Here is a 63,432-nt window from a genome sequence, read left to right as displayed (position 1 = left end):
ACTGAAACAGAAGGCTGACTAGACAATGACCTGAAGGAAACTTAAGTGACCACCCAGCTGACAGGCACAGGACACCCAAGTAAAAAGTCCCCTGGTCTAGAGGTCATAAGAGCTGAGGTTCTCATCCCATTTACTCTGGACTGCCTGTCTCTATTATGTAATGAGGATGCTGCATTGAATATCAACACTCCAGCAGGACATGGGGGAAGGGAATCCCTGCCCAGAATGTTTATTTGGGGTAACTCTGGGGCAGATGGTGATTATTAACAGACTGAAAACACAGCTCATTCTTTTTGTTATTCTTAAATTTTCATAAGCAAGTAACATACAAGTGCAGCATCCTTGCAAAATCTTAAACACCAGAGTTAAGGCAAAAATCACCAGTCGAACACCAGGCTCCCACCCAATAGTAAGGGTTCCTGTTTGCTATGGATACCTCGGGCCTTTTCTAGGCATTCACATGACTCACCCTTATAAATGTAAAAAACATACACTCAATGTTTCTGTAACAAAAAGGCATACTGCACAAATCTACACTTTCTTTTTTCACCAAACAATATATTTTGACAAGCTGGGTTAGAAAATAGACACCTATTCTGTTCTTCCTAACTGCTGCCCAGTCTTGCATGGTGTGAACACGCCACTTTCAGCCAGTTCACCATCTGGAAGAGTTCTTGTTTTGTTTACATGCCATGGAACCATCTGGTCACAGGTAGCTCAGTGTACTGTCCCACCACAGGAATAGGAAAGTATATCACCAGTCAAGTGTCCTCAAGGGGCATTCCAACTGGGACAGCCCAGGATTCCAAGTCAGAAAAAATGTGGAATTACAATGCAATTAACCTTAAGCCTATGAATTACAAACAGGAATGTATGTGGGGTGATCAAAGTCCTAAAGAGACCCAGGAGGACCAGTGATGTGGCTTTCTAGCAGGGAACAGCAAATATAGCCCACTAGCCAAAACAGGTCCCTCCAAAGCCTCTAGTTACAAAGTATCAGCCACACTCCTTTGATTACTAATTGATCCTCCATGCAACTGCAGACTGGGCAGAATCATGAAGCCTAAAATATTATCTGGTCCTTTACAGAAAAGGGTGGCAGATCCCTGCTTTACAAGAGAGCACAGCATCTGCAAAGGATAAGAAAATGGCAGAGAGGTTTAAATAAATGAAAGAAATACTGTACTATTACCAACACTGAATGGGAAGGGATTTTAGATGTCCTCTAACACCATCTATCCATGTCTTTGTTTACAAAAAGGGTAGAGGTTCAGGAAGGAAACAAAAAAAATTTTCTTCAGAAATTACAAATTTCGGCTTCTGGGACAAAACTCATGTTTGCATCTTGACTTCTACTTCCCCTTAATTGACAGTGAGGTCATGCTAAGTTACTTCACATCTCTTAGCTTCAGTTCCCTCATCCATGCAAACTGGAAAATTGGTCTCACAGGGTTAACATAAAATTTCTGTCACACATGCATATGCAAATCAACTGCCAACATTCTGGATATCAATTAAATACAGTAATAAGTAAGCAGTGGCCACCTTTCTGTACCCTTGAAACTTCAAATAAGCTCCTAAAAGTACAACAGTGTTCTCCAGAGTACGTGGAACAGAATGAAAACATTTTAGAGATAAGAAAATATCATAGAAATTATTCAGCTCATCTCTCCCCAATCTGCTGTTAGTAGCCTATCTGCAGGATTCTTGCAGGAAACACTCCACCAGGCACTTGAACACTCCTAGGCCCAAACCAAGGGCTCATCATTTCAAATTCTTCCTTAGAAGAGCTGAGAATCTCCTCCCTACACCCTCTATCCACGGATTCTTGTCTTTTAAGATTTATAGGAAATATCAGATTCCTTGTTCACAAGACTGCCCCCACCCTATCTCAAGACCATTCTCTTGATCCTATGTATTCCCTTTTTCAGGGTATTTCCTGAAGTCTTTCCTTATCTCACATGACTCAAATGCCCTAGGGTTCCCCAAGTTCCAGTCTTCAAATATAAGACTAAAATCAAATTCTAATGTAAGAACTGGGGGTACTGCTTACTGGTAGTGTGTACCACTCTGGATTGGGGCAGCATTAAAGAAAAAAAAAAATCCTAATGTGAGACCATCTTCAAAATGGCACAGTGGGAGATGAGGCATCCATTTGGAAATGACTATCAATACAGTCATACCCTGTGACTACCCATGGCACAAATTATTCGAATAGATACACTGTTTCTAGTTTTAATTTTCCTTGATCCTGGTGAAAATTCAGGTTGTGCTCTTCATCACCCCTCAAGAAAAGAGACTCTTAAAGGCTAGCCTCAAAATCATGACAGGACAGGCTGGCTTGAGCACAAGGTTTTAGTGGGAAATGAAGAACAAAAAGAACACTCACACTTTTCCCCTATTAAGCTACAGTTGCTTTTATGTTGATCCTAAATCTTCTCTAGAATGTGTAAGAATCACTTACAGCATATGTGAAAACCCATCCTTTCCAGAAATCTCTGCATCTTTTAAAGTGCAAATCACACTCCTCTCTGAATGAGCTCTGACAGTCTGCTAAGTCTCATGAATTAAACTATACTGCAAGAGATCAGCTGCTGTGGACAGGCTAGCACTCATTTCAACACCAACTATCCTCAAGCCCAGGAATGTGACTCACTGGTAGAAAGCTTGCCCACCACGTGTGAGGTTCTGGATTAGATCCCCAGCACCACACGAAAAAAAATTTAAAAACTACTTATCTTTCTTTTCTAACTGGGGACCCCGCATCACTATACATTTTGGCGATGAGCAAGACACCACAGAAGTATGCCATTTTCAATACTCTTCTATCTGCAGACCGTTAATGGAGGTACGTGAAGGCTTGGGCTTGCCTTCCACAATTACTAGCTGCCAGGCCTGGGATACATCCCTAGGTCTAAGTCTTTACCTTCCAGAAAACATGGACAGAAACCTGATATAAAGTTTCCCCCACCAGAACTTAAAGTCCTGGCAGTCAAGTTTTCACTTTTTTTTGCCATATACCCAGTGCCTAGAAGAGCACCTAGCATTCAACAGAGGCTCAACAAAAGTATGTTGAAGAAACCCTCATCTTGCTGAGTTGCAAGGATTAACAATTGCACCTGAAGTAGTCTGTCAACAAAGAGGCATCAAAAAACAAAGAATTGTTACTTTTATTAGTGATACACTTCATTCCAAGAAAATTTACTTTTTTAAAAATCAAGGGCTGAGAGAGGGGGTGCTTCATTCAGGGGCCCTGGGTTCAATCCCCAGAACAAAAAATAAAAATAAAAATAAAAAAATAATAATATTGAGAATTTAATGGCAAAATTTAAATCTTATTGCTCTTCCATTTTTCTGTGACCTCAGGCACTTTGCTCATCTGTCATCAGAATGTTTTCTTATGTCTAACGGTTAACGTTTTCTGAGTGATCTGAACTTTTATATTTTTAAATTTTAGTTGTAGACAGACACAATGCCTTTATTTATTTATTTTTATGTGGTGCTGAGGAATTGAACACAGTGCCTCTCATGTGCTAGGCAAGCATTCCACAACTGAGCTACAGCGCCAGCCCAACCTGAACTTTTATGACAACCCAAAGAAGCAGGCATGAGAATTAAACCCATTTTAGAAACTGAGAAGTTTAGAGATGAAAAATTTTACTCAAGCCTGCAGGGATTCTCAGCTGCAGACAGAACTTGGTCTTGATCTGATTTGTAGTAGATGGTAGTATACAACACTAGCTGCACATCCTGTCTGATCCACACAGAAAATGACTTGCCACTCTGATGAATTCCATATACACTGAGCAAAACCACACAAAGACCCAGATTTTGGAAAATGTATATTGCAAACATGCTTGTTTAGAAAACAATTCATATCAAGTGCCAAAGAAAGAATTAAAACTTTGATTCAGTATTTCCAACTCTTGGAATTTACCCCAAGGTAACAAGGACAAAACTCTATGCTTCATGATGGAAACTACAATAATTTTTTTAAAGAGCAGAAATTCTGGACATATGTGAAGGTTCCACAGTGGAGTGCTCAAGTACAACTGAGATTGTATGTACATTCAATATAATAAATATTGAATACTATATGAGCAAAGTAGTTTAGGAATTGGGCAGAACTGGGTAATAAAGGTACAGACCGGGGCAGGGAAAGAAGACAAAAAGAAAGGTATTATTTAGAGGAGTTCAATAATGTGGGTAAACTAGTTTTATTTCCATATTTAAATTCTTAAAAAAAAATTAGAGATCATACTTCCGATCGCCCCAAGGACCCATTCCACATTTTCATATTCCTTACTCAACCTAATCATTCAAATTGAGCCAACATTAACATAAAGAAAAATAAATCATTACCATCAATATACTATATATTGGGGTTAAAACATTTTAAAGTAGAACAGTATCTTTAAAAAGCACCTGGGGGCTGGGGGGGGGGGGACTGGAGACCTTGCATAGCGTGTGTGAGGCACTGGGTTTGATTCTCAGCACCACATACAAATAAATTAATTAAATAAAGGCCCATCGCGACTGACAAGACCAAGCAAACTAAAACTAAGGGCTGCGCCTACATTAGGGCTGGAGAGTAGATCCCATGCTGACTTGGGACTTGCTCCCTGCGCTGCTCCGCCGCAGGTCCCATAATTAGGAACTGCCTCCCCAAGGCCGTCTAGAGGGGGCGGGGAACCCCGGGAACCCCGCCCTAGGCCCTGGTCCCCGCTTCCCCCGGTAGCGCAGCCTCAGCAGCCGCGGCCGTGGAGTGGCTCCCCGCCCGGTGCACCTGCGCTCGGTACTGCCAGGGACCGCCAGTCCGCACCGCTACTCACCGCTGGTTCCCGCCCGCCTACCTGCCCCGACCCCACCCGGCCTGACTCACCCTCCGCTGCCCAGGGAAGAAATCGCGGGCTCTTCAGCGGCGTCTCTAGAAGCAAAACGGCCGCTCCACGCGCAAAAACCGCAACCGCCTCGACTAACAGGCCGTAGATGGCGCGGGGCGGGGCCAGAGGACGCACGTGTCTCCGGCTTGGGGCGTGGCCTACGAGGGCGGGCGGAGCGCGATCTTCAGGTCCCGGCCAGAGGGGTGGAGCCAGATGGCGCGACTGCTAAGGAGGAAGGTGGGACCCCGAGCTGCAACCTGGAGCTGGTACTGAGGAGATGGCTACCTTGATTTTGTACGAATAAAGTAAGGGATGTTTCCTAAATTCTCCAGGACTCCTTTTTTGTTTTTTGCTCATTTCATGTATTAAAAATGCAGATTATGAACAGGAGGAAGCATTTGTGGCTAGGAGTTTGCACTTATTCTGTATTCTTAATCGAACCTGTTATTTTAGGAGAACTAATTTGATGTTGGTGTGCAAGGTGAATTACTGTGGGAGCAGAGACCAAATCTGTTTTGTTTTTTTTTTTTTTTGTGAACCTGAAGTAATTAATAATAACTTGGTATAAGTTGTTTGCATTGGGGTTGGTGAACCAGGTTTGTTGTAGAAGAGAGAGTTTTGACACTGATTGCCCAGGGTATCTTCCACAAAAATTAGATGTTTATAAAGGGAGAACTGATTGAGTTTCCTTTCCTACCTTTATCTTTCACACATTTATAGAAACCCTAGTATGTATCAGGTGCTTTAAAAAATTATGCTTTAAGATTTTGGTATGTTGAATTTGAGCTTTGAGTAATACATCAGACACTACTACCCAGCTGGAAATTTAAGATTTAAGATTGGAGATGGAGAGAGGAGATGAAACTGCGATTGTATATTTTCAACTCATTTTAAAAATTTTTTTATTTTTTTCAATTCTGGGAAGCAAACTCAATGTCATGGCAAGCATTCTATCACTGAGCTTCCCCTGGCCCAAGTAATGTATTCTAGTGATGGTCATACCAATGATGTTTATTCATAGGAAAGAGTAGAGAGAAAATAGTAAAGACCACACCAGGAACAGAGTGTTGGGACAGCCCATAATGAAAGGAAAAGGAGCCATAACTGGAAAAACTAAAAAATAAGGTGTCCTAAGGGAAATAGCTGTTTCAAGAAAATAATTCTTAATATCATGAAGAATTAAAGAAGGAAAAACTGGGAAGAAACATTCAGTTTGGCAAATTTCATTAGGGGAAGGTTTGCATTTTAACATCTCCAAATTCATTTTAAAAGGGTTAAGATATAGGATGTTGAGAAGTGAATACCAGAATATATATATGAATTATAAGAAATGGGTGGTGAAGGAAAGGAGAGGATTGTAACAATACTCACAGATATTGAGATAGAACACTTGTTTGACTTCAGTTTTTTTTTTTTTTTTTTTTTTTGTACCCAGGATTGAACCCTGAGGGACTGAACCACTGAGCCCTATCCCCAGCTGTTAATATTTTATTTAGAGAAAAGATCTTGCTGTGTTGATTAGGACCTCACTAAGTTGCGAGGCTGGCTTTGAACTCACAATCCTCCTGCCTTAGCCTCCCAAACTGCTGGGATTACAGGTGCTCACCACTACACCAGCCTTGACTTCAGTCTTATCAGCGAAGTAGGAAATGAAGTTATTTGCTGAGGGAGGTAACTGAGCAAAAGATTAGAAAATTTTTGGAACATCTATACAAGGAAATTTGAAAATAGCTAAATGAGATTTTAAGTTCTAATGCAAATAGTGGCCTTCTCTCTACTACAAAGACTAAAACTCAATTGTGAATTTGATCAAATCTGAATTGTCTATACAGGCAATTTCTCAATTTTTCACAGCAAAATTATGGTCCCTCCCTTTGGCATTTTGAATGTGAAATTTCCCTTAATCCATGCTAATCAGTGTGTTCAGAGAAAGCAAAAAAGTTTTACTATTCTGTTCATATATTCAGCAAAGTCTACTGTGCACTTACTATATGCACCACACAAAGTTCTGGCTCTGAAGACAATAGTGAAAAATCCAAAAACCTTGACCATGTATAGTTTATGGTGGAGAAAGGAAAAGGAAGAACAGAAAATAAACAAAAAGGCAGTAATCCCAAGATGGCTCCGCTCTTGACTCGGTGTCCCACAGATGACTGGGTCTCACTGAATTGTCCACGTGAACCTCAAGGTTATGATCTTGTCTCAGATTCCCAAGTAGCTGGAACTACAGATTTCCTACGGGTGCAGATGCTGTCTTATTTGTCTTTGCATCTGCAGTATACCAGCCATGATGGTTAGGTTAAAATTGTTCACAAAGTCTGTTGATGTCAATTTTGGACTATTGTGAACAGGAATCTTCTAGGACATAGCTTCAGATTCTTCCACATTCTCAGGTTCACCAGTACACCTCTGTACATGAATTATATTGCTGAATTCCTACTAAGCTTTGTCAGGTTCCATAAGGGTAGAGTTGACTTTGCAGCTGCAGTATCTGAAATAGTGCTAGTTACTTATAAATTATTCATCAAAGACTGTCAAAGACTGTCAGTGTGATGGTTACACAGAGAAAATAGAAATCTTCCAGAAAAATAATCCAAACATGGCCATTTTCACAGTTTCTTTATGGAAGTGCAGATTTGTGAGGGGTTTTGTGGTATATATCCTGCACCCATATGGCCTTTGTTCGACTCATGTCCCACCACTTACTACCTGGGTGAATGTGTCATTCTCACGTAATCACTTCTGCCTCACTTTAAACCATGAGTAAAAGGAGAGTGGACAGTACTTTTCTGGTAGAATCATTGGAGTGGTGCCTGCACATATCTGCTTGACCTACATGAAGCACTATAGGAGTATTAGTTATTGGTTTATTATTTGTCACTATCTAACCTTGGCCTGGGAGATTTCATTAGTATATTAAAGATTTCCTGGCTTAGACAAGAAATTCCTATCATAAGATTGGCCTCATTAGTCAAACTTTAATTCTCAGATACTGATAGTATTGTAGTTTTCGATATTTTTTGGGTTTTTTCCACTTTGTTATTTCTTTGGAAACACATTTAGATGTTTTTACATTCACAACCCCTTCCAGAAAAGTATGTAGACAACTGGTATGGCCTCTTTCTCAATTATCTGTAGTAAGAAATGCCACATTTTATATTTTCCCTTTTTCCCAGATGTGTGTCATGGAGCAAATCATCCCACATTTCAATAGTGCTGGGGCATCTTTTGCATAAAATGTCCCAAACAAGATGTTTAGCTGCTGGGCAGTAGGAACTGACATCAAGTGTCCTTCAGTTAATCTTTATAGATATCCAGAGTTCTCTGGGTACATGGTGACATCACTTTGAATAACAGAGCCGTGAGTTAATTCAGGAATTTTACTCAATCTCTTCATCTCGCACTTAAAAGTTTTGGATCTATGTAACAATGTGCAAGTGACTAAAATTTCTTCCTCAGTCTCAATATGAATAGTAAGAATGATGGAACAATGATTGAATGGTCAAAAAAAGAAAATAAACAAAAGTACGTGTTCATTTTACTCCTAGGTATGTGCTCAAAAGACATGAAACATGTCTATACAGTTTGTACAAAAATGTTTATAACAGCATTATTCATAATGATCAAAAGTGAAACAATCCAAATGTCTATCAATGCATGAGTGAATGAATAAAAATAAATGTGGTACTTCCATACAGTGTAATCTTATACAATAGATAAAGAGAAATGAAATGCTGGTACTTGTTACAGTTTGGATGAACCTTAAACATTATATTTAAGTGAAAGAAGGCAGTCACAAAAGACCACATGTGATTATAATTCTGTGTATGCCAATGCTGAAAACATAGATATAAATTTGATTAGTGGTTTTCTACAATTGAGGAATTTTGGGGAGTGACTGCTAGTGATTATGGGCCTTTTGGGGGTGGTGAAATTGTCCTAAAATTGGTTATGAGGCTCTGTGAACATAATAAAAAGTAATGAATTGTGAAAACAATTTTTTTCTGTGACTTTAAAAAAGGTTGAGTAAAGTTAGAAGTTGAAAGTAACTGAAGTCACGTCAGCTAGTAAAAAGAAAATTTAATAACAGCTTGCTCATCATAAGTTTTGTTACCAACTGATTACATTTCCTCTCAAGAGAAATACGAATTTAATAAGGAAGGCATGGAGAACTATACTGAGAGTCAACTTACATTAGCACAAGAGATTGTCATATGGTTCCTTAAGAACAACAAAGATGCCGCTCCTTGAAGTGGAGTGGTTAATTTATCAAATCAAACACACAGAAGGGATTGCAAAAGTTTAAATATATACAATGCGAAAACAAACAGATGTTTCAGATTCCTGGTACAGGACAGAGTAAAGAGCATCCTTGTCAGCTGGGGATGGAACCCAGGGCTTCACATGTTAGACAAGTGCTCTACCACTGAGCTAAGGGCTTGCTCTTTTTTTATGGTCCTGTCATGGAAGACTTCTGATATGGTGACAGGGCATGAGGAATGCAATGGGTGAGCTGTTTGGCTATCTGGTCCAAGAGGTTTCCAGTTGAAGGGTAGTGATTAATGAAGCTCTGAGTTGAGAAAATGCATGGCATGTTTTTAAAAAGAATAGCAGGGAGGAGATGGTTTAAAGTAGAGCAAGCAAAGAGGGAACGGATAAGACAGTGAGTTTAGGAGGTAATGGAGAAATGTAACAGAATTTTTAAAGCATATCTACTAGGAAAAACAAGTGTATTCCAAATTTTAGGTGTATTTGCAGTTCAGGGAATTGTTCATGTTGCTTCATTCCTTTTCCCACGCAAGTTAAGTGTTGGCTATAATAAGAAGGGCATTTTTCTGTGGAAATTTCATAGTCTTTTAATTTTATCTTCAAATTGCTTTACTCTATTAAACTATTTGTTTTTACATAAAAAAGAATCCAAATAAAACGTTTTTGGCTCATACTTGAGTTACAATTTGACATATATTTATAAAAATGTAAATATGAGGCAGCTATTTGAGAGATTATTCCAGTACACTTTTTCTGTTTGTCAGTTGTGCTTAAAATTGATCATTATTTGAAAACCCGATTAGCATGTGAGTTTGTAGCACAGGCAAGCACTCATATATTCACTATAGTGTTGTACCTTTAGTAGTTGAGGCTTCACAACCTTGAACACCCTTTGCTTATCTGCTAAGCTTCTGGCAACCTCAGCTTACATGAACATTTGCAAAGTTATAAGTAAGTAAACTTCTTAAAACTCAGATTAAAATAGCATGAATCCTGTCATGCACAGTGGTGCACATCTGTAATCCCAGCAACTGGGGAGGCTGAGGCAGGAAGATTGCAAGTTTGAGGTCAGCCTCAGCCACTTAGCAAAGCCCTGTCTCAAATAAAAAGCGCTGGGGATGTGGCTCAGTGGCTAAGTGCCCTTGGGTCTAATCCTTGGCACTAAAAAAAAAAAAACTAAAATAAAATAAATAAAAAGTAACTTGAATCCCTGAGGTATAGTTATGACAAAGCTTTTGCTTTGCCACTACTTGAGAATGGGGACTTCCTTATTTTGGCATAGCATTTTTTTTTATCTGACCCTCATCAGTCTTTATGTATTTTCTAGTTTGGAGTCAGAGAACAGAAAGGCATTAACAAAAGCTTAGGGAAAGCAGTTTAGAAATGGTTTAGGTAGTACTCTAGAGTTCAGGCCTATTGATGACTGAAGAGAAATATGTGCTGTACAAATAACAGATGAAGAACTGTCAGTTAAGCAAAGTCTCAGGAAGTTCAGTGCAGGACAAGCCAAACACCTTGCATTTCTGTGGATACTCAAAGCATCCTCCAGATATTCAGCAAATCTATCCATCTCATTTCCCAGCAACACCAGGTAATTCAGTTCAAGTCATATTTAGGATTTTAAAAAAAATTTTAAATGGTACACTGAATTACCTAATCAATAATAAACTCTCATATAAACTTTTGGCTTTGATTAGTGTTTACCCTCATAGTTTAGAGATCATAACACAAATTAAAAGAATTTTATCAAATATTGCCCTAACTACTTACATATTTACATATAAATTTGTTTTCTGAAATAAACATGTTTATGGCAAGAAGCAGGAAACCCAGAAGTTGAAAAGGAGAAGACTGACAATATTGACTATGTAAAAAAAAGAAAAATCTAAACATTTATAACAAAAGCCATAATAGTTTTATTTAACAGGATAATTTGAATAGTCTCTTGATATTTTCTCATTAATATAGAAAGTGTTGCAAATCAATAAAAGGAACAGCCAAATAGAAAAAAATGGGCAAAATTATAAAGCAATAAAAGGATGAATAAATACATTGAGATTCAAATTTCCTAATAATAAATAATTTAACAATGGCATCATTTTTCATCTATCAGTTTGCAGAAGTTAGCAAAGTCCAGCGTTTTGGACATTTTTATGAAAGGTGCTAGCAGTACAAATTGCACCTTTTCTGACAGTGCATCTCAGAACTAGAAATATATACCTTTTAATATAGTAACCATACCTTTTCAAATTTATTCTAATGAAGTTGAATGGGCAAAGATGTAACAGCATTGTGACACTGTAATGAAAAATTGGATATGACCCTCTATAGATTTGGTTATGTAAGTTATAGCATGTACAAATAATGCAGTTCTACGTAGGCATCTATTTATTTTTGAAAAGAGTGTCTCACTATACTGCCCAGGCTGCTCCTGAATTCCTGAGTTCAGGTGATTCTCCTACCTCAGTCTCCTGAGTGTTGGGATTACTGGTACATGCCTTAGGATTTTTAAAAGGCAAAGTGAAATTTTCCATGTGGCAATGTTCCTGCAATGCTGATATACTATGAAAGTAGCTTTTTACAGAACTCTATGTGATATATCGTATTTAAAAATGTTTATGTTAAGAGCTGGGTGTGGTGGCGCGTGCCTGTAATCCCAGCGACTTGGAAGGCTGATCAAAGGAGGATCAAGAGTTCAAAGCCAACCTCAACAGATTAGCAAGCCCTTAGCAACTCCGTGAGACCCTGTGTCTAAATAAAATATTTTTTTTAAAAGTGCTGGGGTCGTGGCTCAGTGGTTAAGTGCCCCTGGGTTTAATCCCTGGTACCAAAAACAAACAAAAATAAATAAATAAATAAATAAATAAATAAATAACAGTTATGTTGAAACCCTAGAAAAGTAGAATTCAGAGTCTTATAAGTTATCTTTGTGGGACAAGTAGATTGTAGGGAATTACCTTTCTCTATATTCTGGGCAATTATTAAAACTTTAAACAACAAACAACAAACATATTATTCTTCTAAATAATATTAGGGAAAAATTAAGATTCTGGTGTAGATGGAGAAGAGAACCTTTAGCAAATATGCATATTTTGCGTATTTTGATCTGTTTTGTAACCTTTAAAATTCTCTTAAGACTCACGAGAACAAATCGCAACTTTTCAAACTCTACTAATAGAAAGCATAAACATTTCATTGAGGGTAACCATCAATTTTGACATACTATCTAAGTGCACAATAATTTTCAATTTCAGCATTTAATATAAATTTAATTTTCATAAATGAGAAAATAGCTACATATACCACTCCCAGTTATTTACCTGAAAGAATCTAAATTGGCATATAAAAGAGATACCTGCATATCCACATTTATTTCAACCCTGTCAGTTTGGAATTGGCCTAGATGCTCATCAGTGTATTAATGGATAAAGAAAATGTGGTCCACGATGGAGTAGTAGTATTCAGCCATAAAGAAGGATGAAATGGTCATTTGCAGGAAAGTGAATGGAACTGGAGATCGTCATATTAAAGGAAATCGGTCAGACTCAGACAAGTGCTGATGTTTTCTCATCTGGAATCTGGGCAGTGGGGAAGACAACAAGAAAGTAGTAGGGGGACTATCAGGGTAGGGGATATTCTAATAATTCAATATCTCTTTTAATGATTCTTTTATTGATTTGAGTTTTCTTACCCTCTTTAAGAAATATTATCTACAAGACTTCCCTAGTGACTGTTCCTAGGTTATTCATAACTCTTTGAAGATTTTCTTTTTCAAATCATTTAAATAGCTGAAAGAATGAAGTTTAGACCATGGTAAATATGTTTATAGCAGATATTTTTTCCATAACTGGACTAGAGCGTGGTTAGCAGGTGTGAGGCTTTGTGTTCCAATCACCAGCACCACTAAATGTTACAAAAATTATATCTGGAAATACTAAGAGAACACTAAAAATATATAATTTTATTTTAGAAAAAGTTAATCAACAATTCAGATACCTCTCACCCCCCAAATTAAATTTATTCTTCACTAGAGCCAAAACTCTAAACCATGCTCATCTCCTCATATCCCTGTGTTTCTCCCTCATTTTTTAGTTTGAAACATTCTTACTGTTATACCACAAAGACTGTTGCATAGATTAGTGTAGTGTGATGTCCTTTAATCTTCTTTTAAAAATGCATAATTTATAGGGGAAATATGTATCATTGGGACAGCTGTTTTGAATAATAGGTTATATTAGAAAAACTCCACATGGGATAAGACTCCTTGAATAAAATTAAAACAAATGATCTTCATTTGAAGTAATGCAATGGGATTTTACAGAAAATGTCAACTTAAAAGATAGTCTCAGGGCTGGGAGTGTAGCCCAGTGATAGAGCATATGCTTAGGATGCATGAAGTCCTGGTTCAATCCCCAACAGCCCCCTAAGTATAAATATATTGTCTTTAATGTGAATAAAATATTTTCTGACATGATTTTTGTTCGTTGGTTGGTTGGTCTGTGGACAGTGGGCAAGGGAAAAGAATATTCTCTCTTTTTTTAATTCCAGTAGCTTTATTCTTTGACTCCCTCTCCCATCTACGCAGATATCACCCCAGGTTGGAGGCTCCAGAGCTTTGGATTCAGTGGCATCCAGGCCATGGTTACTTACGCCAGCGCTGCAGCTTCAGATGCCAGAAGCTCCAGCTGCAGCAGAGAATAAGAACCCGATGAAGAGCTTGGTGAGGGCACCGACCCCACTCTTCTTCACCGTGGTGTTGCACCCAATCCAGCCTTTGCACACAGCTCCCAAGAGCCTCCTCAGATGAAAGCTGGAGGTGGTGAGCCTGACTGGGGTTCAAACTCCTTAAATCAGTCGACCTTCTTCCCAACAAAGGACTTTGTGAGAGCCTTTCTCCCTGAGGATGGAGAGCTGAGGCGTCTGGGCCATTGAGTCCAATACTGAGGCTTCCCCAGCAATACCCCTAGTCCAAGATGACCAGCATAGAGCTCTGGACACCACTCTGGCCCCAGGGAGCTGGCAAGGGTCTTTCTGTCAGCAGCACCAATGTGACTGATTAGGAGCTTCTAGAAAAGTGATGCCGAGCTGCATGTGGAGACTGCGGGCACCCAGGGAACAATGCTTGGGGCTGACAGCAAGAGCTCGTGCCTTAATCTCCACTAATAACGTGGCATCAGGGACTTGCTGATGACTGCAGATTGTGCTTTCTCTTCTTGAAGAGATTTCATAGCCAGAGGAGCAGTACTTTGATTGCCTGACTGTGATGCAGAAAGCTCACTGTAAGCGGCCTCCCGCAGAGCAGCAGATTTAGAAGTGGACCTGCATCTCCAGCTTCCCCTCTGTGGCTGAAGCACCAGTGCTGAAGTGCTTAGAGCCAGGACTCATGGAAGCCGCTCCTGGATCTCTGTGACAGACACACTTTCCTCTGCTTTCCCTTGGTTCCCACATACTTCTGCTCCAAGGCCAGGTCCTGTTTCTCGGTTCTCCTTGACTTGGATTTCACCCAACAGGCTAACGTGAAGGCCTACATCCTAGGTGATGCTGAATTCTCTTAGCAAGCCTCGGTGTCACTGTGTCAGCAGAGGCTAAGACTATTCCTTACATGATCTTGAGTGACTAACTGCAGGTTCATACACTCTTATTTATAATTTGAGATTTCAGAAGTTTTAAAGTTCAGTTTTGGGATAGAATGGTAAGATTTATTTGAGGGAAGACTATGACATGGCCTGAATTGACTTGGAAGCAAAACCTCACCTAAACTAACACAGCTTTGTCTAAGTATATTTCATATATTTTACTACAAAAATTAATTTGATTACAGAGTGCTATGCCAAATCTCACTGGAAGAATTTATATAGTACACAGAAAATGTTCTATATACATATTACTTTTTTATTTGTTCTTTTTAATTATACGTGGCAATAGGATTCATTTTGACAAAAAAGCAATGGAATATAATTTGTTCTAATTAGTCCCCAGTACTTCCTCTTCTCCTCTCCTCCTCTCTCCCCTTTCCCTTCCTTCTTCTTGACTGATCTTTCTGCTGATTATTTATAGTCTGCTAATTAGTGTCTTGTGGATGTACATAATAATGAGATTCACTGTGGTATATTTATATATATATGTAGGAAAGTCAGGTCAGATTCATTATTGTCCCTATCCCATCTGTCCCCTTCATTCCCCTTTGTCTACTCCATTGTTCTTTCTTCTATCCTTTTTTTTAATCCCCTGCCCTCCTTATTTTGGATTAGATTCCAAGGTATCAGAGAAAATGTTCTACTTTTGACTTTTGGGGACTGCCTTATTTCACTTAGTCTCCAGTTCCATCAATTAACTAGCAAAAGACATAAAGTCATTCTTCTTTATGGCTGAATAATACTCCATTGTGTATATGTACCACGTTTTCCTTATTCATTCATCTGTTGAAGGGCACCTAGGTTGGATTCATAGCTTGGCTATTGTGACTTATGCCACCATAAACATTGACTTGGGTGTGTCACTGTAGTATGATGATTTTAAATTTTTTGGATACATACTGAGGAGTAGGGAAATGGGATCTTTGGGGGGTTCTATTTTTAGTTTCTTGAGGAATTTTCATACTGCTTTTCAGAGTGGCTGCACTAATTTGCAGTCCCCACCAACAACGTCTGAGTGTAACTTTTTCCCCACACCTTTGCCAACATTTATTGCTACTTGTATTCATGATAATTGACATTCTGACTGGAGTGAGATAGAATCTCAGTGTAGTTTTAATTTGCATTTCTCTAAGTGGTATGAAAGTTGAACACTTTTTCATATATTTGTTGACCTTTCTATTTCTTCTTTTGAGAAGTGTCTATTTAGTTCCTTTGCCCATTTATTGATTGGGTTCTTTGGTGCTGATTGTTTCTTTGTTTTGTTTTGGTGTTAAGCCTTTTGAGTTCTTTATATCCTGCATATTAATGCCCCATCTGAGAAGCAGGTGGCAAAAATTTTCTCCCATTCTGTTGTTTATTTTATTTATTTACTTATTTTATTGTAAACAAATGGGATACATGTTGTTTCTCTGTTTGTACATGGAGTAAAGGCATACCATTTGTGTAATAATAAATTTACATAGGGTACTGTTGTTTGATTCATTCTGTTATTTTTTCCCTTTACCCCCACACCTCCCACCCCTCTTTTCCCTCTATAGTCCTTCCTTCCTCCATTCTTGCCCCCCTCCCTAACCCTAACCCAAAACCTAACCCTAACCCTAATATTAACCCCTACCACTCCCCATTATGTGTCATCATCCACTTAGCGAGATCATTTGTCCTTTGGTTTTTTGAGATTGGCTTATCTCACTTAGCATATTCTCCAATTTCATCCATTTGCCTGCAAATGCCATAATTTTATAATTCTTTATGGTGGAGTAATATTCCATTGTCTATATATACCACAGTTTCTTTATCCATTCATCTATTGAAGGACATCTAGGTTGGTTCCACAATCTGGCTACTGTGAATTGAGCAGCTATGAACATTGATGTGGCTGTATCTCTGTAGTATGCTGATTTTAAGTGCTTTGGGTATAGGCCAAGGAGTGGGATAGCTGGGTCAAATGGCAGGTCCATTCCAAGTTTTCTAAGGAGTCTCCATACTGCTTTCCAGAGTGGCTGCACTAATTTGCAGCCCCACCAGCAATGTATGAGTGTACCTTTCTCCCCACATCCTCGCCAACACCTGTTGTTGCTTGTATTCTTGATAATCGCCATTCTAATTGGGGTGAGAATGGAATCTTAGGGTGGTTTTGATTTGCATTTCTCTTATTACTAGAGATGTTGAACATTTTTCCATATGTTTGTTGATTTCTTGTAGATCTTCTTCTGTGAAGTGTCTATTCATTTCCTTAGCCCATTTATCGATTGGATTATTTGCATTCTTGGTGTAGAGTTTTTTGAGTTCTTTATAGATTCTGGAGATTAGTGCTCTATCTGAAGTATGATTGGCAAAGATTTTCTCCCACTCTGTAGGCTCTTTCTTCACGTTGCTGTTTTCTCATATTGTTCAGGAATCAGTGGGTCATTAAGATATTGCAGATTTCCTCTATCAACTTATAATGTCCCTGAAGATTGCTAGTATATCCCCTCTTATCCTTCAGTAGCCTGCAGTCTTGGAGGAAGTTGATAATGTGGAGCTCCACGAAGAAGCTGCCTCTCTAGGGGTGGTGACCCTCAGGTGGCGTATATTCCCTGCTAGTGGGCAGAGGTGCCTCCACTTGTTGACCAATGGTCATCCAACGGGGAACTAGGCTGCGGGCTGAGGCAAGTCCTGTTTGTGCCTGTGTCTCTGGTTTTACCATCCCTGTGGGAAAACCTCCCCCGGCAGGGAAGAGTCACTCGGTGGGGACATCTCGCTGGTCAGTTCCCCTCCTAGAGGTTCCCCTCAATCTACAACTACCACCTGGGCTGGAATGTCTTCCTCTTCAACGTTCCCAGGGGCCCGGACCTACCTCTGGGCCTGGGAGCCTCACCCTTCGCAGGCGAGTCTCCTTAGGCTGCCTCTCCCAGAGAATCTGCCTGCAGTCCTGGAAACTTCACTCTGCCTGTAGGCATGTGTAGGTGCGGCTCTTCCAGCAAGAAGCCACCTAGCTCCTGGGACCCTGCTCTGCACCTAATCGCCTGGCTATGCAGCCCCTCCTCTGAGCCACCACCTGGAGCCCCGTACAATAGCTCCGATACCCAGAGACCGGCCACACACCTCCTCCTCCGAACAGCGGCCCGGTTTCCGACGCAGTCACTAGGAGCCCAGGCAATTCACTTCGCTTCTCCTCCTCCCGCCAACCGCCCGTAGCCCTAGGCAGTCACTCCAAGTCCAAGTGACCCACCCTGTTCCTCCTCCTCCTCCTCGGGGTAGCCCCCCGGGTGTTCAGGAGTGGTGGCTCCGAGACCAAGTGACCCACCACGCTCCTCCTCCAGGCAGGCCACCGGTGTTCAGGAGCGGTCGCTTTTAGTCCAATCAACTCACCACTTGCCTCCTCCTCTGGCAACCGCCTGTGGCTCTGATGCAGTCACTACTAGACCAAGCGACCCGCCGCACTTCTCCTCTTCCTCCAGGCAACCACCCGGTGTTCAGGAGCGGTCGTTCTGAGTTCAAACAGCTCGCCACGCAGCTCCTCCTCTGGCAACCGCCTGTAGCTCTGAAGCAGTCACTCCTAGACCAAGCAACCCACAGCGCTCCTCCTCCAGGCAGGTCACCGGTGTTCTGGAGCGGTCGTTCTGAGTTCAAACAGCTCACCACGCAGCTCCTCCTCTGTCAACTGCCTGTGGCTCTGATGCAGTCACTCCTAGACCAAGCCACCCGCCGCACTTCTCCTCTTCCTCCGGGAAACCCCCCGGTGTTCAGAAGCGGTCGTTCTGGGTCTAAACAGCTTGCCACGCAGCTCCTCCTCAGGCAGCCGCCCGGAGCCCCAGTGGTTGCTCCGAGTCCAAGCGCTGTGCTGAGCCGCCTCCTCTACGATGATCCCAGTTGTCTGTGTTTACCGCTCCAGCAGGGGGAGGGGCATCTCGCCGAGCAACTCTACTTCACAAAGTTCTCTGCGTTCCGGGGCTACCGCCCCATCCGGGATGCCTCCCCAATGGGAGAGACTCACCCGGCGGCTTTGAGTTGGTCCCAAGTCTCTCACTATCTTCTCTTTTGAGTCTTGCGTCCTGGAGCAACGTGAAATGCAGCCGCCCCCTAGTCCGCCATCTTGAAACTCCCCTATTCTTTTCTTGAATGCACTCCATGAAATGAGTCTTCCTCTAAGTACTGCTTATGTAGTGTCCCAGAGATTTTGGTATGTTGTATCATCATTCTCCTTCACCTCTAAGAGTTTTTTTTATTTTTTCCCTGATGTTTTCTGTTATCGACACTTCATTCAGTAGCATATTATTTAGTCTCCAGGTGTTGGAGTAATTGTTTGTTATTTTGTCATTGAATTCTAATTTCATTCCATTATGATCTGATAAGACACAAGGTAGTATCTCCATTTTTTTGCATTTACTAAGGGCTGCTTTGTGACATAACATATGGTCTGTTTTAGAGAAGGATACATGTGCTGCTGAGAAGAAAGTGCATCCTCTCATTGGTGGATGGAATATTCTATATATGTCTATTAATTCTAAGTTATTGTGTTATTGAGCTCTATGTTCTCTGTTTAGTTTTGTTTTGAAATTCTATCCAGTGGTGACAGCGGTGTGTGAAAGTCACCCAGAATTATTGTTTTGTGGTCTATTTGATTCTTGGAATTGAGAAGGATTTGTTTGATATACATAGATGCACCATTATTTAGGGCATAAGTATTTACTATCCTTATGTCTTCCTGATTTATGGTTCCCTTAAGCAGTATGAAATGTCCTTCTTTATCCCTTCTACCTAACTTTACCTTGAAGTTCTCTTTATCTGATATAATGATGGAAACCCCTGCTTTTTTACTGAGTCCTTAGGTTTTTTCCCATCCTTTCACCTTTAGTCTGTGGGTGTCTTTTTCTGTCAGTCTATGTCTTTTGATTGATGAGTTTAGGCCATTAACATTTGGGGTTATTCTTGAGATATGCCTTGTATTCCCAGTCCTTTGGGCTTATTTTTGGTTTTTAACTTGACTTGGTTTCTCCTTTGATTAGTTTTTCTTTTAAGGTGGTTTCTTCCTTTGCTAACCTACATTGTTGTTTTTCATTTCCTCCTCATGAAATATTTTGTTGAGAATGTTCTGTAGTGCAGGCTTTCTATTTGTAAATTATTTCAATTTTGGTTTATCATAGAAGGATTTTCTTTTGTCTTCAAATCTGAAGTTTAGTTTTTCTGGGTATAGAATTCTTGGTTTGCAACGATGTTCTTTCAGAGCTTGAAATATGTTATTCCAGGCCCTTCCAACTTTTAAAGTCTGGACTGATAAATTTGCTGATATCCATATTGTTTTACCCCTATATGTAATCTGATACTTTTCTCTCACAGTCTTTAAAATCCTATCTTTATTTTGTATGTTAGGCATTTTCATTGTAATGTGGCTCGGTGTGGATCTGTTGTAATTTTGTGCATTTTGTGTCCTATAAGCCTCTTGTATTTGATTTTCCATTTCATTCTTCAGGTTTGGGAAATTTTCTGACATCATTTCATTGAATAGGTTGTTCATTCCTTTGGTTTGTATCTGTGCCTTCCTCTATCCCAATAATTCTTAAATTTGCTCTCTTCTTGAAGGTTTTGTTTATGATTTCTTCCCACCTTCTCTGTTTGGTCAACTTTATTCTCAAAATTAAATATTTTCTCCCCATTGTCTGAGTTTCTGTCTTCCAAGTGATCTAGTCTGTTGGCAATGCTTTCCATTGAGTTTTTTCTTTGGTTTATTGTTTCCTTCATTTCAAGGATTTCTGTTTGTTTTTGAGAATATGTTGAAATGATATTTGGCTTCCTGCAGTTGCTCTTTCAACTGCTTATTGGAGTTATTGTTCATTGCCTGCACTTCTGCTCTGTCCCTACAGGTTTCCATAACCTCTTCTTTAAGTGGGAGATGGATTTTAGCAGTGCCCAGTACAGACAACATGCAGTCCTAAACCAAATAGCCCCTATGAAGACATTAACAATATTGTCATAATAAGCAGAGAGGATGAGTTCAATTATTATCTACAGTATAACAAATAGATTTGCAATAAGGTCTGCAGTTTCTAATGGAGGACAAAGAGGGTGAGAAGGGGTATAGAATGTAACTTAATGGGATAACGAAAGAATATATTGATGTTCTAGTTCATAGAAAGAGTGAAAGTGTAATCAAAAGAAGTTGTTTATTAGCATGAGAAAAGGGAGAAAGAGACTGAGGAAACAGGTAAAAAAAAAGGAAAGAAAATAGAGCAAGAAAAGTAAAGAATTAAAAATTTAAAAATATTCAAACAGGAGAAAAAAAATCTACACTATAGCAGTCATATAATATTCAAACCTCCCAGTCTTCAGTAGCCTGATATATGAGAAGTACCTGACAATGAGCTTCCAGTCTTCAGCAGGCACATCAGGATGGGATTTTCCCCACCTAAGGAAGGGAGTTTTGGCTTCCAGAATAATCCAAGATGGTCACACTGGCTTCCAAATATGTTGGTAAATCGGGAGCTACAGCTCAGGGCATGGGTGTGGTCAGCTGGTGGGGTCCTGAAGGTGGGGTGTGGTCGGTGTGGTTGAGGGGTCCTGGATGTGGGGCACAGTCAGTCAGTCTGGAGGTCCTGGAGTCAGGGTGTGGTCTGTCTGGCTTAGGGGTCCTGGAGATGGGGCTGGGTCAGTTCAGCTGGGGGTCCTACAGGTCCTGGCTATTGTCTCAAAATGGCAGCAGCCACATGTAACCAAACCTGTGGGTACTCTGACAGTGAACTTCCAGGCAACAGTAGGCAGCTGGCAATTCACTGGCGGTCTGCAGTCAGTCTGCAGGCTACTGGTGGACGATTGGCAGGTGGTCCTCGGGTGGCGGGTGATAACTAAGTGAAAGGCAGGCGATAGGCAAGCACGAGGCAGGCAAATGGCAGATGATAGGTGCCAGTTAGTGAGCAATCTGCACTCAAAAAGTAGTCAATATCCTCACAGACTGCAGGTGATCACAGTAGACAAGTGGGGTAAACAGTAGGGGACCAATATGTAGCAAAAACTGCCTCACAGAGAAACAGATATCCTCTGCTTGAAACTCGAGTTATGAAGCAACAAGGAATGCAGCCTCCTCAAGTTCGTCATCTTGGATTCGCCTCTGCAGGTTTCTTTAATTCCCTTATCCTCCATGTTTTTCATGGATGGACTGCTCTGGCTGGTTCTTCTAGCCTGACCACAGCACTGGCTGTGCCACTGGAGATCTCTTCCTTATTTTATAATGTCCAAACTCTGAGTGCCCAAACTGCTTTCAATTTTCAGTGTTAGATTCCTTCCAGTAAAGACCATCATTTTTGGGGTTTTTTGTTTTGTTGTTTGTTGTTTGCTTTTTTTTTTTGTTCACCCACTTCACTGAGAAGCTACCTCTCCTGTTTCATGGTTTCACTCAGGAGAGCAACTCCTCTCTTATGCCATCTTAAAAAAATTCAAAATGCATGTTTTAGCTCAGGCTTTTACTCATACTCACTCGGTTTGCTCCTTCCTCAACACCAGCATCTCATGAATATTCCACTATTTATTACAATGATTTTCTGTTTGTATGACATACAAAATTATACTCAACACATTGGGCACTGTCCTTATTTTAAAAAGGGGGTCTAGCACATTATGTCTTCTTTTCACAGTGGTCTGTGGATGCCACTGTGGACAGTGCCAATGCTATGGCTTGGATAAGAGTTAGAAAGGTCCAAGTGTTTTAACCATTTCAGTCTTGTCACCAGACTAAGGTGCTATCAGGACATGGTGTGATACCACTAAGAGGGATACCACTGAAAAAAATTCAGGTCAATAGGAACATTCTATAAAGGGGATATTATGACCCTGCCCCACCTCTTTCTCTTTTGCTTCCTGGACTGACAATGTTAGAGGATTCTTCAGCTACTTACTCCTCCTGTACAGTGCTACACACTTCAGGAATGATGGGAGACCTGGGCATGTGTGGTGTGGCATTATTTTCGTGAATATGCTATCTGTAGCTCACACAGGCTATGAGGAGAAGGACAGGCTGAACCAAGCACAGTGCAGCTGCATTCATCCTGGGAGGACAGTAACAAGGGACCCTGAAGCACAGACCTGCCCAACCCCACCCAGCCTGTGAATACGGAAGGGGGAGAGATGCCAGGATTTCAATTTAAGGGTGTCCCTAAGATTCCCAGGGATGTGGGCCATCCCAAAGAGAGTAATTAGGGTGGCTCTGGGTGTAGCTCAGTGGCACAGGGCTTCCTGGCATGGGTGGGGCCCTGGCTTTGATCCAGAGTTGAGCCAAAAAACAAAGAGAAAACCATCCAAGACAGAAAAAAGAGGCTGTGGTCTGGGCCCTATATTCATCAGCCTGGGCACATGACAAAAACAAGTGCCTTGCGAGGAGGGACTACAGGAAAGAAGGCCTGAGTTTGCTTTCCTACATATTTTGGAACTTGGAGTTGGTCATCACAAGAGTCCGGCAGGCTCACCAGTCTCAGTTTACTCCTGGTGTGATACTGTGCTCTGAATTTTGGGAAAAGGATTATGCCCACTGGAGGACTTCATAGAAGACAGAAGATAGGAAGATGAATGTGGGGTCAAGCAGAATTGTGGATTGTGAACGACTCATGCTCAGGGGGTGGAATGACCACCTCATTGGAGCCTCAGGGTCTCATGTAGAACTGGAATCAAGGTCCTTGCCCTCGCTCTGGTGAAAAGATGTCAGGAGGTGAATGGACTCCAGGGCCATTGTGGTCAGTAGGGAAAAGAGAATGTCCCTCTGTTGACCCTGGAACCTTCAGACTCTGAGTTTGGCCTCAGACAATTTGTAAATTGAGGCCTAAGAGTAACTTAAGAAAAGCCCTGTTTCCTATGGTGGTTTTTTCTCCACCAGGGCAGGGTGATCACTAACTACCTGAGGAAAACTGAGCCCTCTGTACTCTACTGAACACCTGCAACCAGAAAGAGCCAACAGAGGGCTCTGGGGCCATTCCTCTGCCACCACACAGAACTGTACCTCCTATTAAGAGCATCCATCTCCACTATCTGAGCTGCTCAGTGACAGGAACCTGTTTCAAGAAATTCCAAGAGCCTCCCATTTATTCCACCACAATGCCCCAAATGCTTACCTTGTTTCATGTGCTGAGTTAGGCCTGGGAACTGCAAAGCAAGAGACCAATATGGTCCCTGCCCCACAAGAACTCAAATTGAGAAATAAAGGGACAAAGCACTAGAGTAATAGAACTGGAAGAAAGGACTAAGTGATACATGTAAATAAACCATGGGGTTCTATGGGAGGTGCTGCAGTCACTACATGAAGCCAACAGAGGTGTCTCACTGAGATGAATCAATCCTTAGACCTAGGGCCAAGTGAGATCCAGCCCTGCACACAGAGGGAGGATCAAATATTGACAGATTCAAAGACAGAAGTGAGTTGTCCAGAGAGGAGGTGGGAGGGCAGCCTGTGTGACTGAAGGAAGCCCAGGAGGAGAGAAGGGGAGGGATGGACCATGCTGTGGCAGGTTCTGGGCACTGACAGACTGTACAGTGACCCAACACTGTTTCAAGGATTAACACACGTACAGTAGATGAAAAAACAAACATTTGTGCTCTCAATTTGTTTTGGATCAGAAGTGCAAGAGGTCACTGCTGGGGCTTCTGCCTTGTATCCCATGAGGGTTGGGCCACTTTATCAGCTGAAGCTGTTATGACAAGGTCTGCCTCTGAGCTGAGTCACAGGGTTACTGGCTGGACTCCACTAAAACACAGCCTCATTTCTCCTCATCTGTTGCCATCTCTGTCCTAAGACTCATGAGCCTCTCCTTAGGAGGCACAGAAGAGAGAAGCAGCTTCCACAGAGCCAGAGATCCCAGGGAGAGAGGAACAAGGAAATGACACCAAAAGAAGAAGAAAGAAACAAGCAAGGGGGGCAAGATGTTAGCCACAGTCATTAATCAGTAAACCTTGGAGGTGTCACCACATGAACATTTGTCATGCTCCAGAGGTCACAAGGGAGACACTAAACCCAGATCACACTGAAGGGGAGGGGACTTCTTAGATGTGCACACCAGGGTGAGGGGAGTTGGGAGTTGCTAAGCAATATATCCAATGCTCGGGCCTGGTTGGGGCACCTAGGTCTGAATCTGAAGACAATAGGAAGCAACACAAAGGCCTAGGAAGATGAGGATATCTGTACTAATTGCATTTCAACTCTCTCTTGAAGCAGACAGAAAAGGCAGCCAAGAAAGAAAAGGACATTGTTACAAAGTCATAAAAAGGGACAGTAGGCCTGATTTTAGCTCTATTCTATGTGACATTCCAGCAATTAGTATATTTTATCTCTATTTCTGTTCATTACACACAGGTGGCAAAAGGTTTTCTATGTGCTATCCCACAAATGCCTGGTGACAACACTAGGAAGCAGATGCTAAGATGACCCCACTGTGTGATGGGAGACTGGGGAAGACTTGAGAGAGACGATGACTTGGCCAAGGTCACATGAGAGGATAGGAGAAAGATCTGGGTCTAGACCCAGGTCTGTCTACTCAGTCTGCGACCAAGCTGCACCCAGGCTTGTCAAGGAATGTGGTGGACAGTGTTGGGGATGTCTGTACACATATGGAAGTGTCATGGTCCTGGAGGAGATTCAACAGTAGCCTAGAGGCACATATGTAATTGTATCTTGAGGAGGCATCAGGTCAGAGACCCCAAGACATGGCCTCCTTTCCTTGGTGATAGATTCAAATAGAACTTTCAACTTCATAACCAGACACCCACATTCTAGCAACAGCCTCCTCCCCAGCTCATTTGGTGAAATACATTTCACAAGCCAATATGTTTTCTTGCATACCTAGGGGACAACACTCGAGGAGGACCCACAGACATACTTTCCTCTCTGACTGCATGGCCCCTTCTCCAGGTACCAGCCCCAGAACATCCTAAAGGAAGAATCTGTTACAAAGAATGGGGTGCTGGTTGCTTTCCCAATCCCAGCACCTCTAACCATGTGTCAGGAAAAGAAAAAGGCCCCAAACTCATCAACCCAGGGGAAATGAACACACAACAGTCCACCACCATGAGTACCCCTACAATGCCTTCCAGCTGAGTTTGGGAAATAGGGAGCTCAGGCAGGAGCAGGTGGTCGGAGACAGTAAGCCACGTGTCCTATCATGGTCATTGCCAGGACAGGGTGGCAGTTGGAGATTGGCAGTGTCCAGGGTTCATTCTGGGCTCCCAGTATCATCCCTTGTCCTCCTAGGGTAGAACTCTGGGACACAGGGTCTGTATGAGGTTTGGGAGAAGAAAGAAAAAAGGGGCAGAAACAGCCTGAACAGAGCTCAGGCAGGTCCTGTAGCTCCTTGCCAGTTACCAGGCTCTCTGTTTACCTGCTCTCTGCAGGATCTCATACAGAACTGGAGGAGGGGCTTCAGCTCCAATATGATGGTGGAAGAGCCAGGGCAAGAACCAGTTGGAAGGAGTTCGGCCTCAGGGCGAGTGTGGGAGCAGAGGGCACTCCACAACCAGGACCGAGAGAAGAACAGAGGGGGACACTAAGCCTAGACACCACCCGCCCATGTTTTGTGTAGGCATAGAAAGTTCAGGGGGAGAGTCCTAAACCATTAGGATCTGAGCACCAGCTCCTCACCCATCCCCACCCACTCTGCCATCCTTGGCCTTGATCTCATGCAAGCTCACTGTCCACATGACAACATCACACAGCAACACTGACACTCTTTCACTTCCCTTCCTCTGATGATTTTCCACCATTCAGCTGATTGTACTCCTGGACCCAGGTGTCCAGATGGCAGGGACCTGACTGTTCAACATTCCAAATCTTCTACATCATCAGGATTAGTAGGGCTCTGTTTAGCCCAAACATCAAGGGAGTCTTGCCACTTGGTCCATTTCTCTGTCACTTGCTCTCTCAAAAAACACACCCTGGACTCTAGAGCTGGAGCTGGGTTTCTCTGGGCTTCACCACCTTCCAGGTGGGCCCAGTTCCCACAACCATTCAGCCTTTCAGGACTGTGGCACCTAGACCTCATCCCCTCCTGGAGTAATTTTAACACCACCACAGAGAATGTCCTAGGCATCCTCAACTTGGGAACCTCCTGTCTGGGCTGAGCCTGTTTTCTCATCTCCAGAAAGTGATGTTCTGGTAGGACTCATGGGATGATGCTCCTAATGCATGGAGCTACCACCTCTGGTCAGCTCAAGCCACTACTGTGTCTAACTATTCCCTGGGCAATTCCTCTTTGAACTCTGCCAGCCTTTGTTCTGCTGGGACTCTTCTCTCCTCCTGGGACAAGCTCCTTAGGGCTTTGGATTTTGCACTGAACACCATCCCCAGACACTTCTGGTGGGTCACAGGGTGGACACTGACTCTATGTCTCCTCCATGTTCCACCTCAGAAGGGAGAGGTGGCTACAGAGGTGGATGATACCAGTATTTTATGTGTGTTCCAGGCAAACTCCAGGGGGAGCATGAAAGAGACCCTGGAGTCAGTCTTGCAGGATGACTACTCCTCTTCCATGTCCAGCACCCACCAGAAGATGGAAGTAATGTTGGGAAGGTGAGCCCTGCCCAGAATGACAGGGTCACATCCAGCTATGAGTCCTGGAACTGGCCCTGTACCTCCCTGTGCCTCAGCCTACTCCTCTGAACAGAGGATGCAAGAAAATTGATCTCATGGTAGAAAAGGCCAGGCTTCTTACACTGCTTCCCCCCTCCCCTCTAGGGTGGTCTCCTCACTCTGTGGCTTGCAGCTGATTCACAATCCACCCAGAAATATCTACAGTTACATATACGTAATAGGCCCTGACATGGAGGACAAAGGCCACAAAAGCCTTGATAGAAAACCCAGAGTGCATGGAGGAAGAGGCTGAAGGTGAAGAGGTCTGGCGTGGTGGGTGTGAGCATGTGAGGATGGGACGGTGCAGGAAATGCAGAGCAGATCTTCCAGAAACACAGGCAGGGCAGGATCAATAAGCAGCAGAGCCATCATTGTCTACATGCATTCTGGGAACACTTCCAAGTGTGGTGAGGTGGGGGGTTCCTGTGCAGAGCTCTGTGAAATGCAGTGAGAAGTATTTTCACCCTGGAAGGAACATGGATAATTGGCAACCTTTACTCCTCTTGCAGCTACAGGGTCCCCTCTGGTTCCACCACCTCCACCACCTGATGGAGACCTACAACTGAAAACACCTGAAATGGCAGCTCCAGGACAGCACCTCCTGCTGGCCACTCAGCCAGCAACACCCACTGAGTGCCTCCTTATACCTGTTCCCACCCCAGTGCTGCCTTTACCCTCTCCTACCATTTCTTTTTTCATTATATTAATTTTATGTATTTATATCTTAGTTCAAATTAGCTTCTTACACAATTAAAGATTTTTTCATTTTTAAAAGACTCACTTAATTGGCAGTAAGTACAGTCTCTAACCTGTTCACTAATCACCACTATGTAATCCAGAACAATACCCATAACCACTCCCTCCCCTCCCCTCCCCTTCTGCTAGTCCCCAGTAACCCCTCATCAGTCTACCCTGTGATATGTGATATGCCTGCATTTCTCAAATAAGTGCAGTCCGATTTTTCATTGGTCACATAATTTTGGAAGGGGGCTGATGAATTTTCCTTCACAGGGTAAATGCCACACAGGTCTAAGTTTATTTATTTTTTTATTTTCATCTTTTTTGCTGCTGGGTGTTGAATCCAGTGGTTCTTTACCACTGAGCTACATCCCTGGTCCTTTTCCTTTTCAATTTGAGATTGAGTCTTACTCACTTGCTAAGAATCTCTCTGAGGTGTCAGGGGTGCCCTTAAGCCTACAGTCATCTTGTTCAAAGCAGTATTATTTGGAAAATTTAAATCTCCTCTATATTTACTGCCTAGAGAACAGATAAATTGTGTGTGTCACAGTTACACCAGAAAGATCATACAACAGAGAAAAATAATAATTTCCAGCACCATGTCACTGAGTAGGCAAATCTCAAAAATAGTCCTCAACAAAAGAGTATCCAGAGAAATCATTACAGTCATATCAACAACAAGCCAAGCAAAATCATAAAGACTAAGAAACACATTCTCACCATAGAATGTAAAGAATAATGAGGACAATAATGGACAATTCTGAGGGTACTGACACTCTCTGTGGGAGAAGAAAGAGCCTAGAGAAAGCGTATGTTCGGCTTCCAGGGCACCAGGATGCAGTGCTCTGTCAAGTGGAGTAATGAGTTCACAGGTGCTCATTGTCATCTTCTTTAAACTAATAGACAGCAAGGGTACTCTTTGTGTGCATTGGTTTTATAAAGTGGTAGATAATCTGTGATTTCTGGGAGGCGAGTGAGTGAGTGTGTGTGTGTGTGTGTGTGTGTGTGTGTGATGCTGGGTGTGGAACCCAGGGCCTCCTGCATGCTAAACATACACTGTGCTCCTGAACAAAAACCCAAGCCTCTGACATGTGTTTTCAAATAGTTGTCAACTTTGTACCCTACGTTAATTGTAAAACAATTTTCTGTATTATCACCAACAAGCACCTGTACATTGTTTAACTAACTGAGCAATGATCAGTCTTTTAATAAATTATCAAAATAGCATTTTTTCCATTTTTAAGCCAAAGAAAATCTTTAACACAAGGCACCAACTCAGGTGAGACTTACCTGGCCACATCACCACCCCCAGGACTTTCATATGTGCACAGTTAATAAACAAGTTAACAGCATTACAATGGTACCTACCACAATTAACAATAATAAACAAGCTATGGTCTCTACACCACAATGATGGCAGTCTTTCCTCCAGCATCGTCAATGACTCTGATTGGAACTTTTGCTTTAGGAATCAGCACCAGTCACAATAACACACAAACACCAAAGTTTCTATATTGAAAATGGAAACAAAGCCTTTAAGAAATTAATGTCTCATGATTGAGAACTCACATCACAGTAGAAAGAGAAGGGAATTCCCTTGTTCCCTGAAGAACAAGAAGAACAAAAGGACACCTCCTGAACCACTGCCCCTCAGCACTGGACTGTCTGCTGGCCAGAGCAACGAGGCAAGAAGGAGAATGATAGGAGGAATTCAAATCAGAAAGGAGGAAGAAAGGCCCTATTAGCAGATGATATGATACTACATGCAGAAAATTCCAAAGAATCCACTGACACACTACCAAAGCCAGCACAGGAAGTCAGCAAAGTTGCAGAGGACTCGATCATCACACAAAATCCATGGTCTCTTCTATATACTAGCAATGAACAATATGAATGGTAAAAAGGAATTCCATTTGTTCCATGCTTAAAAAGGATAAAATACCAAGGAATAAACCAAGCAGGTGACAACCTTCTGGAAACTCCAATACATGGCTGAAAGAAAGAAAGTTTTCTCTAATACAAGGGTTTAGTCCTACACAGTTCTCTCTACATTGTCTTCAGTGGATTATCACAAAATTGGAAGTGCTGTTTTCATTTTCATTCAGTGCAGCCAGTCACAGGTATGTAATGTGCTCAAAATAAGGCTCACCAGCAGCCAGTTCAGCGTCAGGGCTCCAGGTCATTGGGACTTCTTCACCTTCTGAAGACACAGAGGTAGACTCCCAACCAAAGGAGACCAATACCTGATGGGTGGAGGCCATACCCACCTAAACAGAATTGACCTGAGAAGTGACTAAAGCTCTGTTAAAATAAATAACCCCACAGACAGCCTGGCCCTGATCTTCAGGTCAGACAAGGGACCCACCTTCATCAGGAAGTTACTCAGGGCATCACCCTAATATTGGGAATCAAAAGGAAGCGACATGCCACCTACCACCCACAGGGTTTAGGAAAAGTTTAATGTATGAACCACACCCTACAGACCACACTTGCTCAACTCTCTCAGGAAACAGGGACTTCAAGGGTAGATCTCCTCCCTATGGCTCTCCTCCAGGTCCACCGTACAGATGGAAGCACAGGGTATTCCCTGTTTGAGATCCTGTCTGGGAGACCCCCACCTGCAATAAGTAAACTAAGAAGGGAATTCCCATTAGCTAGGTGAGTTCCAGGCCCTAGGAAAGACTCTTCATCAGATATTTACAGAGGTTCAGGAGAGCCCCCACCCCACTCATTCAGACTTCACGTGCACCCACACCAGCCCAGAGACTCTGTATGGAATAAAAATTGGAAGAAGGAGCCACTTCAACGCACCCATATTATTATATTAACCTCTCTCACTGCCATTAAAGTGGCAGGAATAGGCCCATGGACATACCACTCTCCAGTTAAAAAGACAGTTGATACTGAGAAATCTACCTCCTGGACATCTCAGGCCAACCCCAGTAACCCACTCAGACCAACACTCCAGAGGCCACACGGCAGACATAACCCAGGAAATTACAGCCTTGCTCCAGTCACAAACCCGAAGGCTGACTAGTCAATCCTCCATGGAAGCTTGAGGAATTCAATGGGGGATGAATTGGGGCAGTGGTCACAATGTCACCCTGCTGGACTAGGACTTACAACATTAATTGCTATTATTCATAGGTCTCACTGCAACAGCCCAAATGAGTGCAATTGATTCAAGGAGGTTGCTCTAGCCATTTTTTGCTTAAGCGTGCTAAGCCTACTAAGGGGAATCTGCTGCTTTTTGTAATGACTTGTGTCTTACTAAGTCCTGGGACAATGAGTCCCAGTCCTTTTCCACTATGGACCTGTCAGAAATACATTTCTCCCTCCTGGAACAACAGACTGGATACATGTATTAAAGCAGGCCTCCATGGTTTTTGCATCCAAGAGGGACAAACCTATGCAACAGGACCAACATGCCCTCCATGCTCTGCTGCACTTCCTCCTGAAGAATATGTTCCCCACCTGTTTCTATTCCCCCAGGGTCTGCTTCTCCAGACAGAAAAGGGATGACAAAATCACAAATGTGCCCTTGTACCTCTATTTACACTAAAATGCCAAGCAAATGTTACCTGGTAGAAAAGGTTATTCCCTGTTGCACATGTAGGAGGATATACTGAACAAGAAACATAACAATTTGAGAATATTGGGAATTCCCAGACCAAGATTGCCCCAAATTTTCAGGCCCCACCTGTTGGGAAACTAAACCAGCCCCCTGACCCTTATCTAGACTCAAATCAAGTAAGACACATGATTTAGACCCTCAGCTATATATCTCAGATCCTAAACAAAACTCACCACCTTCTCAAAGATCTAAACTCCCATTTATCAAAAAGACTGTTGCCTCTGCTTATCCCTGAAGGCTCCCCATTACCTGGCCACAACAGCACCCCTAATAAATGTTACTAGTAAAGGCTCTCTCACAAAAACTTCTTTAACAAAACTATTCAACACGGGGTAATATTGTCTCAAAACCTACCACATGCATAGTAACAATATTGACACTTTCATCTCATGGGCAGCTTATGTTGAATTTATTGTAGTTATTTGAATATCACTAATTTCTGTTTTAGCTATGCAAAAGTCTTCCCTTTTTTTTCAATTTCAGAAACTTTGCTATATTTTCAGTTGTGGTTTTCTTAGGTTGTCCTTGATGTTTTTGATATATTAAATGCTTTTTTAAAATTTTATTTTCTGATTGTGCTCCAATATATATAACAATATATTTGTATGTATGTGTATATTTGTACATGCTTTTTAGAAAGTCAGCCTAATAACCAGTTACCTTGCTAAATTCACTTCTTAATTATACTAGTTTGTGCACTCTTTTGTACTCTCTACCTTTTGGTTTTTACTTTATCATAGACAGAAATTGTGTTTATAGAAATCAATGATACTTTAATAATCATTATACCATTTTTTTCTTCATTGCACTGGCTAGGATCTCCAGAAGTAGAGATAGTAGACATTTTTGCATGTTTGCATTTTTTTCTCCAAATCTAAAGGAAAATGAACCATTTTATCATTAGTATGAGATAAGGTACATTTTAGATAATGTCTATCACATTAAGGAAATTCCTTCAAATCCTAGTTTTCTGAGATTTATTATCATGCACAGGTGTTGAATTTCATTAAAATCTTGTTTTGCAACTCTGAGAAGGATTCTTCTCATTCTATTAATGTGACTGAATTAAATGCGTTGACTTTTTTCAATTTGCTTAAATTGTGGTGAAATGCATATAACATTAAATTTCGTCATGTGACCACTATTTTTATACATTTCAGTGCTGTTATTGACATTCATATTGTGTATCCATCACTTCCATCCATGCCCAAAACTCATTTTGCAAACTCAAAGTCACCACCCTTAAACAATTATTCACCCTTCTCTACCCCACTTTCCAGCCCCTGGGAACCACCCGTCTATTTTCTGTCTTACAAATTTGAATATTTTAGCTACCTAATATAAGGAGAATCATACTTTTGTCTTTTTTGTGATATTTCACTTAGCCCAATATCCTCAAATCTTGTCTATGAGGATTTATTTTTGTGCTGCTGGGATTAAACCCAGGGCACTCTACCACTGAGCTACAAAACCTGACCATTTTTTTAAAAAATTTGAGACAGGGTTTTCTTAACATAGCTGAGGCTGGCCTAAAACTTTCAAGCCCTCTTCCTCCACCACCCAAGCTGCTGGGATTAACAGGCATACACCACCATGACCAGCTATGGGGACTTAATTTTGGATGTTAAAGCAACTTTGTATTCTTGAATTTGATTCCATTCAGACATTATGTGTTATATTTTTAATTTACTTTAGAACAAGATTTGTCAAATTTTAATTTTTATATAGGGTTTTATGTCTCTTCATATTGTCTTACATGATTCCTTTTCTGTGTTTTATAATTTTTAAATTTACCTGATGCACAAAATTTGTCCATCTCTGTGGAGTACCATGTGATGTTTCTGTACTATTTCCTTTACTGTAATAGCTTTACCAGACTTGATTTCACATTATGGTGGGTTCATAAAAAGAATTGAGAATTATTTCATTTTCTTTCTTTCCTTTCCTTGTTTTGTGTTTGGTTTTGGTTCTCTGTAAAAATTTGTGTAAGATTGACATTATTGGTACTACAGTTGGCTTAAATGAGCCAGTTTTCTTTGTAGGAAAATTTATTTATTTTTATTCTATTATTTTTAATTTGTTCTATTCAGCTATACATGATAGAGGAATGTATTTCAATTCATTGTACACAATGAATCATTTCCCCAGTTGTACAGGATGTAGAGTCACTATTCATGCAATCATACATGTACATAGCGTAACAACGTCCATCTCCTTCCACCATCCTTGCAACTTCCCTGCTCCCACACCTCCCCTCATTCCCCTCTGCCCAATCCAAAGTTCCTCCAATCATCACCTATGTATCATCATCCACTTATCAGAGAAAACCTGTGGCCTTTGGTTTTTGGAAATTCAGTTCTTTTACTTAGCATGATATTCTCCAACTCTGTCCATGTACCTGGAAATGACATAATTTTAGTCTTCTTTAAGGCTGAGTAATATTCCATTGTGTATATATACCAGTTTCTTTATCCATTCATCTATTAAAGGGCATCTAGGTTGGTTCCACAGCTTAATTATTGTGAACTGAGCTGCTATAAACATTGGTGTGGCTGCATCACTGTAGTATGCTGATCTTAAGTTCTTTGGGTATAGACTGAGGAGTAGGATTAGCTGGGTCAAATGGTGGTTCCTTTCCCAATTTTCTAGGGAATCTCCTCACTGCCTTTCAGAGTGGCTGCACCAATTTGCATTCCCATCAGTAATATATGAGTGTACATTTCCCCCACATCCTCACCAACACATACTGTTGCTTGTATCTGCAGGGCAGGTACAGCTTCTCTGTAGGAAAATTTTAAATTATGAATTCAACTATTTTGACTAGATAGACTATTGAAATTTTCTAGATTTTTTGTTTACCTCTTTGTAATTTGTCCATATCTTATTAATCATAATTTGGGGCTATAAATAGTTCATGATGTTTATTATTACAATTTAAATATCTGTGTGACTTGAGTAATATAATACTCCCCTTTTCAGCTCTCATCTTCGTAATTTAGTCTCTAAATTGTATGTCTCCTGCCTCCGCCCTTTCAAATTCCCAATCAGGAACTTCTCTCCCTGAGGTCCTGGGGCCTGAGGTCCAGGATCTATGTGACTGTCACAGAAAATTGTTCTCTATTGAGCAAATCAGGACCAGGCATTGAGAGCTGCGGGCCAGCCACATAGCTGCAAGTGCTGGGACATGTTGGTGGCTAGGGGGTGGTTGGGAGAGTGGGGATTGAGGAGCCAGAGGGCCCTGGTGATTGCCAAACTGGAGGGCCCAGGTGTTCAGTGAATGCTGTGTGGGTGGGGAGAGTCATGGACCAGGCTGGTGTTGGGTCCCAGCAAGTGCTGCCTGACTTATCTCTGGAATCTTGGTGGGTGCCAGTCTGGTTGGGTAAGCCACACTCAAGATGCTCTCACACCCTCTTCAAACCTAACAATCCCTTGCAAGGTTCTCTTCTACCTCTGAAGTAAGATGGTGGCTATCAGCACGTCTAACAGGGAGACCTCATATATAAATAAGCCTGCAGGGACCTTGGTGATGATCTTTCAGGCCCTGGCTGTTATCCCTAAGTGGAAGTGGCCATGTGCTTAGTTGGTAGTGGTGGCAGCAGTTAACCTGTAGGTACCTTGATATTGGGCTTCTAGTCTCCATCTGGAATTCCAAGATGGGATGCTGCCCCCACTGAAGATGGTGGCAGCTGCAGAGGTAAACCAAGATGGCAGCAGAGGTGTCCCAAGATGGAGGCTCTCATGCATTGGTAGATGGGAAGCCCTGCTGGGCCTGTGAATCTGCAGGGCAGGTACAGCTTCTCTGTAGGAAAATTTTAAATTATGAATTCAACTATTTTGACTAGATAGACTATTGAAATTTTCTATCCTTGTGTAGATTTTTTGTTTACCTCTTTGTAATTTGTCCATATCTTATTAAATCATAATTTGGGGCTTTAAATAGTTCATGATGTTTATTATTACAATTTAAATATCTGTGTGACTTGAGTAATACTCCCCTTTTCAGCTCTCATCTTCGTAATATTTGGGTAATATTTGCGTAGGCTCTTTTTGTGTGTTTAAGTTGTATAGACACATAACATTTTATTAGTTTTTGCCAATACCATTTCTGATATATTATACAGCTAGTTTCTTTTTCATTAATATGTTCTTTAATTGTCTCCTATTTGGATATGATTCCCTGTTCTGTTTCTAGCTTCTTGGAATGAAATCACAGATAATCCTAGAGTATATTAATCATAGATTTCACAGTTGTACATTTCTTTTTTGCCAAGATTTATATTTAACACTGTATATTTCTTCACAAGTATTGTTTGGCTGAACCCAATTGTTCTTACCTCCTTTATTGACACATAGGTTATATATCACAAATTGTACCAGTTGAACCTCACATTTCTGTGAGTTTTGCAAATTTGTATACCTGCATAGCCACTAACAAAACCCAAACATGGAACATTTTTGTCACCCACATCCATCTTCTATCCTTTCCTAGACAATTTTGCCAATTCTGTCTACAGGAAGCCATAAAGATGACTCTTGTCAATGTGGATCAGGATTTTCTCCTCTAGGAGGTCATACAAATGGAATTATATAGGTTTTCTGAGCCTATCTTCTTTCAGTTACCAGTCTTGAGATGAATTCTTGCAGTGTATGTCAGTATTTTATTCTCTTTTATTGCTAGTAGCATCCCACCATAGTAACACACCACAATTTATTCACCCATTGACAGAAATTTCACTTATTTTCAGTGTGGGGCTATTATGATTCAATCTTCTATGAACATTCGTGTACAATTTTTTGTATACTTCTTTTCATTTATATTGCATAAGTTTCTGGGTTTGGAACTGCTTGTTCATATAGCAAACACATGTACAACTTTGACACTGCCAAGTTCTTAAAGTATTTATACCATTTTGCAAAACCTGCAGCAAAACATGAATTTTCCAGTAACTTAGCCTTGACCACTTATGGTGTTGTCATCTTAGAATTTTTATCATTTCTCATGTGTGTAGTAATGCTTCACAGGGACTTTAATTTGCATTTCCCTGATGATGCCTTTCAATGTTTTTCATGTAATTGATGGTTATTTCTCTCTCTCTCTCTCTCTCTCTCTCTCTCTCTCTCTCTCTCTCTCATTAAGTACATGTTTAAAACTTTTGCTCACTTCAAGACTTATGTGATTAGGGCCAACATCACCACCACTAAAGACTGCAACTCAAAGCATCACCACACCAGCAAGGAAAGAAGCCACTACCTTTCACAGCAAAGAGACTGATTCCAACAGCTTGGGTTGTGTGGTAGAAATCATGCATGGTGGTCCGTAGTGTCAGGAGAACAGGAGAAGGATCCCATTTCTCTGAAGAGAGTTTGAGATGGCAGTAGTGGACTGGATGGGTTAGGAGGACCAGTTGTACAACATAGCTACCTGTATAAGAAGAAATATAAGGCAGATACACAGGGCCCTATTCCTTCATTGTCTGAGTATGCTCCACCACCAAACCCAAACTCTTGATGACCTAGTGATTACTAATCCATTTGGCAGGATAATACTGTTTCCTATACCACTACTTCATCAAATCAGTTTCTCAGCCCTTGTTATCCTGTCTTTGAAAGTTAAATAGCATTCAGAATGTAACCTCACATTTCCCTCAAGAATTTCTTCCCCATATTGTGATTCTTACTCAGGTTTCAGCACATCCATTTCCCCAGAATCCTTTGGGCATGGTTTTTAATCCACCTCATGCTTTCAAATTTGGGTCACACAATTCTTCAAAATTTGGAAATCTATTTCATAATAATGTAGTAAGAATGTTAACATGCCTCATCGATATTTTAAATAAAATTCTGCTGAAAGCCTCAGATTCATCCATAGAATCTAATCCAAGTATCTAATTCTGATGTGACATCTAATTTTATTCCTGGAAATAATTCAAAATTTAGTTCTCCATCAGCTTCTAATCATTCTTTTATTCTACTCCCACAAACTTTTTGTCAAGCAAAAGCACCACCTCTTAAACAATACTTTAGTCAAGGAGCAACTGAAAACACCAAATTTCACCTGCTCATCCCCTTCATTCAATATGGAGGATACACTGACTCAGAGTAATATTGAATTTCAAAAAGTGTAAATACAATTCAGAAAATCAAGAAAACAGTCATTTGAGTAACACTGAAGCTACAAATAATAGCCTTGCAAACAGGACACAGAACAAGTATAGACACCCAGAGGTGCAGCAGGTGCCTGCACCACTGAAAACTGCAATAAATGCTCTCTCAACCTAAGCTGTCATGAGCATTCATCAACATAGTGTAACCTTGTGGAATTTGTACAAATGAATTGAATGTTAGTCAGGATGCCTTCTTATGTGAAGCCTCTCATCAGAAATGGTTTCATCAGAACTGGGGTTGTGGCTCAGTGGTAGCACACTCACCTAGCACACAGGCCCTGAGTTCAATCCTCAGCATCATACAAAAATAAAATAAAGGGGTTGTGTCCACCTATAATTAATATATAATAAAAAACTAAAAGAAATGGTTTCATCAGACCTGTACTGGAATGACTACAAGAACTTATGGCTTCTTGCAGAAGCAGTCTGGGGCTGTGATACCTGTATGGATGAGTAAGATGGCCAGTTAATGCCCACTAGAGAAACTTTTGGTCCACTGCAGTAGGCAGTGATGCTTAATCACAGGCATTAACCGAAAGTAGGGTTTTCCATCTGTGTATTACAGAGGTTCTGTTATACAGGATTTTAATGTTTTATATTTTTTGAATGCACACACAAAACATTACTGTTCAGTTTTTATTACTATTTCACTTCAGGTCTTAGATTGTAGCTCAGTGGTGGAGTGCTAAACTAGCATGTGTGAGGCACTGGATTCAATCCTCAGCACCACATGTAAATAAATATAATAAAGGTATTGTGTTCATCTACAATTTAAAAACCATTTAAAATTTCTTCACTTCCATTAGTACTGCAACTTTTGTCTTGTCTTTGTCTCTTAAGTTGAATAATGTATGTAGGGGTAAAGAAAAAATGAGATAAGTAATATCACTGAGTTGTAAGTGACCTTAATATACTAGCTTTGTATAGACAAAACCTCTGACTTGTATGTTATGGTGATAATGATCATCTATATTACTGTTCAGGGACTTGAAGTCCACTTTTACTGAAAATTCTGCCTCTTCACTTGGCACTCTGCCTCTTTTGTTGCCTTAGCATTTCAGTCAGATTCTATAGATATTTTGCACATAGATATTTTGATTGTCTGAAGTATGTTTTGTCCAAAATTATAATATAGGTTTCCTTGACTTAGAATTTCTTTCTCCCCACTTCAAGGCTAAAGACACCAAACAACCACAGTGATCACAAACACCAAACAGTGAAAATGGATGACACTCAAATGTCTGGAAGTTCTTCATCCATTCCCAGAAAAGACATAATTATTCCTCCCCTTTTTCAGCATATCCCTGTCATTATTCCTATCCCATATCTGTAACCCATTATCCCCCTGGAGTGGCGAAGTTCATTTGTGAGCAGAGCTCCCTCTTTGCATTCTTTAGCCCCTGAATAAATTTTTCTTTCTCTCTCCCTGACAATACGCATCTCTTACACATTGGTTGTTCTGTGGAATGAACTTCCAAACCTGTATTCAGTAACAGTGTTACCCAGCAAAAAATGAAGTGCTGGGATTTTTTTTGCAGTGCTGAGGATTGAACCCAGGGCCTTGTGCTTGTGAGGCAAGCACGCTACCAACTGAGGCCTCATTCTTTTACTTCTACTTATATATGCCCTTATATTTTAAGTGTACATCTTTTAATCAGCATAAACTTGGGAATTACCTTCATTTCTAGCCTGAAAATCCTTATTTTATAATTATAAATTATAAATTAATCCATTCATGTTTATAAATTAATTATAAATTAATCCATTTATGTTTAATATAACTACTACAATAGCTGGATTTAAGTCTATCTTGCTTTCTACTTGTTTTGTCTCCAGATCCTAGGTAGATAGGAGGCATCGGCAAGGTGGAGAAACGGCACACAGAGACACCAAGTATTCTGAGGTTGAATCTGTCTTTATTTTTTCTGCCAACCTTTTTATAGATATTTTTCTTTAATAATGATTATATCATTTATGGATAGTTTAAAATAAGTAAAACCTTCAAAAGTACAATCTATGTTTCTTCTCAAAGTACACATTCTCTCTGTATGACAGCCCAAACCAAAACAACCTTATTTCCCAGCTAGATTAAAACAACCTCGTCTCCCAGCTAAACTAAAACAATCTTGTCTCCCAGCTAAACTGAGGGCACCATGTTCTGCCTGCCTTCAACCTTCAGAACAAACACACCACTAGATTTTCTGAGAAACTAACCGCACCATGAACTTCAGTGTTTTAACAGTAAAAACATTTTACTATTTATTGAAGGGCAAAGAAATCAACTTACAGTTAATATTTAATCTATTCTAATTTCATGTAATGGCAGACTACGATCTTATTCTGATTCTCAAAGAATTAGACTAAACATAGGAAAAGCACAAATTATATTTATGACTAACCTAAATGTTTTTATTATGTAAAGTATCTCTAGAATCAACTATTAAAACTAGGAAAGCAACATCACATCGAAACTCAGAGGAATGCCTCTTTATCCATCTATTATTATATTAAAGCAATCACAGGCTCCTTTTAACTTGACCACAGGTGTAATTGTTTATTTTCATATATTTTATGTATGTATTACTGCTAAATTTTTATTGTGCACTATTTTGTGTCCCATTACAGTAAAACCTTCCCAATATTTTTCCAATAAGTTTCTAATGATATACTCATTATTAAAATTAAAAAGCAACTACATGTGGAGACATGCCATGCCTATGACCTCCAAGAGGGAGGATCATCAACAGAATCATGTCAAGTGTTGAGTCCTCTATTCCAAAAGAACTATGGCAAGTGTTGGATCTTCTACTCCAAAAGAGCTGTCAAATGTCAGAGTGGTAGGAAATAGATGTGGCAATGGAGTGATATAAATTGTGGAGATATATCATACATATAATCAGGTACCCATAACAAGTTTGTTATGGAATCACTGAGAGCAATTTATTCAGACCCTGATATACCTCATTAAGTTGACTCCCTTATTCAACAATTTATGTTGTCTTCCTCTCCAGAAAGAACTTTAGGTTAATATTCAGATTTCCATGCAAGATGGAATGTTTATTTTTTCAGATGATCTTCTCAGTTGTGCTAAGGTAGAAGACAAAATCTCCCTGAAGAATGTAAACAATGCAGGTGAGCTTGTATTATATCTCAACTACTATTTCATTCGTTGACATACACTTTATCTATTGTCCAGAAGTGATTTTAAAATTATTTATATTGTAGATGGACACAATACCTTTATTTTAATAAATTTTATGTGGGGATGAGGATCAAATCTAGTACCTCACATGTGCAAGGCAAGGGCTCCACCACTGAGCTACAACCCCAAACCTGAGAAGTGATTTCTAAGGAAAACTTATGCTCCTGCAAGAATGCTGAATGGTGGAACAAACTGTGATACTTCTGCACCATGGAATAGCTCACAGGAATAAGAATAATGAACGGGTGCCACATTCATCAACTGGGATGGTTGCAAGCATATTAGGCTGAGTGAAAAAAATGAATCAATGTCAAATGGCAACTATTGCATAATCAGAATTTCTCTTGACTATATCCTTGGAATTTCTCAAATAATACAACAGCCATTATTTATATCATAACTGTGTTTATGCTAACACGTGGGATCTAGTGCAAGAGAGGGGAGGTTGTTCATCATAAACAACATTTCTGTGAGTAGATGGTTAGGCTTTGAGCCAGCCCAACCTCAGGGGAGTGGAGGGAGATGGACACTGTATTCAATCCTGTGTCTAGTAATTTAATCAATCACAACTACATAATGAAATCCCAATAAAAGTTCTGGACACTGAACTTCAGTGGAGATTCCTGCTTGGTGAATACAGTGATGGGTCAGTAGGAAGATGTGCTGGATTCCACAAGGAGAAGTTCCTTGTTCAGACCCTCCTACACCTCATCCTGGATGTCTCTTTATTTGACTTGTCCTGGCTCGTACCCTTTATAACAACACTTTAATCATCAGTGAATAATTTGGGTGAAGTACATGAAGAAATCCCCCAATTCGCAGACAGTTTATCAAAAGTGCGGGGCTCTCAAGGATCCCTGTAATACAGCCAGCATCTGAAATAAAGGCAGCCTTGCTGGGGACCTTCCCTTGAACTTGTGGAACCTGAGCTCACTGGTGGTACTTACCACCAGAGTTGCAATGCAGTACACAAGTGGGTATCAACACACTCACACACTATATCATTACATATTTACAGAGATGCCACACAGATTAGTAATTGCCAATGTTAAGGAAGAGGGGTGGGATTATGAAGGCAGATCTGTGCCTCATGAACTGCAGTTCTATATGTCTGTTGCAGAGTGGTTACATGAACCCACACAATGGGAAAATGCAATAGAACTTGCACATACACTGTACCTATTGGGGGTTTCAGTTGAGATATTCTCCCATGAATATGTAAGATAAAACCTTCAAAGAATATCAAATGAAGTGTACAAAGACCTCTCTTACTGTTGCCACAACTACCTGTGAATGTATAATCTCAAAGTAAAATTGTTTTAAACAAAATCAAATGCTAACACAAATGATCACAAAAAAAGGCAAATAATGTATATGCATAACACATTTTATTAAGAAGGTCTCACTCACGTCCTGCTAATATCACTCCTAGGCAGGCTATTCCTTTGACTTTGTTGTTACTTCTATAAAATGGACTCTCTTTACAAAAGCATATACTAGTGAATATCAAGTAGAAACAATGACACCTGGAAATATAATTCACAGATAAATGCTCCCAGTACATCCCCATTAATTATCAAGTGAATGTGCTTTAAACATCAACATCATTTTTGTCTACTATTTATAAACAGCATAATCTGCTGGTGGGGGAATCAGGGACCCTGGCCTTCTGGAAGATAGTTACAAGGGACTCGAACCACCCATGTGCAATTTTCAGAAGACCTACTTCTAGCCAGGCATTGTAGCACCCAACTGTAGTCCCATCTACTCAGGAGACTGAGGCAGAGGAATGGCAGGTTTGAGGCCATCCTGGGCAACACAGTGCAAACCTGTCTCAAAATCCAAAAGGCTGTGTCTGTAGTCAGTGGGGGTTGGTTGGCCAGGATGTGCAAGATCCTTGATATAGTAAAATAAAAAAGAAAGAAAAACATAAATTGACTTCCAGGTGGAATAGGGGGAAGTGAAGATGTCTTCAAAGAGCACAAGGTCTGAGTCAGAATGGAGAAGAAACTTTTAGTAATCTACTGCACTGCATGATGATGATGGTTTGTAATTGGATATCTAAAAATTACTAAAAGAATTAGAACTCTAAATATTCTCACCAAAAAGACAAAATAGTGTGAGGTGATATTATGGAAGTTAACTGACTCTTTCTACAATGTACACATATGTCAAAAATTATATAGTAACTCATAAAATACCTAAATTATTATCAATGTAAAAATAAGTAAATAAATCATCAAAGAAAAAATGATCTAATTTCCCAGTAGTGAGGTACTCAAATCATAAAGAAATACATTTAGCAGAATTTTGGTAGTTGTTTCATTTTGTAAACTAAAATAAAAAAATTGAAAGCAATCCAAGTATGTCACAGTACAGTAATTGCTGGATTATAATAAATCCTATGTAGGGTATATGGACTTGACATATATGCATGTAAAACTGCAAAAGTTTTGGTATGGTATGATTAGAGGTATTTTTACTTTTTCTTTGAAATTATCTCCAAGGTAAAATATATTGAGCTTCATATAACAGAAATAACCTTTCCTTGGGCTTATTGCACAAATCCATAAGGGAAAAAGTGGAAAATATAATAACGGGAATTAAGAATTCTCTTAGGAAAACAAATGGAACCCTGATACTCTACTTTCAACAACCACTTTGGAAAACCTTTTAACAATTTCTGAATAAAACACAAACACCAACAACATGATCCAGCATTTTCACACCTGGATGGTTTCCCCAGGGAAATGAAAGCATATATACATATGAGGACTTGTACAAAAAAGATCACAGCAACTTTGTTTTTAGGGACAAAAACCGGAGACAACACAAATGTCCACCAGCAGATGAATGGAGAACCAATTTGTGCTACAAAGAAGTGACAACACATAAGAAACTAAAAATAATTATGCTGAAGAAATTAGCCCCACAAGAAAGCACATACTGAATAGGTATAGAGACAGAATTATTGACCAGGCACATAAACCAGATGAGTAGTCCCAAGGGATGGGAGGACAGGAAGTGATTACAAGTGGCCAAGGATTCTTAAGGGGATACAAGCCTGAGTTCATTTTCATCATTCAGGTGATGGTTTTCAAGGTGTTTATATATATAAAAAGTTTGTTATTTTATGCTTTATATGTATGCAGAACATTGTACGTTAATTATGCCTCAAACTGCCTAAAAAGAAATTACCTCACACAATCCATACCTACACAACATCCACAGTTCAACCTATTAATTAGCCTTTTTGTATATTGAAGTAAAACAAGGATAAACTCAAATGAGCAGTCTCAAATAAATAACAAACTTTAAAAAACAAACCAAAAAGCAAAAATAAAAACCTCAAGTAAGACAAGGGAGGGTCCTGATCTCTTAGACCTGGGTTCATCCATGTCCTACTAGGTTTGTTTTAGAATGAAAATTCCTAAGATCTCAGATAACTATCCCCCTTAAAATTGGAACCAATTCCACTCAGCACCTCATGGGTGTGCAGACATATGTGAACACACATGTGCACACTCACACACACAAGCACACAAATATACCATGGTTGGGGCAAAGTGGTGTGTAGCAGTGAACCTGGACCCTGGGAAGTGACAAGGGAAAAGGAAGAAGATCCTGGAGGCAGCACTTTCATGGGAGATGAGCAGCCCATATCCAGGCTCCATATTCCAGACCCATAGCAGGGAAGAAAGAGAGATGTCAGGATTTCAGGGCTTGTACACCCCTAAGGAAAACCAGAGTATTCCTGGTCTGGGGTACTGTGTCCACCAGCATGGGCATATTCCTATAGAAAAAGTTGCCTAGTGTGTAGGAGATTTGGGACAAAAGCCACAGTTTCCTTTCTGACATAATGTGGAAGTTCCAGTTGGTCACTGCAAGGGTCCCTATGCTCACCAATCTCTAGGTCCTGGTGCACACAAGTCCTTGGATAATGCTTTCTGCCTCCTGGATGTCCTTCTGAGTCAGACAAAGGCTTGGTGGGTTGGAGGACAAAGAAATGGGGAAGGATAAAATGTGGCAGAGCACTGACCTTGGGAAAGTCAAGGACCACCTTGTTGGAGACTCAGAATCTGATGTGAAAGTGGGACCAGATCCTAGCAGTGGTTCTGGTGAAGAAGCCTTGTGAAGGGGAAAGAGGAGTTTCTGGGATCCCTCCTAGTTCTACTGAATCCTGTTGTCCTGCTCCTCTATGTCCCTGGCAGCTGGTAAGCTGAGGTCTTGGAGTCACTCAAGCAACCCTGGGCAATGTGTGCCAGAGGGGAGGATCAACTGCTCAGGAATTCAATGTCAAAACTAGTTGAGGGAGAATGGAAGTTACAAGGACATCCAGTGGTGCTGGAGAGAGTTCAGAAAGAGAGATGAAGGGACAGGTTCTAGGGCCTTCTCAATTATATTACTGACCCACCACTATGTGAAAATGCTACCCCAAACTTAGAGAATGCAACAACAAACATTCATGGTCTCACAGTTTATATGGACCAGGAGACTCAGGTGGAGACCAGAAGGGCTCAGGTGGAGGCTTCTGCCATATCTCCCAAGAGGCCAGGGCTATGGTCTCAGCTGAGGTCCAGTTATGACAAGATCAGCTTCTAAGCTGAGTCACATGGTAACTAGCAGGACTCAGGAGGACAGAGGCCTCATTTCTCCTCATCTGTTTCCCACTGTGTCCTAAGACCCATGACCTTCTCCTTAGGGTGCCGCATGAGTGGCTTGCCCAGAACTAAGAGAGACAGAGGGAGTGGGGCACCCAGAAAGGAATAAACTGAGGAGAAAGAGCACGAAATGGTAGCTACATGAGTGGTGACTGTAGGCAAGTAGGGTGGGCCTGGAGGAGGTAGATCATTGGAGGAGGGATATGCCTTTGGTATTCATTTTGTGAGCTGAGATTATTCTCTCGCTGCTTCCTGATCATGACCTGAGCCACATTCCCCGACCACACTTTTTCACCATGACATTCTGTCTTACCTTGACTTTCACAGATCCATGGGCTAGCCACTCATCAGTCCCTTGACAACCCTCTGACCATGAGATAAACTGGGGGAGCGGGGGTCTGCACTGCTTATATGTAAGAGTCAGTACTATCTGTAGTTTCAGGTATCCACTGGGGATCTTGGAATAGATCCTCCAGGGCAAAGGGGGTCTACCGTGTTACTAAAATTACTAATGATTGCCTCATACTTTCATGAAATTAGTATTTGAAGTCTTTCCCTTGGAACCAAAACAGAATTGGAACGTGACTTCCTTTGAGTAAACTTCTTTTTCATAGGCTCCTCTGATATCTCTCCACTGTGGAGACATAGGGTTGTTTCATTTCTACTTTTCCATATAAATACTTTCCTCCACTGGGTACCCTGAAAATGTCTACCTTTTGCCCCATTCCAAACTCTGTGGGAAAGGGCACTTACTCACATAGCTCCCTCTTCCTATTAAGCTGAATACCACACTGGAATGTCTCCTTCAGTTCACTCTCCATGACCCCAGAAGATGGCTCCAGCATAGTTCTGATTTTCTTCCTATGCCTTGACTAATTTGATTGAATCTGATCACACCTATGCTCATCAGAGACTAGCAGAAAGATAGCTGGAGAGAGTTTGCGTGTTCCTTCTCTGACATCTGCTCTCTGGAATTCTACTGGGATGTTTTAGTGCTGGGAGTGCAAGGGACTCACTTGATTTTAGCAGAGATGTATAGGGTGGAGAGTGCTTAGGGATAATGAGGCTGGCATTTCCCCACGTGTGTGGCATCAGGAGACATAGTCATTTTAATAAAATGACTTTTTAATTTCACCCCAAAATTAACATTGATCATACACTCATATACATGAAATATAAATTATCTGAGTTTTTGCATACAATATACATTACATATATCATATCAATTGAAGTAATTCCCTCCACCAAAATCAAATTCTTCCTTGTGCAAATAAATTAGAAATTTTCTGCAGTTCATCAAAATGGACTGATATTTGGGGGGGGAGTAGAAAAAATTCAAAAAGGCTTTCCAAAAAAAACAAAATGATTGACAATAAATAAATCTGCATTCCATATTAAAATGCATTTGCTTACAAGAAAAGATAGTAACTGCTACAAGACATAAACATACTTTCCAAATTTGAAAATAAGCAAAGAAAAATGTAAATAAAAGTTAATAATGTAGAGCCTAAGAATAAAAGTTTCAATTACTTTGGGAGATAAGCACACAACAATATTTCTCTATACAACAATTTTTTTTTAACTTTCCATGTGTCTTTATTTCTTTAGTGTTTAAGGAAGGGATTTGAATACAATTTCAGTATTCTTTCCATGAAATTATTAAATATAAACTTTTTCTTTTTTATATTATTTATTTATTTTTTAATTTTTTACAAACTGCCTTTTTATTCATTGTACGCAAATGGGGTACATCATTTCATTTCTATGGTTGTACGTGATGTAGATTCATACCATTTGTGAAATCATATATGTACATGGGGTAATTAAGTCTGTCTCATTCCACCATTTTTCATACCCCCTCCTCTCATTTCCTTCTACAAAATCTAAAGTTCCCCCATTCTTCTCTCACTCCCCACACCCCCACCACCATTATATATCATTCTCCACTTATCAGGAGCATTACAGACATCCTAATTTCCCCCACTACATTGGAGATATATAAAATTAAAGAATCTTCAGATATTGACTATTAAAAAGGAAAAATTTTAATTCCACAAATATCTCATGTAAAAAACACACCACCAGATTTTATAATAAAATCGGTAGGGATTTCCTATAAATGATCTTTCAGCATCTTAAAATAGCCATAGTTGTTATTGAAAAATCATGATCATTTTGGGGAACTTCTAAAGTGATTGACAAATTTTGCATAATACAATATCATGCATGCTTGGAAGCACTTTGACATATATATTTTGACCATCACCAGTCACAGTGAGGTGCTGTGAAAGATGATTTGGCCAGTGAAAATTAATTTAAAATTATTCAAGGGCACTGGTTCATGAGCAATGACCAAACATGACAATTCTCCAATTGAAAAGGAGAAGAGCTATAAGTACCTTTTAAAAAAATAATATTAGTTTGTTTTCATAAGTCATAAAAGTAAACTTATACTGAATTCTGATTTTGATATATATGCAATATTGAAACCTAAAACAATGTCATGAGTTTGAGTTGATCCACTGTCAATTCACCATTGTTTTTCTTTTTTATTATTATTTTTTATGCATTCTCCACAAATGGGGTACAACTTTCATTTCTCTGGTTGTACACAAGGTAGAGTCACACCATTTGTGTAATTATACATTTATATAGGGTAATGATGTTTGTCTCATTCTATTATGTTTCCTTCCCCCACCTTGTTCACCCCTAATTTCTCTCTAAACAATCCATCCTTCCTCCATTCTTCCCTTGTTCCCCCCCTACCCCATTTTGTGTCATTATCCACTTATCAGAGAAAACATTGGACCTTTGGTTTATTGGGAATGGCTTATTTCACTTAGCATGATATTCTCCAACTTCATCCATTTATCTGCAAAAGCCAAATTTAATTCTTCCTTATGACTGAATAATATTCTATTGTGTATATATACCACAGTTTCTTTATCCATTCATCTATTGAAGGGCATCTAGATTGGCTCCACAGTCTAGCTATTGTTAATTGAGCTGCTATGAACATTCCTTAACATGACTCCCAAAACACAAGAAATAAAAGCAGGAATCAATAAATGGAATAGATTCAAACTAAAAAGCTTTTTTTCTCAGCAAAGGAAACTATCAACAATGCAAAGAAAGCCTAAACAGTGGGAGAAAATCTTTGCCACACATACTTCAGATACAGCACTAATCTCCAGAATTTATAAAGAACTCAAAAAAATTTACACCAAGAATACAAATAACCCAATCAATAAACAGGCTAAAGAAATGAACAGACACTTCACAGAACATCTACAAGGAATCAACAGATATATGAAAAACAATGTTCAACCTCTCTAGTAATTAGAGAAATGCAATCAAAACTACCCTAAGATTCCATCCCACCCCAATTAGAATGGTGATTGTCAAGAACACAATCAACAATAGGTGTTGGAGAGGATGTGGGGGAAAAGGTACACTCATCCTTTGTTGGTGGGGTTGCAAATTTGTGCAGCCACTCTAGAAAACAGTATGGAGATTCCTTAGAAAACTTGGAATGGAACCACCATTTGATCCAGCTATCCCATTCCTGGGTTTATACCCAAAGGACTTAAAATCAGCATACTACACTAACTATTGTTTTTCAATTGCTTTCACATGGAGGAGAAAATTCAACACTATTTATAAAAAGTCCTGGGACACCACCCTCTGACCCTGCACCCTGCCTTTCCTATTGCCTCCTTCTGGCAAGGCCTGTGTCCCAATTCACTGAACAGGAAGGTTCCTAGTTGTGGGTGTTCCTTTCTTTGCATGTGTCCTGGGGATTTCATATCAGAAAACACCTGTGACAGCACAAAACATCACCTTCCTCGAACTGTAATGACAAGCCTCCACCTGCAATAAATGGTCATTTTGCCCAATCCTGCTGAAATATGATGTGATGAAGGAAGGAGCAAATCCTTGGCTCCACCAAGTGGGGGGAAATATGATTATATGGGATTTCTGTTTTTCATTTCACTCTTTTTAAAAGATCACCAAGGCAAACTGGTTTTATGCAATGCAAACAAGCTTTACTCAACTGTGATTCTGCAAAAACAAAAATTCTGAAAAGACAATAAAAGCAATTGAGAATACTCTCCCAGAGGAAATGGATAACTCAATATACTGTTTGTGGGAGTATAAACTGATAAAACCACTTTGGGAAAAATTTGAAAGTGTCCTTAAAAGTTGAACACAGAATCTGGGGTGTGGCTTAGTGGAAGAGCACTTGCCTAGATTATGTGAGGGACTGGGTTTGATTCTCAGCAATACACATAAATAATAAAGATCCATCAACATCTAAAAAATATATTTTAAAAAGGTTGAATACACAGCCAGGAATGGTGAGGACCTGTAATCCCAGCTACCTAGAGGATGAAGCAGGAGAATCACAAGTTCCAGGTGAGCCTGGTGAAATCTGCAAGACCTTGTCTCAAAACAAAATGAAAAAGCACTAGAGATGTGACTCAGTTGTGGAGCACTCCCCACTCCCCTAGCATGCCTGAGGCCCTGGCTTCAATCCCGAGTAACGCACATGCACACACACAAACACACAAATTGAACATGTATCTACCCATATGATCTGGTATTAAATGAAGGGAAATAAAAGAATAAGTGCTTACAATGTCTTTTTGAGAAATGTCTCTAGAATTTTCTTTCAAATATGCACAGAAACACAGAAAACACTGCAGATATCCATTAGCAGAGGAATGTGTGGACAAACTGTAAACTATCTATGCACTGCCACGCAAGGTTGAAGAGCAGACACAGTAAAAGCACAGGAAAACCTGAAGATAGCTACTAGAGGTGACACAAAAAGAGTGCATGTTCTATGGTTATGTCATTTTTAATACAAAATGCAAATTAATAAAAAATGACAGAAAGAAGATGCATATAGGCTTACCTAGATCCTTTACATTCTTCAGGGAAATCCTGTCCTTATCTCCTCAGAATGGAGAATTAACCATGGATGAGTCAGGATCTGAGGGGACAAATAAGATGATTAACTCCTGGAACAGAAAGGAAGCCCTGGTCATGATGCTTTATAAATTATGTGGACGGGTACAAAAATGTGTGTGCACACTTACAGTGACAGAAAGCATTCAATATAATGCATGTCTACCCAGGAATATAGAGGACAGCCTAAAAATCCTTCCATGAAAAGAAAGAAAATGAAAGACAGCACAATGGGGCAATCTGATTTACCCAGGCATCCCAGAGTCAGAAGAGTTATGTTTCCCCAGGATCTTTGCACAGGAGCCCAATTTTTACAAAACTTTTCACCCCACCCAAGACCTCATCAAATTCTGTGGACCTGGTCTCTAAGCTCCTAACAAAATGAATCCTCTTTGCTTTAGGTGAGGTTACAAGGTGCCTGCACAGGCCCTGAGATTTCCTCAAAGGGCAATAAAAGGGCCAACCATCTGTGTGCATGTCAGACACCTGTTTGGAGGCCCAGGCAGAGGCAGCTTTCACACTCTGACAAGGCATTTGATACTCAGCATGTAGTAAACACGGGTTGCTGCAGAGATGGACCAACGAACATTCCATTAAAGCCACATGGGGCTCCAGCAGCAGCAATGTGCACAGCACCCAGGAGAGAAGCTCCCACCTGGACCATGAGCAGGTCAACAGACAACCCCAGCTGGAGCCAATAAGGAGCCAATAAGGACAGGAACAGCACTCCCCAGCAGAGTCCACACAAAACCTGGTCACAAAACATTGTCTGGACTCACTTTTAACACTTATCCCAATTTCTTCTGTCTTGATAATTTTCTGGGGCCAGAAACTCTTTCATTTCTTTCTTTCTCTTAATCTATTTGAAACCTGTTCCTAGGAGGCATCTTTCAGGACCGGGCCCTTAGATCATGTAAGAAAAAAGGAAGTAGCCTGAACCTCCAGCAGCTGGCCTGTCTATCAGTTCGGCCTGGCATTGCCAGGACCAGGTTTGACACTCACAGCCTGGCCCTAAAGTCCTAGTGAAGCATCAACAATTTCATGGAGCACCGACGTGGACCAAAAAAAAAAAAAAAAAAAAAAAAAAAAAAAAAAAGATCAAATTCAATGTGAAATGAGTAATCTGGACCAAAAATAAAGTCTGATCTATAACCATGTCTGAACACAGATGAAAGCTGAATATAGATTAATTCACAGAAGTGACCAAACATCGCCTATCTGTGAACTTAAGTGACGGCTGCTTCTCCCCCAATTAACATTCACCTCACTCATCTTCCCTTTTCTGCATAAGATGTGAGAAAACCACCACCAATAGAATTCCCTGCTTCCTGACAGCATCCACTCTAGAGGAGAGTCCCTCTGTCCTTAAAATGTCCCTCAAGCTCCAAATCTTTTTAGCACTACTTACCAAAAGTGATCCCAGTGTTCCCCTGCTGCTTTCCCCAACTGCTGTGACTACTACACACAAGTTGTCTTAAACACAGTCGTGTGCTTCATTTGTTTTTTCCTGCATGGTCCTGACAGGATGCAGGAAAACAGAAAGGGAACTCTATTCAGGATGATTAATTTTGCCAGGGAAATTCAGGACTTCAATTATCAATGTAGTAAGAACAGAGTTGGACCTAAAAAATGAGAAGCAGCCTTGGCCACATAAAACAGAGGTACAGTTCTAGTCAGGGCCAGGCATCAAGGGCTAGAGTAGGTCCACAGAGGGAAAAGAACAGCCCCTACTTGGTGACCCAGGCTGTCAACAAGAGAGGAGCCAGAGCCAGGAAAGACCCTCACAGGACCTCTCCTCTGCAGGCGAGTATCTTACTTCAAAGGTGCAATAACTATTCTGACTGGGAAGATTGTCCTTTGTATGGACTGACCCCTGCACTACCCAGCACACATCCTATGTGTCCAACCAATGTAATCATGAGAACCAAGCTTGGTATTTTTAACACCAGCACAAGGTGTGGGGACAATGCTTTCATAAGGGCTGAAGTGTTCAGATCTGCAATGTCACAACATAGATGGATGCAGCAGGGCCCCTCAACAATTTGTGCCTTCTGTCTCTAAGGGTCCCTGGAGAATTCTCTTGGGAATATGGGGGAAAGGAAACATGTCACAGGAGGTGCTAAGGACCCTGGATCCCCAATCCTGCATTCACTGAAATAAATCCACTTATAAAGGTTTTCTTTGGAAATGCTCAAGGTCTATGAAAAAAATAAAAACTCCAAATATAAAACAATCACTTCAAAACAGAACCCAGAGGGCCGAAATCAGAGTGAAACAGATCAATGAGGGTGTTTCAGGAGAATTTATGAAAACATGGACTTAGGAACTGGACTCTGAGGACAGAGGAGAGGAGTCAGAATCAACGGGGACAACAGGTGAATTTAGCAAGTCTGAGTGACTAGGAACTAAGTGGGAGGCTCCCTTCCCCAGTCCTCCTGAAAGACCTCTGGCACACACCAGGGTTCCAGCGCTGGACAAGGAGCACCTGGCTCCAGGGAACTCATTTGGTGCTCACCAGGCGGCTGACAAGGCGCTGAGTGAGTCCAGGGCTCAGGGAACTGCCACACAGCGAGTCCACAACCGCTCTCTGCACAAGCAGGTCGGTTGCCAGCCTCAGCCAATCAGCGCTCAGCCCCACCGGCTGGACCAATGGCGGGTCCATTTGCTCCCACTCAAAATCGTGGAAGTGGAGCATGGATGCGCTTGACTTGTTAGGTCAGAGCAGAGCCAGAGAGAAAGAGAAGAGTTCAGGAAAGGACTCCGTGACTCCGTTGCTTTCATCAGTAGTTCTACTCTTTGGGACTGAGGTGGGATCTTCAGAGACCCCCTCATGGCTGAGGATTGCTCACCTTCAACTCTCTCCTTGATTTATTAAAGTTCATGTGTCAGAGTCACCATCTGTCCATTTTGAAGTGTACAATCCAGTGTGACTTAGTAAACTTGTAATTTTGGAAAACCATCACCACCATCTAGTTAAGAATATTCTCACCATCTCAAATGGAAACCTCATGCGACCCGGTAAACGTCATTCCCACTCCCCACACCAAGTCACAGCTAATCACTCATCTGCTTGCTGTCTCTACAGATTTTCCTGTTCTGGATACTTCATATAAATGATATCATGCAACGTATGCCCCTATGCCTGGCTTCTTTCTCTTTGCATAATGTTTTCAGGGTTCATCCATGTCATAGCTTCTGTCAGAGCCTCTTCCTTTTAGGGCTGAATGATATTCCATTATATGAATAATCAACATTAATTCAACCATCCACCAGGTCGTGGTTCTCTGCCATATCTATGTGAAGTGTGTTGCCTTGAAAATTCTTGCACAAGTTTGTATGAACAGCCATTTTAATACTTTTTTATATATGCATGTAGAAGTTGAATTGCTAGGTCTACAAGAATTATAGATTTGACTTGTAAAGGATCACCTGATTAGTTTCTGCCCTGACTGCAGCATTTTACAGTTCTCCCAGGCATGTATGAGGGTTCTGATTTCTCCACATTTATGCCAACACTAGTTAATTTATGGGTGTTTTTCTTTTATATTCCAACCATTTTTATGTATTTCTTAGTTGTACATGGATCTTTTGTTTAATTTTATTTATTTATATGTGGTGCTGAGTATCAAACCCAGGGCCTCACACATGCCAGGCAAGTGCTCTACCACTGAGCCACAACTCCAGCCCAATATTCTAGTCATCTTAGTGGGTGGAATGTGGTATTTCATTGTGGTTGTGATTTGCATTTCATTCGTGACATGAGCATCTTTTTATTTGTTGTTGGCCATTTTATATCTCCTATGGTGAAATGTCTACTTTAATCATTTGTCCATTTTTAGTTGCACTGTCTATTCTGTGTTGAGTTATGACTTCTAAGTTAACATAACCTCAATATTATACTGTCTTCATAATACAACACAAGGTGAAGCTAAGACTGCATCACTTGCTCATTTCTTATCACCTCCTGTTCAAAACGCTTGCATCTCTTCGGGGTCAGCATTCTCTGAGATCTGCAGCTGGGCTTGGCCCTCACAGGCCTCAGCACAATCTTCTTTTTAGTTTTAGCCTTCTCCCAGAAAAGCAGGGTGGTCTGTCCACCATAGCCACTCTGTTCCCCATCACAACATTGCTTTCCTGTGCACACGGAGAATCCTTGCCCTTCATACATGTCACTTCATGGGTTCGTGCCTGCCACACTTAATAAGAAGTCTAGAGGTTCTTGGGAACATTCTAATGTCTATGGGAGCACAACTGACATGTAAAGCAACTTTCTTCCTACTTTCTGAATACGACACCCTCAGGTGACTGGTCATCAATTCCTCCCATTCTGTAGGCTTCCTATTACCTTCCTTGATAGTGTGCTTTGATGCACAAATGTTTCATTTTCATGAGATCCAATTGCTTTCTCTTGAACTGCCTGAGCCTTTTGTGTCAGATCTGAGAAACATAGCCTAAGCCTTGGTCAAGAAGATGTATGCTGGTGTTTTCTTCTAAGAGTTTTATCATGTGAGACCTTACAGTTAGGTTTCTGATCCACTTTGTATTGGTTTATTATCAGGTGAGGCCAGGGTTCCAAAATATTATCTTGCCCTTGAATACCTATTTCCCCAGCAATATTTATTAAAGACAACATTCTTTCTCTTCTGAACACTTTTGGAACATCCTTGGAAATATCAATTCAACATAGATATTTGTGTCTGTTTCTGTACTGTAAAGTCTGTTCCATAGATCTGTAGGCTTATGCTTCCACCCGTACCAAACTATGTTGAATACAAAGCTATTTTTTACTTTTTAGTAAGCTTTGGAATTGAGATAATTATCCTTCATTTTCAAGATCATTTTGGTTACTTGAGTTCCTATGCAATTCTATAGGAACTGGTAGTTTAGTTTTTCCAATTTTACTCAAAGTGACCTTTGGAATATTGTTTGGGATTTTATATTAAGTATGTTGATTATTTTGGCAAAGGTCACATTCTTAACATTATCCTCTGATACAGGAACACAGCATGGCCCAATTTATGGAGGTCATCTTTAATGTCTTTCAACAATGATCTGTTGTTTTCAATGTAGAAATCTTAAACCCCCTTTGTTAAATTCATTTTTAAGCATTTGATTCTTTGATGATGCTGCATATTGTAGTAAGTTTTCTTTCAGACCATTTGTTGTCAGTCTACAGAAATACAACTGGTAAATTTGTGTTGGTTGCATGTTCTGCCCCTTGGCTGAATTTGTTTATTAGCTCTTTGTTCTTTTCTGGATTCCTTAGGACTTTCTATGTATTAGATTGTATCATCTGTGATTAGAGGTAATTTGACTCCTTCTTTTCCACTCTGGATAACTTTGACTTTTTTCTTGCCCAACTCTTCTAGCATAAAGCTCCTGTACAACAAAAGTGGCCAAAGTGTCATCCCAGTTTCTTTGACACCTGTGTGGAGAGCTTGTAATGGTCACCCCTATGGGTAACATGAACTGTGCATTTTTGACAAATGCCTTTGATCAGTTTGGGGAAATTCCTTTGTATCTAGCAGAATCAGACTATTCCTTGTCTAGTTCCCTTAAGAGAATGACTCCCCTAACTCCTGTCCATCACAGAAGCTCCTCCCAGTCTTGGCCCCCTTTACCTGTGTGTTTATAAATAAACTATAAATAAACTACTATTCCATTTTTAGAGGTCAGAGCTGTTATGCCAAACCTGTCATGCCCCCTCTCATTTAAAAGGAGTATTGGCTCTTGTGTGTTTACTGAGTAGATAAGTTTATGGGTAATTGATTGATAAAGAGCCAACATCATCCTCCAGCATTTAATCCTGTTCTCATCTACATAGGATATGGCCAAGAGACCCCCAAAGTAGAGTGTCTTTATTCTGAAAGGGTGTTGGGTTTTGTGAAATGTTTCATCAGGAATGAGATGATCTGTTTGAATTCATTATGTTAACATAATGTGGTGTGTGCCACAGACTGACTTTTCCACATGGAACAACACTTGCTTTCCTGTGATGAATCCCACTTTTTCCTCATCTGTAATCATTTTAAAATATTACTTAATTCATTCACAGGGGATGTCAATCTGTTCTGTTCTTTTCTTCACCATTCTTTGGTTTCAGAGTAATATTGGTCAGAGAATTATTTAACAAGTTCTCCCCACATTTCTGTATTTTTGAAAGAGTTGAGAAGAATAAGTGTTAATTCTCCTTTAACTGTTTTTTTAAATGCACCATTGAAGCTAATTGGTACTGAGTTTTTTTTTTGTTTTTTTTTTTTTTTTTTTCATCATGAGTGTTTTTGTTTGGTACCAGGGATTCAATTCAGGGGCACTCAACCACTGAGCCATATCCCCAGCCCTATTTTCTTTTCTAATATATCCTTTTCTGTCTCTGTTCAGTTTTCATCTTTCTTCCTGAGTTGGTCTTTGGTAGTGTGTGTTGCTAGAAATGTGTCTGTTTTAATTCGAATTTCTTGGTGTACACTTGTTCATAGTTTGTTCTTGTGACAGTGATGGGCTGCCCATCACTGCCTCCAAAATAACGGCCACCCTTTCCTTATGTCACATCTCATCCAGAAAGATAGAAGGCCCCAATGATGTTAAAAAAAAAAAATCAGGTAAAAGCAGCAGTTACTCATGATTAGTGGGGTAGAGAGGTGAATGTCACTTCTGTGGTGTGAACAATGTCCATGTTCAGTCTGTGTTCAGACTTGGATACACAGTGATCCTCCTTTGCTCTGATCCAAAACAATTGGCTTATCTTTTGAGCATGGTCTGTTAACTTGTTACATGCCACAAAAGCACAACAGGTTTAGCCATGAACAACAGGTTTAGCTAGGTCCAGCCCTGGACCTAGCAGAGCCAGGCTAGCAGCCAACGTTCGGAGGACACTATTCTCAGTGCTACGTCAGGGATGAGACTAGTCATACTCTCCTTGGAAAAGGACTTCAAAGGGCTTAGTGCAAAGAAAATCAAGCATCTCCAGCCTAGTCAGGCAGGCAAGACACAGGGTTTATTAGAAGACAGAAGATTCCTTATTTCTGGGTACAATAATAATACTACAGCACTAAATATGGAGTTTTATATAGTATAATTAGCCTTTCCTGGGTTACATGTACAAAATCAAATCAGAGAAAACTGAAAAAACAATAATATGGCTTATGTATCTTCACAAGAGAAGTGCAAAATCTCAAAGTCTGCTTTGAAAGACAGTTCCACAAATTCTAAGTTAAACATGCACCTACCATGTTACCATCAATTTTCACACCTAGATATTTTCCTCAGAGCAACAAGAATACATAGGCATACACGTCTTGTCCAAGAATGACCCTAGCAGATTGATATTTAAGGGGCAATGCTGGAGACAATACACAGGTGAAGGAGCAGATAAATGGAGAAACACCTATAATGGCAGACAGTGGCTGAAGTATTGACTGCTGTATCCCAAATTCCAGAAACCATGACCTCAAGACACCCTTTGCTGAGAGAAGCAAGTTCTTCAATATCCTAAATTCCAAAGGTCACAACCTAACAGTGCCCCCATGAGATTACCTTCCAAAACTCTATGCTGCTATGGCTTCTGCTTCAGACGCCTTGGGGGTCACTTGACAGAAGGCACCAATGGTGACACCGGGCAGGCCAGAGCAGGGTCATTCAGGCCAGATCCCACTGGAGCCCACCCCTTCCTCCTGAATGTGGGGAAAAGAGGTCCCTGAAGGAGGGTCATCATGGGAAGGAATAGGTGGTGGGAGATTGTGAATCTTGTGTCCTGTCCTGTTTGCATCCAGGACAGGGCTGGCAGGAGGGAAAGGTGTGTGCCCAGAGTTAATCTTGGGGCCCCAAGGTCATCTCCTGACTGCAGTTTAGAAGCCTGTGTTATAGGTTCTTCATGAAGTGTGGATGGCAGAAGGTCACAAGGGTAGAAACAGCATGAACAATGGCCAGGCAGGGTCTGGGGCTTCCTATGGGCTGCCAGGCACTGTCTTTTCCTGCTCTATACAGGAAAATGAGGAGCTGTCAAGTAGGAGCTTTAGCTCCGTGTACCTGTAGAAGCCAAGGTTGAGCACCACCAAGGGCACCAGCTCAGGCTCAGGGTGAGTGTGGGTGCAGAGGGGATTCCACAGGCAGGGCCTAGAGAAGAACAGAGAAGGAACTGGAGCCAAGACAGATACCACTGTAACTATTTCTTTTGGGTTTTGGTGATGGAGGATCCATAGTCCTGTTCCCTAAGGAATCGGGGCCTGAACTCCTTACCCACCCTCAACCTCACTGACCAGAAATGATCTCCAGCAGGTGACAAGTCACTGTCTACCCGTTGGTGGCATCAGATCAGCAACACTGACATTCATTCACTTCACTACCTGTGATGATTTTGCAGTACAACATTCGGCTGATTATGACCCCTGGATCCATATGTCCATGTGGCAGTGGCCCAGCTGTCCTTGCACACCCCCTCAAGTCTCACACATCTCAGGACTGGAAGGGCTGTTTAGCCAGTATGTCTGTGGCCTCCTGCCACTCTGTCCATGTCTCTGCCACACAGTCTGGGCCCTGACAGCAGGACCTGGGGCCCCTGAGATGCACACCTTCCAGACAGAGGCAGTTCCTACAGTCATCCAGCCTTTCCTGGCCATGGGACCTGGACCCCACTCCCTTCTTCATTCCTATTTTAATTGAACCATAAGGAACAATGGCCCAGGCATTCTTGCACAGGGCCTCTGTTGGGAAAAGCCTATCTGTTCTCATCTGTAGAATGTGATGTTGATTGGCACTCATGGGATCATGTTCCTAATTCAGGGAGTAACCACCTCTTCTCAGTTAACAAACTGGCCTGCAGCAGCACCAGGAGCCTCATGGAGGGTCAGTTTGGTCACTGACTCTGTCTCCCCTCTCTCCCACCCCAGATCAGAGAGTTGGGCATCGAGGTGGATGAAACCCACACTCTGTGGGTGGTTCCAGCTGGCATAGGAACAGAACCTGGATGAGGCCTTGGAGACTGAGGTCCTGGAAGGCACCCCTCCTCCAACCTTTCCTTCAGCAGTACCTACTGAATCTTCATCTCCACACAATGGATTCTCATGTTCAGAAGGTGATCCCTGCCCTCCAGGCACAGTGCAACTTCACCATGTATAACTCTAGGTTCTGTCACAGAACTTCTGAACAGTAGGGTGCCACACAGATCAGCCTCATAGGACTTTTGAGGACTGAGTGGGATTTCCCCGGAAATGGCTTACCCAGGCTAAGTCCCTTAGAAAGATATGCTAGAGGGGCTGTGCTTATTCTCTTTGATTCTCTTCCTCTCTCCAGAATGAAGACTTTGCCTCAAACCTCACTAACCACCTGGACTTGGGCTCAGCTACACTCTTCGTTGTAAAGGAGATTTGAGGTTCCCTCTACGGCCTTCTGGGTGTACCTGAACTGGATTCCAAGATGGTTGGCAGAGGTGCCCAAGCCCACTTAGACATTTTGGAAGCAGGTGATGGCATGCTGACCTTGGATGAATAGACATGAAGCTACACTACAGGAAGACACTTTTCTGGGCACTGACCATGATCCAAAGAACAAAGCAGACAGCAAATCCTAACCTTTGGACTTCCATTCTAGTCCAGATCACACAGTCACATAGACATTACAGGAGGTACTTTCCACATTATGGCAATGATGACATCCTCCTGGCCTCCTCTAGATGTGCATGCATATCAGTGGGACAAGGTGACCCAGACAAGGTAAAAAGAGACCTGGGCAGCATGTCATTATGTGAGCTAAAAGACCCAGGGAAGGCTGGCATTACAGACCCCCACATTTTCCTCCTTTATCAGATATTTATGGAGCACCATCCCTGAGACAGTGAGTGCAATGCACACAGAAGGCACCCCTTCCCTTTCCTAGTGGGCTGGACAGGTCAAGTGGGGAGAGAGCAGAGAGAAAGAGTATCAAGATTTCCTGAGGAAGGGTGTGGTGATCATACCATTGATCAAGCACCTCCTCCCATGGGACAATTTATCAGTTCCTCTTCAGTGACCAGAGCTGTCTGGGCCAGGACTGCCACATTGCTGGCCTCTGGTCAGGCAGTGGAGGGAGGCCCAGGAGCTCAGCACATGCAGTTTTGCCCTGGAAGGGCAGTATGGGAAGTAAGGTCAGGCCTCTCACTCAGCTGCTGGCCCTCCTTTCCCTTATACCACCTACTCCATCATGGTCTCCTGGTTGTAGGCGTAGTAAACCCTGTGGACCAGGCCCCAGCATGGTCCTTTATCAATGTGGAAATGTTCTCTGTGAAACCCAATATACCCGACTCCTACCTGGAACACTGAGGTCACTACGCTTGGCCCTCTGGGAGCACCCATAGCCATGAGGCAGAGTCTTAAGGTAAGGAGGAATGGGGTGGGGGCTTGTGAGCATTGGGAATGGGTTGGAGCTGGGTATGCAGACGAGAGGTTCCAGAAGCTGAGAGGGGCAGGAACAATGACAGAGCAAACATTTGCTGAATACAGTCTGGGAACACATCCCAGGGCTATGTGCAGAGTTTTCTCTGAAAATCAGTGGGAATTAATTTGTCCCTGAAAGGAACATGGTCATTTGAGGATTGTTTCTCTTATTGCAAATGCAGGGCCCCCTCTGGTGGCAGCTAAATGACCGCCTCAAGCTCTGGAGGGACAGCCAGGGCCAGAAACTCCTTCCCTACCACTCCAGATCTGAACTTCCCAGCTAGTGCCAGCACCTGAATGCCACATTGGACCTACTAGTGCCCCAGAGAGGTTCCTCCCTTCCTTTACTATTTCACTTGTTTTCCTATCTATTTTAGTTGTTGATTTTGAAAAAAATGAATATTTTACTTATTTCAAAATATTTCAGCACAGTTACATGCATTTTCACTGCTGTACAGCCATCATCACTGTCTAGTTCCAGAATGATTTCCTTAGTCTCGTCCCTCCCTCTCTTATTCTCCTGGTTCCCAGCAACCAATCATTATTCTATCATATGACTTGCCTATTATAGATTTATCACATGAATAAGGCCTTTTCCCCACCTCTCACTGCAGCTGGGTTCAGGGTGAACCTGTCCTTGAGGTCATCATTCCATAGAGGACTCACCAGGCAAGAATGGCTATGAGAGAAGCTCTTCCTGCCATGATAGGCCCCAATGTCACTTTACCATGTGGGAGGAGTCTGCTTAGGGCCAGGAGCCCACCCCCAAGTTGTGACAACAAACCTCATGGGCCCCTTTCTTAAGTGTCCTGCTAGTGGATAATCCCTAGAGTGTATCCCTGGGCATCCATGCTGGGGACAGCACAGAGGGTACCCAAGAAGAGTCTGGGCCCAGCTATGCCACTAGACAACTGCATGACCCTTGGTTTTGGGCCTCCATAGGACAAGCAGGTATACTTGGTGACCTATAGGACCCAGTAGGCCTCTGAGGCAGGGCCAGAGGACAAAACCAGAGAGGTAATGGGAATTCAAGGTCAACGTTGCAAGGTGCTGCAAGAACCCCTGATGCTCCAGGAAGCTTTGCAACCCTGTGGGATCCTGATGGGTGGGAGTGCAGGTAGGCAGTCAGCACAGACCTAAACTCACCCAAGCTGTCAAATCACACGGAGAACACAGTCATGTGGACAGGGACATCATTGGCAGTTGTCCTGTTACCCTTTATGTCTCTGATCATTTTCTTAAGTCTCCTGCATCAGGACCCAGCTGCTTGACTTTCACTCTTACCCACAGGATGCCTCAGGCTCCCTCACCACCCCATCTCAGCAAGCTCTGGAGTCACAAGGATCAAACTGGTGGAGGCAAACCCCAGCCACCATCTCCAGCCCTTCCTAAATATCACTTGGCCCTCAGCACCACATGGGGATATAGTATGAGCAACAGCTCCCATGACCATGTGGAGGGCACTTTGTCAATGAACACCTCATTCAAACTTCTCAGTGACTCTATCATCTGATCCTACAGATGAGACCAGAGTTTAGAAATGTTTAGCGACTTGCCAAAAGTCACACAGTCAATGAGCTGAGAAGCTGCAATTTGAACCCACGTGCCTGAGAACTCCTGGATCCTGTATTCATGTAAAAGTTGTGGCCAAGACCCCCTGGTTGCTGAACTGGATGTCCTCCTCTAGGCTGCATGCGTGCACACACGCGCGCACACACACACACACACACACACACACACACACACACACACAGTGTGCATCACCAACCCAAATATCTCCTCTTGCATCACCTGGGACTTGGGGTCCATGTCTGTGAGGTTGGTGGAGGTTGAGGTGGAAAAGGAGCCAGAGCCCCCCGTCCACCCAGTCAGTGTGTGTCTAGCTCCTGCTTCCACTCTTTCACACAGGACGCTGCACAGTCGTACAGGGGGACAGGGATGAGGTCCTGGAGAGCTCTGCACATGGCCATGTACACCCCTGACCATGGGAACAAATATGGATTAAACTTCAGGAAGGTAAGGAAGGTCTGAACAGCCAGGGGGAAGGCACAGCACTTATCAGAGTCCTGTGTCCCTCCTGGAGCTCTTCTGTCTTCTCAACAAATTGGAGTCCAAATGGGCCCCATCTGGTGACCCCAGGTCTGCACACTGGAGACTCTTGTGGCCTCTGCTAACCACATCCCTGCTGATTCACAGTGAGAGGGAGACATAAATCCCCTCTCTCTGGTTTTATGGGAGGTGGGATTCTGGGGCTGGAGTGGGGGCTTCTTGGGAGGCATGCTCAGCTCTTG

At 41.4% G+C, this 63,432-nt stretch overlaps 1 pseudogene; it reads left to right on the top strand.

The window, feature by feature from the left end:
• The first annotated feature begins 2,842 nt into the window (after positions 1 to 2,842).
• LOC124979318 (pygopus homolog 1-like) lies at positions 2,843 to 38,420 on the top strand (annotated as a pseudogene).
• Positions 38,421 to 63,432: the final 25,012 nt, after the last annotated feature.

This window comes from Sciurus carolinensis, chromosome 3 (genome assembly GCF_902686445.1).
Source record: "Sciurus carolinensis chromosome 3, mSciCar1.2, whole genome shotgun sequence".
Classification (NCBI taxonomy): domain Eukaryota; kingdom Metazoa; phylum Chordata; class Mammalia; order Rodentia; family Sciuridae; genus Sciurus; species Sciurus carolinensis.
The sequence above is the reverse complement of the archived record's forward strand: the minus strand, read 5'-3'. Positions and strand labels throughout refer to the sequence as shown.